General features: G+C 35.8%; 1 protein-coding gene across 1 annotated transcript; it reads left to right on the top strand.

The window, feature by feature from the left end:
* The first annotated feature begins 26684 nt into the window (after positions 1 to 26684).
* Positions 26685 to 28453, top strand: LOC104229038 (F-box/kelch-repeat protein At1g23390). Its single transcript, XM_009781610.2, has one exon. The coding sequence runs from the start codon at positions 26949 to 26951 to the stop codon at positions 28218 to 28220; it is 1272 nt and encodes a 423-aa protein (XP_009779912.1). The 5' UTR covers positions 26685 to 26948; the 3' UTR covers positions 28221 to 28453.
* Positions 28454 to 72089: the final 43636 nt, after the last annotated feature.

Here is a 72089-nt window from a genome sequence, read left to right as displayed (position 1 = left end):
AGAATGAACCTGTAATTGAAGCATGAGATCATTTGATTTAGTTTTCTAGTTTATGTATCAGAATGTCTGACTCCTTAATGTTATTAAGACCTTTGCTTGAAGTTGTATTAGTTGGAACGAAATTGTTTTTGTCGTAATAAACTAAAAACTGTTTGTATTAGCATGGAATGTTAATCGTTCTGTCTTGAATGTATAGGAGTTTTCTTCTGCAGTTTAAGTGTTAGTTGTAATTAGGTTCATTTAAATTGGTAGAATAAGTTGGGTTAGCTTCAACTAGTTGCCTATTATCTTGTGTTGTAAATATGTTTGAAAAAGTAAGCCAACAATAATATAAACCTTTAGTAGTTACCTTTCTTTTCAATTAGCCATAAAAAGGGATTTTGAGTACCACATTTCATATTTGCTCTAATAACTGGAAGCTGAAGGAAGAAAGTATAAATTACAAAGCAAAACGAATCCACTGTTTAAATATGTCTGATTAAATGATGAGCACATTTGTGAGCCGTTTCATGGCTTTCCCGACTGCAAGGGTTTGCTCCCTTAACTCCGCCTGTGCGGCTGATTCCGCCCCATCCAGGTTGGGCCCGTCCTAGGCCCAATACCATGCATTTATTAAGAACCCTTGTCCGTCGCCTGGATTGGATTCCTTTGGGCCCAAAAGTTGAAATGGCATTTGGTCTACTAGTGTTTAACTGATAGACTATGGGATTTCTTAATCACAATTATTTAGGATCTTTATTTTATTTTAGAGACAAACAAAAATAGGAAATCATAGTCGCTCCTAGGCTGGCCTTTTAAACAATAAATGAGATGAGCCTCGCTGGACAAAGTACATAATTTGCGGGGCCCTCGTTAAATGTATATGTTAAAACACTTAGATTTCGGGACGGGCCGTTTAGGGAATTTCACGGTCTTCCCCAAAATAATAACGCGTTAGTCTCTTTAGGCGCGTATTTTAATAACGTTATCTCCCTAAACTCGGGTGCACATTTATGTGACCTAAATCCAAATCTCAACAAAGTCGGAATGTGTCAAAAACGACGGGTGCATTTATGTGGCGCAGTTCAAGACGCATTTTCACGACGTTGCAATTCTTTTTTAAAATAATAGTAATAAAAACGGTAAAAAGTTAAAATTTGCATATAGGTTCAGCATGTATAAAATCAGATAAATAAGCCGAATATGACAGTTGAGCGACCATGCTAGAACCACGGAACCCGGGAATGCCTAACACCTTCTCCCAGGTTAACAGAATTCCTTATCCAGATTTCTGGTGCGCGGACTGTAATACAGAGTCATTCTTTTCCTCGATTCGGGATTCAACCGGTGACTTGGGACACCATAAATCTCCCAAGTGGCGACTTTGAATCTTTAAATAAAAATCCCGTTTCGATTGTCCTTTAATTGGAAAAACTCTCTTACTCCCCTACGCCCTTGCGGGCGCAGGTGAAAAAGGAGGTGTGACACTTAGTACTTTTAGATTATGTTTATTTTATTATGGCTTTTTAATTAGCAATATTTATATTACATAATTTTATTGTCTTTATTATTGAATTTTTAGGATAATGTCATGACACATCTCATATTTTTATATTATTTTCTTGGAAAATACTTTATATAGTTGTAACTTAGTAGGATTAAAGAAATATTTTGAGCATAATTTTATATGTTTTATTCTATGAAGATTTTACCGGGAAAAAAATATGAAAAAACCCGAATAATCCGAAAACTCGAGAGGGAAAAACCCGAGTTTTATTGGTTTGGTTTGATTTTTAGATTTAATAACCCGACACAATTGATTTGCTTTGATAATTGTAAAGTCCGAACCAACCCGATCTATGTACATCCCTAATTCCATGCATGCTTATTGTGCAAAATATTCTACCTTTAAGAGTATATTCTAAACTTTCTTTATAGGCAAGTTCCTTTTCACAAAAAATAAAAAGATGAATTAATATATTTATTGAATTCGTCGAAATTGATACAATTAGAACTTGTAATTTTTGCCTTGATAGGACGTTGCTCTGGCAGGGGAGGATTGGGTCGTGGATAAGGATGAATATGTCAAAATAACACGGGCTAGCCAGTTTTCGGACTGGTAATTACGCTGTAAAGTCATTGAAAAATAGTCACTATTTTGCTGTAACACGAAAAGTTCCAGCATAATATACTGGAGATTGGTGCACATGTGTATGAACTTCCGGCATATTATGCTGAACCGGTATATTATACTGGAACTCCAGTATATTATGCTGGAATATTTTTCGAATTTTGAACAATATTTTCTTTAAGATTTATCTTTACATAAAAAGTGGCTAAATTTCGATTACTTTTCAAACTGTGGCTATTTTTCAATGACCACTTATAAATCTGACTATTTTTGAATTTCTCCTTTGGAGCACTAAAAGACAAGAGGCTTTTTTCTCTTTGATGCGATTTGAACCGTATTATTAACCAATATTGAGTTTCATAAACTAGATTGCACATTCAACTCCTTATTGTGTGTACACTACACACTGTAGTACACGCTCGAAATACTAGTACCTAAACAAATTAAAGGAGATTCGATCATTCCATGACAAGTGGCACCAGGCTTGTACCTGTTCAAATTAACACTTGTGGCCAAAAGAGATAAAAAATAAAAAATCTTGATATTTGAATCAATGGAGAAAAACGTTTCAAAAGTCATTGTTATGGTAGGGAAAGTGTCATGTGATATATATCTGGTTTTTGTGATGCTTCCCTTTGCCGCATCCACATTATAACATCTCGAATTTAAATCTGACCCTTTACTCCATGTGAGTAACTACGATATATTGATATGTCCTCCATTTTAATTGGCACATCACTTTCAGTTTCCTCATTAAGTATTTGTTGCATCCACTCCCAATAATTGGTAGTAGTTGGCAAAGGGCTAAATATATTCCTTTATTTTCAAATATTATTCATCATTACCATTCGTTATACTAATGAGCTATCTAACCCCTATTGTTATACTTTTGAACAAAAATACCTTTATTGTCATACTTTGAAACAAAATACCCCTATTTTGGATGGAGTGCCACGTGGCAACACCAGATTAAAACGACCAATTTCTTTTTTTTACCTGATCCGTTTTTAAAAAAACCCACAACCCGACCCCTATTTTCATTTTTTCCAATTTTTTTTTAAAAATTTCAGTTTTTAAAAAACGAAAATATTTTGTTAAAAAACAAAAAAAAATCTGTTTTTACAAATTTATTTTTCCAGTTTTTACAAAACAAAATTCTTTTAAAAAAATGAAAAAAAAATCAAAAACGAAAATATTTTGTTGAAAATAATGTTTTCAGTTTTTAAAAAACGAAAATATTTTTTTTCTATTTTTACAAAAAAAAAAATCGGTTTATACAAATTTGTTTTGAAAAATGTTCGTTTTTCATTTTTTCAGTTTTTTTAAAGATTTTCTTTTTGTAAAAACTGAAAAAACAAATTTGTACAAACTGAATTTTTTTTTGGTAAAAACAGAAAAAAAATATTTTCGTTTTTTAAAAAATGAAATTTAAAAAAAAACTGGAAAAAATGAAAATGGGGGTCGGGTTGTGGGTTTCTTTAAAAACAGATCGGGTAAAAAAAATGGGTCGTTTTAATCTGGTGTTGTCACATGGCACTCCATCCAAAATAGGGGTATTTTGTTTTCAAAGTATGACAATTGGGATATTTTTGTTCCAAAGTATGACGGTAGGGGTATGGATAGCCTAACAGTATAACAAAGGGTACAGGTAAACAATATTTGAAAGTAGAGGGATATATTTAGCCCTTTGCCGCAGTTTGTATTATTGTATAGAGAGTCGGAGCCAGAATTTTAAATTTATAAGTAATGGATTTTAAAACAAGCAGCTTATTAAGTTTTAAATAAATTAAATTATTTATATATACTAAATTATCTTTTTAATATAAATTTAGAATCTGAACCAAATACTTAATTCTGCCCAACCCATAAGAAGCGTTATAGCTCCGCCCCTACTTAGATCTTTTTCCCCCTTTATTACTCCTATATTTTATTTTATTTTCTTTAAATTCGTATGAGGTGGCACCGTTCTAGATACTTCACGATAGAAGGTGAAAGAGATGGTACATAATGGGCAGGGGTGTACATGGATCGGGTTGGTTCATTTTTTATTAAAACCAAATCAAATCAACTATATCGGTTTGGATTGGTTCGGTTTTGTCAGGTTTTTGATTTTTTTTTGTTATATGAATATTATTTCAATCTTACGTTGTTAAAATTATAGATAAAGCTTTGATAAGTGAATATATGTTTAGTAAATATAAAAAAAAAATTAACAAACATATGATCTATTAAAATATTCTAATGAAAGAATTATTTTAGTAACACATAATAATTATTTTCTTAGTCGTCTAACAATAATTTTTCCTTTTATGTGATGCATAAAATATGTTTCGGCGACATTTAACAACCTTTATGCGATTAGTGTCGTCTTATAGACTTGACTTGGAGACAACTTAGAGTTTCATATCAACCTAAACATATTTTTAAAGAAAACCGTCACAATAAAAAAGAAAAAACAGAATAATTTACATTATAATTTGACATCTCAATCAAAGCCGTTTGAGTTTATCTATTTATTTATTGTTCGAATGGCAAGTACAGGGGACCGATTCTAATTTGTGATCGGGATTTGCTCTCTATTTAAGTTCTTTAACTGAACGCTCAAACTTTATTGTCTTAATTTAGATATTTTAACTTGCTTCAAGTAAATAAGACTGCAGCTGATATTTTTACTTTCTTTGGTTCAGAGATTTCCCCTTAAGTTTGGTTTCGTAACACTAACTTTTCTTGTGACTTATGCGAAGGATTGCGTATAGGTGTTCGTAACACGCAGCGAAAGACAATAACAATCCTAGGCAGATCTTTTTATGTTTAAAATTTATTTACATGTCAATAGATCACATCTAAGACGTACCTGGTGAAGAGAGTCTCGTTTCAAAATTTCTTCGATAGTGCGAAGACTCTATGCGTATCCACACCGAGACTGATCCTTGCTATCAACTCTTTGATCAATGAAACCTGCGAACAAATTGAAAGAAATATTGTGTTGAATTTTTTCACAAAAATCTCAACTCAATGTTAGAAGAACAAGAAACACTTTTCTTGCAATTGTATTTTCTCTCTTGGCTTTGTATTGCACTCTCACTTTCACAAAGTGGGTTTTCTTCTCAAGAAAAAAAATTATGCAAATTTTTATTCCATCACCCTTTATATAGCATCACCTATAAACCTTTTTCCTATTTGGTTGAGGTAGTGATTTACTTAGGCTAAAAAATTATTCCAAAAATAAACTTTGTACAATTTTTTCATAAAAAATTCGAATCCATCCAGATGGGTTTTGCCAAAGACGGTCACATGAATATTATTCCAACTCAAAGTTGGAATCTATTACTTTCATATTAGTAAAATACTAATCCCATTCCAATTGGGATTAAATATGCACGTGAACTATTCCAATTCCAAATTGGAATTACTAACAAGTCTTTTATTAATATTTTATATAACATCTCTTATATAAAATAAGTGTTAATTATATATATCATATATATATATATATATTTTTAACCAAGAGATATAATTTAATTTTATATTCCAAATAGAAAACTTTAATTTATTCACAATATTAATCATACCCTTTGTGCTAGCAAAGAATATAATAATATTTCATTTGGACTAATAACTAAATTTATTTGACTAACTAAATTCCTTAATTTAATTATCAAATAATAAGTTAATTAATCCTTTAGCAAAGATCAGAACACTCGTTAGTATGCGACCCCATAGGTTCAATACTAAGCCGGTAGTAAATTGACCACATCAATATACTAATCAAGGGTGGTGTCTAGCAACACTCCTTAACGACCGGATAGCATGAAGTATACAATTTACTCTCAAGAACCACTAGAAGAATAATGTAGTAATTCTTCATGTCCTTATAGCTCTGGATCACCCTAGGATATGGTTCAACTGTCAAATCCTAATAGGCGACCAACTATGTGTTCATGTCAGATATAATCAACCATTGAATAACCTAAGAAACTCATTTCTTCTTTCATTCAATTGCCCTGGCCAATGTCTTAGTTTGGTCATTTATAATTCATGACAACATGGAGCTTAAACTCATTACCAAGAGTTGACAGATTCCATCTTGATCAATCACGAATTCTACAAGTATTTAATCGTACCCAATATCCTTTCAACTATCGCTCTAGGGCCATAGGTGTCTAGTATCAAAGCACAATAAATAACTTGTCAATTACTATGACGATCTCAGGTCAAAGAAAATTTTTACATCACATTCTTTAAGAGAATATCCTATTGACAGTTATGGTAATTCTAACCATTAGGAATTATCCAATGAGTCGGTTCAATGATCATATCTCTATATGCATCATCTATCTATGTAATTTAGTTAATGAGGTCAACTAATCTTTATTCCATAAAGACGATTGCATAAATATTGATCTAACCGGATTACTAATGTCTAAATTAATAATCCTACGATCAAGAACAAATTTAGATTAAATTATAATAGACTTTGCTCTCATTATCATGATCTCTACCACGATGATAAATCCCAAAATTTAATCAAGGACCTTATCAAATTAATCAAACAATTGATAATAACTATGATAAAAGAATGCCATATATTTTTATGTCAAATAACGTTCACAAAAATATGTTCAAATCATCAAATATGATATTGGATCTAGGGCATATCTACTATATCCCTAACAATCTCCCACTTGCACTAGAGCCAATCGCTCTTGTACTTCATTCTCAATTTCCACTTGTGCTTGTCAAACTCCTTTGCGCCAAGAGCTTTAGTGAATGGGTCTGCAGCATTTTCTTTTCCATCAACCTTTTGAATCTCGACGTCTCCACGTTCAATGATCTCTCTTATCAAGTGATACCTTCGCAGAATGTGTTTGAACTTTTGGTGTGATCTTGGTTCTTTTGCTTGATCAATGGCTCCAGTATTGTCACACAACAGTGGAACCGCACCTTCTATTGAAGGATTCACACCAAGTTCAGTTAAGAACTTTTTCATCCATACAGCTTCCTTAGCAGCTTCACTAGCTGCTATATATTCTGCTTCAGTCACTGAATCAGCTACTGTAGCTTGTTTGGAACTTTTCCAACTCACTGCACCACCATTTAAGGTGAATACATAACCAAAAATAGATTTGCTATCATCTTTATCTGAAGGGAAACTTGCATCAGCATAACCTTCAAGTTTCAACTCAGAATCTCCATAGATGAGGAATTGGTCTTTAGTCCTTCTTAAGTACTTAAGAATGGTCTTCACCACCTTCCAATGTTCCTCACCAGGATTTGCCTGATAGCGGCTAGTCACTCCAAGTGCATAAGCCACATCAGGACGTGTACATGTCATGGTATACATGATAGCTCTCACTGCACTAGCGTATGAGATCCTACTCATGCATTCTCTCTCTTCAGGTGTTTTAGGACAATCCTCCCTACTGAGAGTAATTCCAGTGCCTATCGGTAGATAGCCTCTTTTGGAATTATCCATATTATACCTCTTTAAGATGGTATCAATGTACAAAGACTGGGAAAGTCCAAGCAGCTTCCTAGATCTATCTCTATAGATCTTTATTCCTAATATATAAGCTGTTTCTCCCAAGTCTTTCATGGAGAACTGTTCAGATAGCCAAATCTTGGTACTTTGCAATGCCGGTATATCATTCCCTATGAGCAATATATCATCAACATACAACACTAAGAATATAATTGTGCTCCCACTAACCTTTTTGTACACACAAGGTTCTTCTTCGCATCTAACAAAATTGAACTTTTCAATTGTCTTGTTAAATCGAATATTCCAACTTCGAGAAGCTTGATTTAATCCATAAATGGATCTTTGTAGCTTACAAATTTTATTATGATCAGACAGAGATGTGAAACCTTCAGGTTGTGTCATGTACACATCCTCTTCTAGCTCACCATTAAGGAAAGTTGTTTTCACATCCATTTGCCATATTTCATAATCCTAGTATGCTGCTATAGCAAGCAAAATCCGAATTGATTTGAGCATTGCCACGGGAGATAAAGTCTCGTCATAGTCGACTCCTTCTTTCTGACGATATCCCTTGGAAACAAGACGGGCTTTAGGTCTCCACCTTTCCGTCTGCTCCAATCTTTTTCTTAAAAACCCATTTACAACCTATAGGTTTTATATCCTTTGAAGGTTCAACTAAAGTCCATACTTTATTTTCCTTCATAGATTCCATTTCGGATTCCATGGCCTTTTGCCACTTCTCATAATCAGAACTTTGTATAGCCTCTTCATAGGTCTTAGGGTCATCATCATTATGATCAACCTCATTTGATACATCATCTTGTACCAATAAATTTAATCTAGTTGGTACATGACGTTCTCGTGTAGACCTTCTAAGAGGTACTTGTACAACCTCTTCACCTTGTGCTGGATTTGGTTGTTGTTCAATTTGGTTTAGAACTGGTTCATTAACCTGTTCTTGAACTTCAGTTAGTTCTTGAACTTCAACCGTTGAAGATGGCAACTTCCTTGGCAACTTCAAAACATCCAATAAAGGTTCTTCAACTTGGGTCTCATGATCTTTATATTGTGTTGATTCATTAGTTTCTTGAACTTCATCAAGTTCTATTTCTCCATTATAATTTCCTTCTAAAAGAAATTCTCTTTCCAAAAAGGTTGCTCCTCTGGCCACAAACACTTTATGGTCAGAAGGGTGATAGAAATAATATCCCATTGTTTCCTTGGGATACCCAATGAACCTACACTTATCTGATCTTGAGTCAAGTTTATCAGACTGTAGTCTCTTAACATAAGCTGGACAACCCCAAACTTTAATATGTTTAAGGTTAGGCTTACATCCTTTCCATATCTCATATGGTGTTGTAGAGACTGACTTAGTGGGAACTTTATTAAGTAAGTATGTTGCTGCTTCCAAAGCATATCCCCATAAATTTATTGGAAGATCAGTGAACCCCATCATAGATCTCACCATATCTAATAAGGTTCGATTTCTCCTTTCAGACACACCATTGTGTTGTGGTGTTCCTGGAGGTGTCCATTGTGAGAGAATCCCATTCTCTTTGAGATATCTGGTAAAATCTTCACTAAGATATTCTCCACCTCTATCAGACCTTAGTACTTTGATACTTTTACCAGTCTGCTTCTCAACTTCACTACGGAACCTTTTGAACATTTCAAAAGATTCAGACTTGTGTTTCATAAGATACACAAATCCATATCTTGACATATCATCAGTGAAGGTGATGAAGTAAGAATATCCACCTCTAGCTTGAATTTTCATGGGTCCACAAACATCTGTATGAATTAGTCCCAATAATTCAGAAGCTCTTTCTCCACTTCCAGTAAATGGAGATTTGGTCATTTTTCCTTTGAGACAAGATTCACAAGTTGGATATGATTCAAAATCATATTTGTCAAGGTACCCTTCCTTGTACAACTTGTTAATTCTTTTCTCTCTAATATGATCAAGCCTACAATGCCAAAGGTATGTTTGATTTACATGATCATCTTTTTTCCTCTTAAGACTTGAAACATGCATAATCGAATTAGCATTCACATTAGGTAAGACATAAACGTCATGTTGGAGATAGCTATTCACATATAAATTATCACTATAAAAAATAGAGCAAATACCATTGCCTATATTTATGCGAAAACCACGTTTGTCTAACATAGAAGCTAAAATTATGTTCGAAACAAATTTAGGAACATAATAACAATCATCCAACATAAGTACTTTGCCCGTAAGCATTATTAAAGGAATTGATCCTACAGCTACGGCCGCAACTTTTGCACCATTTCCAACTTGTAGATTAACTTCTCCTTTCTTTAGCCTCCTACTTACCTTGAACCCTTGCAACATATTACAGATGTTATAACCACTGCCAGTATCTAATACCCACAGTGAAGAATTAGTAGTAGCTAAAGAAACCTTGAAAACATTTTTCATTAATGTCTCACCTTGTTTCTTGTCCTTTAGTGTTGCAAGATACTCATTGCAGTTTCTCTTCCAATGCCATTTCTTCTTACAGTGAAACATTCAGCATCATATACTGGCTGCAAGATCAAATCTTCATAAAGCTCTTTACCAAGCTTGTACCCCAACTTCTCATGTTCTTCAGTAAGAACGATCATATGATTGACAAGGGGTCCAACTGGAGAGTTTTCAATGTCCAACTGTGTATCAATTCATCTTCTTAAGATATTCAATGATTGCAGTTGGATCCATATTCTGATGTTTCCTCTGGAGTTCAGAACTCATAGAAGCGAGAATGATGTGTTTAATAGCAAGGCATTCTTCCAAGTATTTCTGATAAACCTTGGTGCCTTGAACATCATTCTCTGGTGGGATTATCTTTGCAGGCTTATCGATCACATCAATGAGCTTTTTCATGCATGAGAACAATTCTCAAATTTCTATACCAGTCATCAAAGTTTGGTCCTACCAACTTGTTGGTCTCAAGTATTTCGCGCAGTGATATAACAGACATATTGAGAAATCTAAAATATAGAAAAGAAAAGGCAATAATATAAGAACATATTTGCATATATCATAAAGACATGGACTTTTATCTAAATGATATTTTCACTAATTATTTTAAACTATTTACCCTCATTATAGTTTACGAAATCTTTATTTCTGTTAGTGTAGTAATGGAATCCTTTAACAATATGTATGAGCCCCTTGGAAGTCAAGTCGTTTCTCACATATATTTTAAAGGTAGGTACTCTTACCAATTGTATCCCTATACAATTTCCTTAAATAGCTCTATGCCAAATAGTCCCCTGGTAGTCAGGTCGATCCTATTGGCATAGTTGAGTTCAACCATCATGATAGCAAAGAACTTATTAAATTTTATACTCCCCCGGGTAGTCCAGGCGTCTAGTGTAAAATTGAATAATTCTTTCAATCCATACATCTAATGCAATAAATAATTTTAACATATTCTCAAATTATAAGTCTCCTGGTAATCAGGTCGCTCCTTATAAACAAGAAATAAGTAAAATTAATTACCTTGATGGATAGCTCTATAATAAAATATCTTATATTTTATTATTTAAGAACTCAAATTTTAGTAAGAGGGAATTGTTACTAAAACAATTTTTAATAACATGAAGATCAAATCTTTTATAGCATGTGAATTTAGTTCAAGTTGTCTACATGCTTAGTCCTAAATTGATTTACATCACATGTAATAAATAATTCAAAATTATATAATGAACAAGCACGTGACTTAAAACAAAATTCAACATCCTCTAACATGGTTATCTTATATATCACATAAAAAGAATTCATGCTAGAATATTATTATTAATTAACATCTCATGAACTAATAACAATTGAAAATAACAATAGAATCATGTAACCTATTATAGATTCCCATTGTATCTAATACAAAATTTTAAATTCAAGTTATGAACTATCTCAATAGTTCAAACGATTTAACTATTGCACAAGACACATGTATTATGGTTTGAACTCTTCAAATATAATATAAAAATATTTCGTAAATAAATTTTAGACACAATAAACCACTACTCTGATACCACTAAAGGATTGCGTATAGGTGTTCGTAATACGCAGCGGAAGACAATAACAATCCTAGGCAGATCTTTTTATGTTTAAAATTTATTTACATGTCAAATAGATCACATCTAAGACGTACCTGGTGAAGAGAGTCTCGTTTCAAAATTTCTTCGATAGTGCGAAGACTCTATGCGTATCCACACCGAGACTGATCCTTGCTATCAACTCTGTGATCAATGAAACCCGCGAACAAATTGAACGAAATATTGTGTTGAAATTTTTTACAAAAATCTCAACTCAATGTTAAAAGAACAAGAAACACTTTTCTTGCAATTGTATTTTCTCTCTTGGCTTTGTATTGCACTCTCACTTTCACAAAGTGGGTTTTCTTCTCAAGAAAAAAAATTATGCAAATTTTTATTCCATCACCCTTTATATAGCATCACATATAAACCATTTTCCTATTTGGTTGAGGTAGTGATTTACTTAGGGTAAAAATTTATTCCAAAAATAAACTTTGTACAATTTTTTCATAAAAAATTCGAATCCATCCAGATGGGTTTTGCCAAAGACGGTCACATGAATATTATTCCAACTCAAAGTTGGAATCTATTACTTTCATATTAGTAAAATACTAATCCCATTCCAATTGGGATTAAATATGCACGTGAACTATTCCAATTCCAAATTGGAATTACTAACAAGTCTTTTATTAATATTTTATATAACATCTCTTATATAAAATAAGTGTTAATTATATATATCATATATATATATATATATTTTTAACCAAGAGATATATATATATTTTAACCAAGAGATATAATTTAATTTTGTATTCCAAATAGAAAATTTTAATTTATTCACAATATTAATCATACCCTTTGTGCTAGCAAAGAATATAATAATATTTCATTTGGACTAATAACTAAATTTATTTGACTAACTAAATTCCTTAATTTAATTATCAAATAATAAGTTAATTAATCCTTTAGCAAAGATCAGAACACTCGTTAGTATGCGACCCCATAGGTTCAATACTAAGCCGGTAGTAAATTGACCACATTAATATACTAATCAAGGGTGGTGTCTAGCAACACTCCTTAACGACCGGATAGCATGAAGTATACAATTTACTCTCAAGAACCACTAGAAGAATAATGTAGTAATTCCTCCTGTCCTTATAGCTCTGGATCACCCTAGGATATGGTTCAACTGTCAAATCCTAATAGGCGACTAACTATGTGTTCATGTCAGATATAATCGACCATTGAATGACCTAAGAAACTCATTTCTTCTTTCATTCAATTGCCCTGGTCAAGGTCTTAGTTTGGTCATTTATAATTCATGACAACATGGAGCTTAAACTCATTACCAAGAATTGACAGATTCCATCTTGATCAATCACGAATTCTACAAGTATTTAATTGTACCCAATATCCTTTCAACTATCGCCCTAGGGCCATAGGTGTCTAGTATCAAAGCACAATAAATAACTTGTCAATTACTATGACGATCTCAGGTCAAAGGAAACTTTTACATCACATTCTTCAAGAGAATATCCTATTGACAGTTATGGTAATTCTAACCATTAGGAATTATCCAATGAGTCGGTTCAATGATAATATCTCTATATGCATCATCTATCTATGTAATTTAGTTAATGAGACCAACTAATCTTTATTCCATAAAGACGATTACATAAATATTGATCTAACCGGATTACTAATGTTCAAATTAATAATCTTACGATCAAGAACAAATTTAGATTAAATTATAAGAGACTTTGCTCTCATTATCATGATCTCTATCACGATGACAAATCCCAAAATTTAATCAAAGACCTTATCAAATTAATCAAACAATTGATAATAACTATGATAAAAGAATGTCATATATTTTTATATCAAATAACGTTCACAAAATATGTTCAAATTAACATCAAATATGATATTGGATCTAGGGCATATCTACTATATCCCTAACATTATGATATTACGATTATTTCCCCTATTTTGATTTTATTTTGTTACAATTTTTTAAGCCATTTATCATTAATAAAAAATAATTACAAAACTTACCAGTTTGACCTTTCTTACACTCTTTTGATTAACTAATTAACTCCTTTTGGAATAGAAAAATATTACCCCGACTGCCAGACACGTTCTCTTTCCTCTACCCCTACAAAAAGAAAAAGAAAAAAAAAAAGAACTCATCAACTACAGTGAGTCTTCATCGACATCAATGCACATGGAAAATATATCAATGAGACAATGAACCATGTATTTGCTTAAATTCCAGTGAATTTTCTAATTAAATACTCCCTCCGTTTACTTTTACTTAGCACGTTTTGACTATTCACGACCCTTAAGAAATAATAAATGAAATGCATAATTTACCATGATACTCATATTAATTGATGCATATTTTATTGGATTTGAAAAAATAATTTGAAATGAGTAATATATATTGTGGGTATAACAGGAAAAAAAATTTATCTTCTCTCAATATGCGTAAATTGACAAGTAAAATAAAAATCTATTTTTAATATACATGTCAAGTAAAAGTGAACGGAGGGGGTAGCTTCCATGAGCCTATATATAAACATTGATGTCATCGAAGCTGATGAGACAAAAAAAAAAGGTAGAAACTTATCCGCACCGGATGGTTACACCTAAACTAGTTAAGTTAACCATACAAGTACACAATATAAGGTCTATTAGAAGTCTTACTTTAAATAAATAAAAATAAAAAAAGAAATTAAGTCATACTAACATAAGTTAAAAAGAATCAGGATTGCCGTCACTTCTTGATTCTTCTTTATTCCAGTCTTCTTATGGCGTTCTTTTATTTCCGACATAATTTCGAAGTTCAAGAGGAGCTAAATTTTTATGCAGATTACACTTCGCATTATGTGTGCTAAACTTTTGTCTTGTTAAAAAGATCCATCATTAGTAGGATAAACCCAGATCAATTCTGAAACAATATAACTGCGCAAAGCAAAGTTCATTTTCTCAAAGTTTTTTTCGTTTGTTAATTTATAGATTGGTTCCACGGAGAGTATGCTAAGATAAATGCTTCTTTGTTTAATTTAAAATGTTTAATATTTTTTTCAAAGTTAAAATGTTTATGTAAATAATAATAGTTACCCTAGCAAAAAGAAAATAAAATTGTGTTAGTAATGGCCGTTGATGGCACAGAAAGTGAATCAGAAATTAATGTCGTCATCCGTTACCATTGCAGACCCGAACTTGAAAGACTCTATTAAGTATTTTTAATATTATTGTTTAAGATGATATGGAGAATACATGGTAATTAACTATGATTAAAGGCTAATGCTTTGTAGTTAATAATGTGACATGTATTATTTGTTTATTGGATGGGTGTAAACACTCGGTGCAGGTAAGTTTTTACTCTTGCATAGAAGAGAGGAAAGAGAAAGTGGGCTAGTTTTTAATTATTTTTTTTTTGCTTTTGCAAAGGAATTTAATTAGTTAATTGAAAGAGTGTAAGAAAGGGTTAATTGGTAAGTATAATTATTTTTTGTTAATGATAAATAGCTTAAAAGAATTAAAATAAGGAAATCGAAATACGAGAATTAACTGTAATATCATAAACCATAGTCCATTAGTTTTACATAGCCAAACATAAGGGATCTCTGAAATTGTTTTCAAAATGGACTAGTTTGAGAAATCCCTAAGGTTTGGCTATGTAAAACTAACTTATACATAGAGAGAGAAATAATTGAACTTTTAATCTTTTATTTAATTTAAAAGAAATTTTAATAGACACAAAAATGTTATGTCATATCCAAAAACTATAAGTTTCAAAATTTTATAATCACAAAAATATTATGACATATTTAAATATAAAAATTCAAAAAACAAAAATATTCTTAAATTTTTTTTTAAGTCAAACTACATCACATAAAGAGCAATAGCATACTAATGCATCTCCGAAAGCTTCAATTTAATGAGCATAATTAAGATTGTACATATGTAAAAAAAAAAAAAAAAAAAAAATCTGCTGTCAATTTAAGATTCAGATTAATTAGACCAGAGACTTTCCTTGCCCAGTAACTGATATATTCATCCGATACGGATGGAAATATATTTTTTTTATAAGTAGATGCTAGGTGGCACAAATTTCCCTCGGATCAACTTTAAGGTGTAGGTAGTTTCAGATAAAGGGACCCCACTAAATATTACGAGAAGAGGCATCAGAAATATTACGAGTATGACTTTGACCTCTTAAACAAAGACAAGAAATTACGTTTCTACGACTACATTATTTATTTCACCCATCTCCATATCATTGTATATTTCAATAATTTCGCCATCTTGCTTTCAATTTCAGCAAGAGTAACAACATTTGATTTTTAATCTATACCCTCCACAGCAGTCTTCGAAGGAAAGCCTTAGACCAATGCTAAAATTATTTCTATGACTTATAGGTAAAAGCACCGACCTGTTGAATTGGTTATTGATAATTGTATTAGGATAGACTGTCTACATCACACTTTCTTGCAATGCAGTCCTCTCCCAGATCCTGCATGAAAGACAGAAATATTTCGTGCACCAGACTTCACTACCGTCTTCGTTAATATTCAAAGTCAACAATCGAAATAAATGGATTGGATGATACTGTATTGGGAAAAAATTACATTTATAAAGATGACGTGTCGAGACACGTGGACTGGTCAAATAGTTAGAGAATTACAATTAGTCAAAAGGCACGAGCAGCAATAGAAACGAGCAAGGACAAAGGAAGAGGCACGAGTGGTCATACATGTTTAAGTCATTTATATCCAAGAATCAAAAGGAATGGATCTGACCATAGTAAAGAGCGCAGATACAGAATTTAACAGGCATTAAATACTCGATACGTTAGAGAATTTGTATTGATTATAATGATTATGTAACGTAGCATTCAATGTTTTTAATTATTCATAATAGCCTCATTATGATTTGGGGAAAACGTATATCTTCAAGATACCTATAAAAGGGATGTATCTGATCAATTGTAGGGACAAGAGACATTATCGGAATATACTTTGATTTACTTGTTTTTTCTCCTGATTATACTCTAATTACCCCTAATTACTTTCCTTTGCATATTCTTTTGATTATCAGTAACCCGTGTTCTTCTAAATTCTAGCTTTGATTGAAATTCTATTTTTTGGTTAAACAAATTGGTTATGTTACCGGGAATCTGATAATCTATTTTCTTTTCACTTAACCTTCCTTGTTATATCAATTATGTCGAATAACAATGACAACACCCCAGGAAACCAAGAGAACCAACAAACTCAGGGAGGTCCACAGAATATTAACATTCAAGTTCCTACTCCACAAGACTCTCCACGACAATCTCGTGAGGGTTCTCCTAATGGGTCTCAAATAAACGAGTATGCTCAACTGGGCAGCGATAGCTTTCACAAGTAATTTGAATGAAAAGAGTTCGGAAGCTACGAGGAGACTTAAGGAAAGCCTTCGAGAATTCCCAGCTACAACGTGGAATGATGTTTATAACAGGTATAGCACGAAGTTGAGGATTGAGGAAGATACTGTTCCGCAATTCCAAAAAGAAGAAAAGATAAGTTCGAGACGGGCGGAGACCAAAAAAAGGTCCGGTAAAATAGGTACGAGCCTCATATGGGACCTTCGGGAAAAGACTCACGGTCAAAGCAGGATAATCAAAGGTACGATCATAGATCAAGAAACAGAGAATTAGGTTCTTCATCAAAATTCAGGAACAGGCAAAACAACAGAGAGTCTCGAGATGATGATAGAAATTTAAAAGCAAGATTCGGTGGTTATAACTTCAACGTCAGCACCTCTGAGCTCGTGACTGTTTTGAGAAGCATGGGAGATAAGGTTCGGTGGCCAAAGGAAATGAGATCGAATCCAAACAGGTGCAACCCTGACCATTGGTGCGAGTTTCATAATGACCACGGGCATAAAACAGCAGATTGCAAATTCTTACAAAGTGAAGTTGATCATTTATTAAAACAAGGATATCTTACTGAGTTGTTCAGTGAGAAAGGCAAGCAGGCTTACATGAAGAACAGGCAAGAGCCTCCAAAACCACTTTCTCCCAAAAGAATTGTTAACATTATAAGTGGGGGTGAAGACGTCAATGGTATATCATATACTGCAGCTAAAAAAATTTCAAGAGTAACAATTACCCAAGGAAAACGGGTGCGGCATGTTTTAGAGGAAGACAGTATTACATTCAATGATGCAGATGGTGTATTAACCCCTCATAACGATGCATTGGTAATATCTTTAATTGTACATGATACTAATGTGAAACGAGTTTTGATTTATCCAGGTAGTTCCGTCAACATTATTTTGCTAAGAGTATTACGTGAGATGCAAGCTGAAAACAGAGTAATACCAAAGGCACATACTCTATCTGGATTTGATAATTCCAGTGTTGTCACGAAAGGAGAGGTAATATTTACCACATTTGCTGAAGGGGTCGTCAAAGATACAAAGTTCCAGGTAGTAGACTTGGAGATGGCTTACAACATGATTCTTGGGAGACCCTAGATCCACAAAATGGATGTTGTTCCTTCGACCTTGCATCAAGTCATTAAATTTTCATTGCCATGGGGAATCTGCCAAATTCGTGGAGATCAACATATATCCAGGGCTATCAACTCCGTTGCAAATACAAGCATGAGAAGTGAAGGTAAATAGCAATCACAGAAGGCAGTTGAGGACTTCATAACACAAACCTCGACTGAACAAGGGCAAACAGATGTAGACTCAAGGCCTGATACCATTCAAGAACCAGAAAAGAATGAAAATATCAAAAAAAACGATAGAGGAATTAGAGCCTGTTGTGTTATTTGCTCAATGGCCTGATAAAAAAGTCTATGTAGGAGTCAATCTTGACCAAGGAATGAAAGGTAAGTTAATTGAATTTTTGAAAACTAACATGGACTGTTTTGCTTGGTCCCACTCTGACATGATAGTAATACCACCAGAGATGATGACTCATAAACTAAATGAAGATCCATCATACCCCCTTGTGAAGCAAAAGAAAAGAAAGCAAGGAGTTTTCAAGAATCAGGTGATTCAAGAAGAAGTCCAAAAATTGCTAAAAATTGGTTCCATTGGAGAGGTAAAGTATCCTAACTGGTTAGCTACCACTATTGTGGTTCCAAAGAAGAACGGTAAGTGGCGGGTTTGTGTAGATTACACAGATCTTAACAAAGCCTGCCCTAAAGATTCTTTTCCACTACGACATATAGATCAATTGATTGATGCAACTGCAGGTCACGAGCTGTTAAGTTTTTTAGATACATATTCAGGTTATAATCAGATTAAAATGGATCCGGGAGATGAAAAAAAAACTTCATTCATAACAGACAGGGGGACTTACTGTTATAAAGTAATGTCATTTGGTCTAAAGAATGCAGGTGCAACGTATCAGAGGTTAGTTACCAAAATGTTTCAAGAGCATTTAGAAAAGACCATGGAGGTATATATAGATGATATGCTTGTTAAAACTCAGTACTCAAAAGATCACATATCACACTTATCTGACACATTTTCGATTTTGCGCAAATTTAATATGAAACTAAATCCCGAAAAATGTGCATTTGGCGTTGCTTCAGGTAAGTTTTTGGGTTTTCTTGTTTCTAACCGTGGTATTGAAGTGAATCCTACACATATTAAAGCCATTGAGGAAATTCCAGACATACTTTCAAACAAGAAAGAAGTTCAAAGATTAACAGGAAGAATTGCTATCTTGGGAAGATTCATTTCTAGATCATTAGAGAAGTGTTTTAAATTCTTCTCAGCCCTTAAGAAGCAGGATCATTTTGAATGGAATGAGAAATGTCAACAGGCATTTAGGAATTTGAAAACGTACTTATCAAATCCACCTTTGCTGGCAAAACCAAAGGCTGGGGAAAAACTACTCATTTACCTTGCTGTTTCGGAAGTGGCGGTAAGCGCTGTTTTGGTCCGAGAAGAACAAGGTAAACAATCCCCTATCTATTACATAAGTAAATCTTTGTTAGATGCGGAGACGAGGTATCCTCAATTAGAAAAACTTGCACTTGCATTAATCATGGCATCTAGAAAGCTAAGACCTTACTTTCAGTGTCATCCTATCGTTGTAGTAACTGCCTTCCCTTTATGTAACATATTACATAAGCATGAGTTATCAGGTAGGTTAGCTAAGTGGGAAATAGAGTTAAGTGAATACGAAATTTCATACCAACCTAGAACTGCTATAAAATCGCAAGTATTAGCTGATTTCGTGGCTGATTTTAGCCAGGAAATGCAGTTAGAAGCAGAAAAAGAATTGCAGGTGTTCAATGGAGCTAACCCAGGAACTTGGACTTTATTTACTGATAGCTCGTCTAACATAAAAGGAGCAGGACTAGGGGTCGTATTGGTACCATCTACGGGTGAAACCATTCGGCAAGCTATCAAATGCCATTCCATAACTAACAATGAGGCAGAATATGAGGCTATAATTGCAGGTTTAGAACAGGCACGGGAACTTGGCATAAATCAGATTATAATCAAGAGTGATTCACAACTCGTAGTCAATCAGATGCTGGGGACTTATACGGCCAGGGAAGCAAGGATGCAGCAGTAGTTGGAAAAGGTATGGGAATTGATAAAGCAATTTCAAAATTGGAAAGTTAGACAAATACCTAGGGACGAAAATCTTAAAGCAGATGCCCTAGCTAATCTCGCATCTGCAGCCGACGTGGCAAGTGATGCAAATGCCTCAGTGATACATTTATTTCATTCAGTTCTTGATCCTGATATGAATGAGGTAAATTTTAATAACTTAACCTGGGATTAGAGGAACGAAATTATTGCTTTTTTGCAGTATGGAATCGTCCCCGATAATAAGAAAAAGGCTTATGCGCTTTGAAGAAAGGCTGCTCGGTACTGCTTAAAACAAGGCAATCTATATCGTAAAATGTTCGGTGGTCCCTTTGAAAGATGCCTTGGACCTTCGCAAACAGAGTATGTAATGAGAGAAATATATGAGGGACATTGCAGGAATCACGCAGGTGAAAGATCACTGGTAAGAACCTTAATTAGAGCAGGTTATTACTGGCCTAAATGGAAGAAGAGGCGGAAAGTTTCGTGGCCAAATGTGATAAATGCCAAAGGTACGGTAACAATATGCATAGACTTGCAGAATTATTACATCCGGTCATTGCGCCATGGCCATTTATGAAATGGGGAATGGATATCGTGGATCCATTACCACAAGCAAAAGGACAGGTAAAGTTTTTGCTTGTTCTCACTGATTATTTTACTAAATGGGTGGAGGCAGGTGCATTCAAACAGGTGCGGGAAAAGGAGGCCGGAGATTTTATTTGGCGGAATATCATATGTCGATTCGGCGTACCAAAGGAGATCGTATGTGATAATGGCCCTCAATTTATAGGAGCTCAGATCACGGAATTCCTTCAAAGTTGGCAAATTAAAAGGATTACGTCTACGCCTTATCATCCAGTGGGTAATGGGCAAGCAGAATCAACAAATAAAGTCATTATCAACAATTTAAAGAAACGATTAGAAGAGTCAAAAGGGAATTGGCCAGAAGTGCTACCTGGTGTTTTATAGGCATATCGTACAACGTCGAAAACTAGTACGGGAGAAACACCATTTTCATTGGTTTATGGAACTGAAGCTTTAATTCCAGTCGAGATAGGAGAACCGAGTACCCAATTCACACAGGCGGCACAAGAATCTAATGACGAGGAGATATGGGTCAATCTAGATTTACTCGAAGCAAGGAGAGAAGCTACACTAATAAGAATGACAGTACAAAAGCAGGTCATAGAACGATACTACAATAGAAAAGCACGCCTCAGGTTCTTCAAAATTGGGGACTTCGTGCTTAAAAAGGTTTTTCAATCTACAAAAGTAGCTAACGCAGGAAAATTAAGTCCAACATGGGAAGGACCCTACAGAGTTCGTGATGTTGCAGGAAAATGAGCATATGAACTGGAAACAATGGATGGCAGGGTACTACCTTCAGATTGGAATGTTGTTCATTTGAAGAGATACTATTTCTAAGGGAAACCCACGGTCAGGTATAACCATTTTATATTTTATTTTTGAATTGTTAAAATTTTACTAACGATTTTAGATGACAGGTAAAAAGCTATCCCGTACTAAATGATGAGTAACGACCTGTAAGGCACACGGAGTAACCTAAAATTCCTGGCCTAGGGTTACAACTATTCTGATAGAAATAAATACGGGGTATGCAGTCTTCATCTATAATCGCCCCTCCGAGTCCCGTATGTTTTTCCTTTTCAGGAAAAGGACCAAATAAGAGGAACTATCAAGTGTTCGAGTCTTCATACTTCAACACTCAAACACTTGGGGGACTACATAATATACATAGACATGTGTATAAAGAAGGCAAAGAAGATCGAGGGAAAATCAAGCCTAAAAGTGTCAAGTGCAGAGTAAAAGTTACGAGATGGAGCCACGAACTGAGGCTAAAGAAAAAAAACCTCATTATAGTTAGGATATTAGGGTAAAGGCCATATACTAAAACGGGTTATAAGGAAAACCCCCGTACCTATTACTCCTCTTTTGTAAAAATCTGTTACAAGAAAAACAGTTACGAGAAAGTTATAGATGTACTTCAAATACATGTAAAGTATTATAAGTTCCAATAACAACTTGTCAAAGTTATTTCAAAGAAACATGTGTGTTCCTATTTCTTTTATCGTATATTAACACCATTATGAAGTTGAGACGTCTACTTCATTAAGTGTCGAAATATAAAAGGGCCCTCTTTTATAAAACTCATGTTCAAATTAATTAGTCATGAGGATAACAGAAGCATTTTTGAAGAATAAAAATGCAAATTATTCTGTAAGTTTTTAAAAATTAAGGCAAGAATAAAGAAAACAGAAGTTTATAATAATAACACGAAGAACTTCTTAATATGTAAAAATCTAAGACTAAGGACAAACTTAGTCATAAAACTACAAGATTGTTTATATAGATTGCCCCATAAAAGACATGGGGACTTACGACTTCAAAATCAACCCTCAAATAAAGTTAAGGGTTTGATTATAGTTTTCCAAAACAAAAGCAAAATCACTAGAATGTTCAAAACCGGTCAGTGAGAAGTTTGAGGAACCGAAGCAGGAGCATCAACAGCAGTGGGTTCAATTTGGGCAGCTACATCAATAGATGCGGTTTCAATTTGGCTTGTAGCAACAGATTCGATTGGGCTTGAAAGAATTGGGATACCCATATCAGCTTCAACATTCACGGGAGCTTCAGGCATGGGAGAAGGAAAGTCCTGAGTTTGTTGAGCCTTTTTAATGGTTTCGTTGATCTTAGCTAACTCCAACTCCAGGTTGAAGTTTTCTTGACCAGCTTCAAGTAGGGTATCACGACAAGAATTCAAAAATGCCCAACTTGTCTCGACAGCAGATTTTTCTTCAAGGATTTCATAATCCTTTTCCCAAGCAGCGATCTCATTCTTTAGCTCTTCATTTTCAGCCAAGGCAGAGTTGTGGGAAGCTTGAAGAGAGGCATGGGAGCATTCTAAAACACGCACTTTATCAACAGAGATTCTGAGGTCCTCTTGTGCTTGAGTCAAGTTTTGCACGAGCTCCCCCAGCGTAAACTTCCTTTTGGTCCAAAAGAGCTTTTAACTCTCTGATCTCTTCACTAGCTTTAGATAGTTGCTCTGAGAAGGAGGACTCGAGACGTTCTTTGTCTTTTTTGCTTGGCTTGAAGAAGCTTTTGTAACCGCCAATTCTGAAGTTAAAGCCCGCACTCGCTACTCTAAGGTACTCTTGCTCTCTTGTAAGTCTTCTATATCAATCTGTGCACTCTCAAATTGCTCTTTCCAATTGATTGCTTCCGACTGAGAGTCACGTGCTATCTTCTCCAAGGGGCGATTCTTTTCATCATTTCTGTGCCAATAAGGTTGGCCTAAAAGGGGGAAAAGGAAGTAAGAATCCTCAAAGATAGTCGAATTATAAAACAAAAAAGGAAGAGAAGGAAAGTACATTCAAAGTAGCATGTACAATATCATTCATTAAAGTCAGGGAACTATGACTCTCCAACTTGGCTTTTTCAATTGGGCCGATTAAAGGCTCCAACCATACATCTGCCTGGCCTGACTTTCTCAAAAGGCTGCTCTCGGCAGGAACTTCAATAGTTACCCGCCTCATAGCGGCACTTCTACTTAAAGAACCCGCTTCTGTATGATGAACGATAGGAGGGGGAATAGTCAAAGGAGGAGCCGGAGAAGAGGTGAAAGCAGTAGAAGAAGGAACAGAAATAGCTGGGGCCGGTAAGGAAGGAACCACAAGCACGGGAGTTGGAAAAGAAGATAAGGGTACTTCGTCTAAAACAGGTCCTACATCTTCACAGCCAAATCCGCTGATGAAAAGTTGGTCAATAGACTCACGAGTATCGTGGGGAGTGACGTCATCATCAGGAATTGTTATTGGAGTTTCAACAGGTTCGGTAAGAGTAACCGACACTTCAGCTTCGTCATCAGAGACGATACGTCTCCTAACTCGAGGCCTTGTCACCAGGGAGTCCTCATCTCCCTTTTCTTCAGAATCTTCCTCTTCTGCAGCTTTTCTTTTTGCAGAAGAAGAACCCAAAACTATTTTTCGGGCTCTTTCTAGAGAGATACGGGTTCCTGAAGGAGTACGGGTTCCCGAGGAAAAACGAGAAGCCGCAACTGCTTCAGCAGTAACTCCTTGAATAACAAATATTGACGAAAAGAAGGATAGAAATTAGAGCAATAAACGAGAATATAGACACGAAAGGCACAAAATATAAATTCTTACCATGAGTCTTTACCTTCCAACCAAAACGGTTAGAAAGTGTTTTCCAAGACCGACCATCCATCGGTGCGATCTTCAGCAATTTATCTACTCAACCACGGAAGTTGGGAACATCCCCCACAACTCTCATGGTATCTAAAAAAACAACAAAAGCAAAATTAGAGAAGTTAGCAAACTTGAAGGAAAAAGGTACGAGAAGGTTAAAAGACTTACGTGAAAAATTTCACTTCTCAGGGAAGGGAACATTATCCTCACCCACTAAACCAACAGTGGGGGCAGCAACAAATCGGGCATACCAGCTGCGGTCTTTGTCATCTTCGGGACTCACCAAAACCCTTACTTTTGGCTACTAGTGTAAAAACACTCTTGCGAAAAAGCCTAGGTGAGTAAAGATGAATCAAGTAGGGGAAATTAAAAGGAACTTCGGCTTTAGTGGCTAAATGTCTTAAACATGCAACAGCCCTCCATATGATCGGACCAATTTGGCCCAAACAGACGTTGAAGAAATGGAAAAATTCGAGAATGACTGGGTCAATCGCTGGTCTGAACCCTAAAGTAATAGGGTATGTGTAAACAAAAGAAAACCCAATTAAATAAGAAGTTATTCTTTGATTCGCATTAGGGATAATAATGAGAAAATCGTTACTCCAATGACAGTCCTTACGAACGACAGGAGTCAAAACTTCTGTAATTTGAGTGAGGTAAGTATCGACACGATCTAAAGCGGCAATATGGTTTCTAAGAGATTCCCTATCATGGTAAAAAGATAATTCTGTAGGGACTATCTATTCTACTAAAGGCTCGCGTAATGGTTCAGAAGGTTCTTTACTCCTAGAAGAAGATTTGTGAGAAAGGGAACCTCTGGTTCTAGAAGAAGGACCAGAACTAGAAGAAGGCATAGACAAACCACCTCGAGTAGATCCTAAGCTACGAAGCCTACCTCCCCTTCTATGTCTAACATGGGCATTGGGGAAAGAATCAACAATGGAGACTTCTCGAGAGTGAGGGTTTGGTGAAGACATAGCGAAGAGGAATGATGTAAAGAAGAAGTAAACAGAGAATTGAGAAATTAAGTGTTCAATAAAACTTTATGAGGTAAAAGACAAGAGAAGAAGTTATATTTATATTGATAATCGACCGCCAAAGGTAAAGGTGCAGTGAAGGAAGGATCACAATTATGATAACTGACACTTCGTAAATAGTGGAACAGTAAATACCTTGAAAGAGGCTGCAAAAACTGCAGAACCAATGAAAAATTGATACGTGTACGGAGTATTAAATGAAAGTGACAATTGAAGCGTCAATTTTGTCATAGCATTAATGGTGACAAAAGTTCTCGTTTTAATGAAATCCACTTCCCAAATATTCAATTGATGAATAAATGGAAAGTGGGGGGACTATCTGTATTGGAAAAAAATTACATTTATAAAGATGACGTGTCGAGACACATGGACTGGTCAAATAGTCAGAGAATTACAATTAGCCAAGAGGCACGAGCAGCAATAGAAACGAGCAAGGACAAAGGAAGAGGCACGGGTGACCATACCTGTTTAAGTCATTTATATCCAAGAATCAAAAGGAATGGATCTGACCATAGTAAAGAGCGTAGATACAGAATTTGATAGGCATTAAATACTCGATACGTTAGAGAATTTGTATTGATTATAATGATTATGTAACGTAGCATTCAATATCTTTAATTATTCATAATAGCCTTATTATGATTTGGGAAAAACGTATATCTTCAAGATACCTATAAAAGGGAAGTATCTGATCAATTGTAGGGACAAGAGACATTATCGGAATATACTTTGATTTACTTGTTTTTTCTCCTGATTATACTCTAATTACCCCCAAATTACTTTCCTTTGCATATTCTTTTGATTATCAGTAACCCGTGTTCTTCTAAATTTTAGCTTTGACTGAAATTCTATTTTTTGGTTAAACAGATACCATAATGGAATGTATTATGTTTACCATGGAGGAATCTTATTAAATGGTAAAGGTTTATTTGTTTATAACCATAGATCTCGTATTCAAGCTTTAAAAATGTGGGGGGGGAGGGGGGGGAATGCTAAACTCCATAAAGGACCTTCTATAGTATAAATTTGGATTAATCAAATCAGTAATTTCCGACACCAAATGGCTAAAAAAAAACTAAACCGATTTCATCTATAGGAATAATTAGATAAAACAAATATTTAGTAGAGTTGAAAATTTTACAGAGGGGCCAAAAGCATCCATCGCCCAAATCCCTTGCGCCTCCATTCACGAAGAATCCACTGGTTTTTGACGAAATATCCTTCTCACCGTGACATATACATTTTATATTGAATATTCATAGACAACTACTTACTAAAAGATATGTGCCACCAACTAGTAGAATTCAAAAAGGGGTTGAAAAAAAAAACTAAAATGACTCTTTTGAAGTTGACATAGTTCATCGTTCTTGGTGAGTCAACATTTTACAACCACTAGTGGGGCGTGCATCAATATTGCTATAATGAACCAAATATCCAAAATACCTCTCACCAACTATTATCCACTTCCCCTATATAAATACCAACCTCAAACCATTCTTCTCCACTTCAATATAAATCACTATTGCAGCAAACTTTTCATCTTTGAAATATTCAATTACTTCAAACTATCCAAAAAAATGGCCATTATTCTTGATGATGAAGCCCCCATTCATGGAGATGTCTTAGAGGTTATTCTTTCGCACGTGCCACTTGTCGACTTGGTTCCCGCTTCGTGCGTGTCAAAATCATGGAGCCGAGCCATCACCTCTTCTCTCCGATGCTTCAACAAGCCAAAGCCGTGGCTTATTATACACACCCAATGCACTCGCTCACCCTATGACATTTCTGTACACGCTTATGACCCCCGCTCGCACGTGTGGCTTGAGATATCTCAACCGTCCATTAAGTACGTCTCCGCCCTCCGATCATCCCATTCCAATTTGCTCTACATGCTTTCACCTTCAAAGCTCTCTTTCTCATTCGACCCGATGAATGTCACGTGGCATCACGTGGATGCACCGCGCGTGTGGAGGACCGATCCTATCGTGGCTCATGTAGCCGGCTCCATCATTATTGCCGGCGGTACATGCGATTTTGAGGACGATCCTTTAGCCGTGGAAATCTACAACATGGAGACTCGCACGTGGGAAACGTGTGAGTCCATGCCGGCGATACTCAAAGACTCCGCAGCTTCCACGTGGCTGTCGATCGCCACCACCGGCGATAAACTCATTGTCGCCGAGAAATTCACTGGCGTCACTCACTGCTTTGACCCGAAAACCAAGAATTGGGCCGGACCTTACGAGCTAAGGGCCGACCCACAAATTTTCTATTCGATCATCGGATTCTCCAATGATCGTCTGATCCTCATTGGCATGATCGGAGACGCTGAAAATGTCACTGGAGTTAAAATTTGGAAAGTGAACACGGAGAATTTTGAGTGTGAGAAAATGGGGGAAATGCCGCCGGCGTTAACTAAGAAGCTGAAAAGTGAAACTTTTGGAGTTTCTTCAGTTAGTGTGTGTTTAGCTGGAGATTATGCATACATGTACAAGTCATCGGAGATGGCGGAGGAGATAGTGGGTTGGGAGTTCAAGAACGGCGGCGGATTACGGTGGTGGAGCATGAATAATGCGGCGGCTGGCGACGGAAACAGATCGGAGAGAGTGGTGTTTACTTGTTCTGTTATTGGGTTACCCGATTTGCAGCGAGCTGTGTCATTGGAAAATCGAAAAATTGCTGTGAAGTTATGAAAATTTGACGCATGGACAAAATTATTTTTTTATTTTGTATGTTGCGGTTGATTTTAAGTTCTTTCTTTTTTTATTTTATTTAAAAATGGTTGCTACCAACCATTGGTTAATTGATTAAAGAGCAGCATTTGACCATTTTGGCAAATCACCAACAACGGGTCCACTTTTTGTTAGTTGGGCTATGACTAATTTTGCTAAAAAAGTAATTAGATTATTCCTATTAGAAATTTTTACCTCCCATGTCAAAGGTTAACACCTTATTTATTTTAAATAAATACCATTTAAAAAAGTTATATTTTATAGATACCTTTTAAGGTTTATAGCGAAATATTTAATTTTGGTTATCCTCTTGCTCTAAGCCACTAAATACGCTATTCAGTTACACTATTTTCTTTCTCTATCTACTTTGATACATCTCATTCTCTTCCATCATCCCGTTAAAATTTTCGCTCTCCTCCTCTTTCTAACGGCATCTTCTCAGATGGACAGACGATATTGCAACAAATACACTAATCTCTCCGACATGAACAGTCTCCGAGCAGTGGGCAACTGCAAACGAGTGTATATCTCATGATGCTCGGGCAGAAGAACAAAGGGATTTACTATGAAAGCAAATTAAGGACGAATTTACTGTCTTCGAAATGTATAATAGATGCACTGATTCTTTACACCAACTGACATAAAATTGATAAACCAAAAAAGCCATGGAATTTCTCCTTAATGTTTGATTGTGCAATTAAATATAGCATATGTTCGTTAAGCATGATCTCACCAGAATTTGAAGAAGTCATCTTGCCACACAACTCAGAGTGAAATTTCCACGAAGGCGGCGCGTTTTCAATACCGGCTTCCGGTGAACGGCGGATTCGCCAGAAATTGGGGTTTGTTCTTGAACAAAGACGACGGAGTTTGGGGCTGAGTAACTTGATTTTCTGTTAATATATTTCAATGTATTTCATTGTATTCATTGTCTTTTTTCATTGTAATTCAATGTATCTCGTTGTATTCCATGTATTTTATTGTATTCACTGTCTTTTTTCCATTGTATTTCAATGTATTCCGCTGTATTTCTATGTATTTCATTGTATTCACTGTCTCGCTATATGTCATGAATGTATTCATATATTTTTTCAATTAATATAATTTATGTATTCAGATGTATTATATAATTTCTCTGAAGATTGCTAAATTTTGAGGGTATTTTTCGGTTGAGAATCTTTTTTATAACTGAAAATATAAAATTTGTGTGTTATTTTTGAATTTGTTGAGTTATATTAGGAGTCTATCATGTTAATTGATTCACTTTCCGTTTTAAAAATAGTATAATCCCCTATTTCACGCCGTAAATACAGTCGAATACAATAATTTGTCCAGCTGTAACCCCATATTTTACTCCATAAATACAGTCGAATACACTAAAATTCAACAACTGATTAGCTGGACTTCCCTGATTTACGCCTATTTTTGCTACTGTATTCATGAATACAATAACTTAAATACATCAAATACATCTTATAACCACATAAAATGTATCTATAATCCGTAATATAGCAAATAGTATCTATAGATGGCTAATCTACTAAATGATAGAGCTTTATGAAAATTTCTCTATAAATTAAATAGCATAGTAGTTGAATCCTTATAAATCGTTACTTCTTGCCTCATTCTTGTCTCCTAGTTTAAGGTGCTTCTGGTTTTAGTCCATTTAAAGATATTATAAGAAATAAAGAAACAAACCAGAGAAGAAAAAGAAAGGGATTGGAGTTGCAGTTAGATGCCTTCCTCTTCTTTATGCTCTCCCAAATTCTATCGAGTACGCTGAAACCAAAAAAGACTGTTAACCAAAAAATAGGAGAAGTTCCAACAATGGAGTATTTGCATCTATACCCGCTTTTTGTGTCACATTTTAATTTGTGCTCGTTTTGCAAAAAAGATTGCATGCGTACCCGCTTTTTCGCATAACTTCAGCATACGGGGCTGAAGTAGCAAAGGCAATCATACAAAATTTCAGCATTCTAGTAGTCGGGCCTGAAGTTCAGCTCTAGAGCTAAAGTTTTTGTTTTGTAACTGTCGAACTTCAGCTCTAGAGCTGAAGTTTTTGTTTGTAAGCTTCAGCTCTAGAGCTGAAGTTTTTGTGTTGTAAATGAGAAACTTCAGCTCTAGAGCTAAAGTTTTTGTGTTGTAACTGGAAAACTTCATTTCTAGAGCTGAAGTTTTTGTATTGTAACTGGGAAACTTCAGCTCTAGAGCTGAAGTCTGAGGCAATCACTACTGTTTTTGGTGTTTCGCGGTTGATCAACTAGAAAGAAAAGAGAACTAAATAACTTCAGCTCTACGCTGAAGTTTTTGTTTTGTAACTGTCGAACTTCAGCTCTAGAGCTGAAGTTATTTAGTTCTCTTTTCTTTCTAGTGCTTGTGTGTTCCAGTTCTTTTCTTTCTTCTTCAGCTTCTGCTTTTTTGTCTTTCGTTTTGTAATTTTAAACTCCAGTTATTTCTTGCTTTCTGAATTATTAATACTCTTGAATTCAAATTTTATTTTAAACAAGTTCCCTTCTAAACCTACCTAATAAAGATAAAGAACTATATATTATGAGTAGAACACAAAGCGTATTCAGCATAAATTCTTATTATGAGTAGAACAACAACTTCAAAGGTATTATATTACAGAATACAGATGTACATTTAAAGCAAACATAAATTGTTTCAATGTGTGTTGAGCACCAAAAATAAATATGTACTACATAAAAGGTAAAAGTTAGAAGGAGGAGGAGAAAGGGGAAGGAGGAGGAGAAAGAGGGCTGAAGTTATTTAAAAAGTGGGAACAAGTTAATAGTTTTAAAAAATAATAGGTATAGGTTAAATGGGGGCGACCAAATAGGGTGCCCCGCGCAATTTTTACGACACATACTTATTGGGGCTTTTGGATTAGCTTATTTTGCCAAATAGGCCAATGTACTCGATGAGCTTCATATCTGGAAGTGGGCCTAATCAGCTTCAGATTGTAAATATTAGATGGAGCGCCCTATTGTAAAAATTGCACAAGGCGCCCTATTTGGTCGCCCTCATTTAACATATACCCATTTTTTTAAAACTTTATTGTACCCAATTCTTAAATAACTTCAGCCCCCTTTCTCCTCCTCCTTCGTTTTCTTCTTCTTCTGAAATAAATACCTGAAATATGCAAACAAGCAAATTGAAAGAAAGGAACTCCATCTCATCACAGATAGATGACAACAAGGAATTCTCTCTGATCAGATACCATATTACTCTATAAAACTTCGGTAAAGTTATCTAAACAAAATCAAAGTACAGAATATTATGGAAAAGGATTGGGTAGCCAGCACGGTCATTATACAATTTCTGTGTAAAACATAGCGCTTATTTTCTGGTTAATATTGTTTAGTCGTTGACGTGAAAACAACGAAACAGAGAAATAATGCACTTGATTTATAAATAGTTAATTGCATTGTCAATACAGCAATTGAAAGAAATGGTTGAATGTTAATAGCTGGTGAAGGCTTCATCAATTGGATCAATGGAGAGGAGCAAATCCAACGGCTTCATATAAGAGTTAATTTTATCCAAGCTTCAGCTCTAAAGATGAAGTTTTTCAGTCACAACACAGAAACTTCAGCTCTAGAGCTGAAGTTTCCCACTCACAACACAGAAACTTCAGCTCTAGAGTTGAAGTTCGTCAGTTACAAAACAAAAACTTTAGCTCTAGAGCTGAACTTCAGGCCCGGCTACTAGAATGCTGAAGTTTTGCGTGATTGCCTTTGCTACTTCAGCCCCGTGTGCTGAAGTTATGCGAAAAAGTGGGTACGCTTGCAATTTATTTTGCAAAGCGGACACAAGTTAAAATGTGACACAAACAATGGGTATAGATGCAAATGCCCCCGACCTATTTGGGTAAAAATTGTGTGGAGTAGCCACTTTTTAAAGTGATATTTACTTTTTATCCATCATTTTTAATGCTTAGCAATACTAGCCACTAGTCTATTAAAATTAATATGAAAAGACTGTGTTACCCTTTCTTCTATCACTTTCATGTGTTAGGGAGAAGAATTGTGTTGCCGATAACGGTTTTCGATGAGCAAACTCCTTCGTTCTCTACTTTTCCGTTTTCCATTCCGTTTGTTTCTCTACTCTATAATTGTTTAATTCGGGAAATTGATAATCGCAATAGTACTAGTAGTAAAATGATCAGAATTCAAAATGAGAAATTGTGCAACTAGTTGTCGTTGAGTCTGGTCTTTTCTTCTTGTTTTCACCATTTATTTGTAGAAGCTGGTTTTATCCAAATCCCTATAATTTTTACCCATTATCAGTAGGGAATTAGTTAATTCTGCAGGTTGATAAATCAAGAGGACAACAACTTTATCTCCAATATTAATTGAGATGGTTTCTTGAGATAGAGATGACTTATCACTTTGCAGTGTATCACAAAAATTGAAAAGTTTCAATCAGAAATACCGGCAAGAAATCATCCTATCAATTCTCCATTTTTGTTTTCATGCAACTCTGAAAATTCCGTTAGTATTTCTATTATACATACTCCATAACATGGGTTAACGCTTTAATTAATAAAGATATAGATAGCAGGAGTTATGAAAGAGAGTGAAAGATTTAAGGAAGCTGACGACGTGGCGGGTACTGCATTTTTACTGAGCGTCAAAAGTTAAAGACACTTGATCCTGAACTTAGAGTTACAAGTTTAAAAGTTAAGGACACTTAATCCTGAAGTTAGACTAACAAGCTCAAAAGTTAAGGATAATAGGTACTGAACTTACAGTTATAAGTTCAAAAGTTAAGGACAATAGGTCCTGAAGTCCTGAACTTAGACTAACAAGCTGAAAAGTTAAGGATAGTATGTCCTAAACTTAGACTAAGAAGCCCAAAAGTTAAGGACAATAGGTCCTGAACTTAGACTAACAAGCTCAAAAGTTAAGGACAATGGGTCCTGAACTTACAGTTACAAGCTCAAAAGTTAAGGACAATAGGCCCTGAACTTATAGTTACAAGCTCAAAAGTTAAGGACAATAGGTCCTGAACTTAGGCTAAGAAGCCCAAAAGTTGACAATAGGTCCTGAACTTAGACTAACAAGCTCAAAAGTTAAGGACAATAGGTCCTGAACTTACAGTTACAAGCTCAAAAGTTAAGGACAACAGGTCCTGAACTTAGGCTAAGAAGCCCAAAAGTTAAGGACAATAAGTCCTGAACTTAGACTAACAAGCTCAAAAGTTAAGGACAATAGGTCCTGAACTTACAGTTACAAGCTCAAAAGTTAAGGACAATAGGTCATGGACTTAGGATAAGAAGCCCAAAAGTTAAGGACAATAGGTCCTGAACTTAGACTTACAAGTTCAAAAATTAAGGACAAGTAGTCCTTAACGTAGAGTTACAAGCATAGAAATTAAGGATAGGTGGTCCTGAACTTCGAGTTTCAATTTCAAAAGTTAAGGACATGTAGTCCCGAACTTAGAGTTACACGTTCAAAAGTTAAGGATATGTAGTACTGAAGTCCTGAACTTAGAGTTACAAGTTCAAAAGTTAAGGACACTTGGTCCTGAACTTTATGAGCAGAAGGGTGTTTTCGTCCGAGCAGGTAAAGTTTATTAAAGCAGTGGTTAAAGACTAAAGACATTTTAAACAGTGACTTAAAAGTAAATATATGTGTTATTAGTGGCTAACCGTGCACTTCCCCTATTTGGTCACCTTTTTTTAACTTGTACTCGTTTTTGCTTTTTCATTTGCATTCGTACTCATTTTTTTTTATTAAAAGCGTTTTAAAAAGACGATTTTTGCCCTTCATTAATAAAAAACTACTTTCAGCAAAATAGACTGAAGTTTCAGATAAAACTGTACACAAAACTTCAGCATATTTTAGTATGAAGTTTTAGCAAATGAACTATAAATAACTTCAACATGCATTAGCAAAAACTCATTAGAAAATTACATACTGCAAGACAAAACCTTAATCATGTTTAGTCTGAAGTTTTAGCAAATGAACTAAAAAACTTCAGCATGTTTAGACTGAAGTTTTGGATAAAACTCATGACAAAATTGTAGACTGTAGGACAAAACTTCAACATGTGTTGGTATGAAGTTTTAGCAAATGAACTAAATAACTTCAGCATGCATTAGCATGAAATTTTCGCTTCAATGTGAAACAACTTCATGCTATATTAGCATGAAGTTTTAGCTTCAACGTGAAATAATTCCGTACTACATTAGCAAGAAGTTTTAGTTTCAACGTGAAACAACTTCATACTTCAATATGAAACAACTTTTTTCTACATCCTTCACACATTAAATTTGAAGTTTTAAAAAGTTTATAAGATTTATAAGTGAAAACTTCATGCTGTATCCGCCAAACAACTTCATACAAGTGTGATTCTGAAGATAAATTTGGTTCAAGTTTCTAGTTTTTTTATAAAGGTGCTGAGAGGAGAGGAGGAGATTTTTTTTTCACGAATGAGGTTGTAGATCACGCGATTAATACGTGATGCAGGTTTTATATATTTTATCAGGGGTATAATTGTCATATTATTACAAATTTTTTGTTAGCTGGCTACCAAATCAATAATTTTTAAAAATAGGGTACATGTTAAAAGGTGGCACAAATATAGGGCACGACTGCAAATCCCCCGCTTCAGATTTGTTTCCTGTACCATTGCATAGGATCTTTATACAAAAACCGGTTGGATTCATTGTTTATTTTTCCGAACCAACACACATATATTATAGAAGAATTAACCCAAATAGTCGCCCACCCAATCACTTAAACTAAAAATTACCGGTGGAGGTATAGTATATGTCAAATTTATGTTTGTATGTGTATAATTAATATAATCAATATATAAACTATGTATATGGCTAGAAAAAATAAACAATAAATATAACTAGCTATTTATGTAAAAATACCTATATTATACGCTGACTATACTTGATTATATACCTATTATTTATGAGTTCCCATATATTATATATTTGCTGACTTTTTTTAGTTTAAGTAGTTTGGTTGAAAGCTATTTAAATTAATTTTTTCTTTATTTTGTTTGTTTATTGGCCCAAACGGCCCAAAGCTTAGTAAATGGTAGGCATTGGAAGCATTTTAATATGCAATTTGAATTTCATCCCTTGGACACTAAATTGTATTCAAAATATATTTTTTTTCACTAATTTGGTTCGAACTCTTGACTTACTTGTCTTTTTTGGTCGAAAGTGAAATTTTTTATTCAATCAAGTATAACTATATACTCTTGACCTACTGGTTGTAAATAAATATAGGAAATTTTACCTCCTATAACAAAGGTATACACTATATTTATTATAAATCAAAATCATTTCAAAATATTATTTTCTATAGCTACCTTTTATATTTTATAGCAAAATAAGTATTTATGGTATATACTACCATTGAGGCATGAAATACGTTATTTATGTTTTTCCTCTCTCTTAGATAGTTGGACATACCTATTTTTAATGTGATTGTCGTTACTATATTCATGAATATATAGCGCGAATACATGGGCATACATCTAGACAGCCTTGATTTTAGGCGCTTTTTACTGCTGTATTCATGAATACAGCAGTATGAATACATATAAATACATGCGCGTACATCTGGACTGTCATGATTTTTACGCACTTTTTGATGTAGCAGCGCGAATATAGCGAATACACTACCGTAACAACTGAATAATAGTTATAAGAAGTAATTATGTATATGGTAACTATAGGAAGTTAATAACCACTAAACAATAGTGGTTTCTGAAAATTACTCATAAATATAATTCACTAATTTGAGTCAATTCATCGTGTTTTCACTTGAGACTTCAAGGTGCATAGCTGACCATAAAGAATTACTTATGACCGAAGCATTAAGACCATATTTTTATCATTCATTATTTTCTTGAAAATCTTGAAAAAGTGCACACCACAGTTTTTCAACTTGTATTGACAATTTAGTAGGATATTGCAATAACAAGAAAGACTGCCCCAAAGTTTCAAGTCAACAAAAACAAGGCTAAACTGGGCAACTTGTATGAATGGGACTTGACTCTTGAGCAAACTTAAAAGGACTCAAGACAGATTCTCCTCTTTAGTTGCTTATTCTGAAAAAAATATTATCTATATTATGCTTTCTCAAGTATTTTAATTTGGTTTGTCAAAATTTATTATTTAGTTTTAAAAAATATAAATTTATTTTCAAAAGACAAATAAAATATCAGTGTTTGAAGTTTGACATAAAATTATATTATTTACTTCTTATATTCTTAATCCATGGTAACAACTTATCCTTAGTTATCACAATTGACAACAGATTAAAATAGGGATATTATCACTTTTAGCCTGCGCTAGAAACTATTTACATCTAGTAGTCGAAAAAGTATATAAAATTTGTATAATTTTTTGTATATAACATACAAAAATATACAAATTTTATATATTTTTTGGCTATTATTTTTACAGCGGCTATATAATTTTATTTTTTCATTAAAATACGAGAAACTTTCAGAAACCACTATGTTTTAGTGGTTATTAGCTAGTTGTACCTACCATTTACTATGTTATTTCTTATAGCTATGTTTTAAGTTTTTTTAGAGTATATTCGGTGTATTTAAGCTACTGTATTCATGAAATACAGTAGCATTTTTAGGCGTGAAACAGAGGATTACAACTAGACAGATTTTTGTATTTGAGTATATTCGACTGTATTCATGACGTGAAACATAAGATTACAGTTGGACAGATTATTGTATTCGACTGTATTCACGGCGTAAAACAGGGGATTGCACTTTTTTTAAACGGAAAGTGAATCAATTAACATAATAGACTCCTAATATAACTCAACAAACTCAATTATACCACACAAATTTTGTATTTTCAGTTATAAAAAAGATTCTCAACCGAAAAATACCCCAAAAACATAGCAATCTTCAGAGAAATTATATAATACATCTGAATACATAAAGTATATTAATTAAAAAAAACATATGAATGCATTCATGGCATATAGCGAGATAGTGAATACAATGAAATACATAGATACAATGAGATATATTGAAATACAATGGAAAAAAAGACAGTGAATACAATGAAACATATGGAATACAGCGAGATACATTGAAATACAATGGAAAAAAGACAATGAATACAATGAAATACATGAAAATACAGCATGATACATTGAAATACATTAACAGAAAATTCAAGTTGCTCAGCCCCAAACTCCATCGTCTTTGTTCAAGAACAAACCCTAATTTTCGACGAATCCGCCGTTGAGCGTCAGAAGTGGAGTGTCGCCGTCGAGCATGATAATCTTTATAGAGCTTCGCCTAAACCAGCTAGATTGAGGATTCGAAAGCAGAGAAAGATAGGTTTGTTCATGCGTCTCCGCCGGCGGGAGCTGTTACGTCGCCGGCTAGAAGCACAGATTTTCTGTTTGGTTCCGAGAAGGGAATGGTAGAAAGAGAGGCAGCGTATTTTATGAGAGAAAAGGCAGCGTACTTTATGGCTTAAGGGTTGTCACGCCTCCTTTTTGCGCGCCCGGCCCCGAAGGATAAATGCGTGAGGGGAGTTTTTCCAATTTAAGTGACAATATTCGAAATGGGATTATTTATTTAATTCAGAGTCGCCACTTGGGAAATGTTTGGCTTTTGGTGTCCCAAGTCACCGGTTTATCTTGAATCCCAAATCGAGGAAATTTTCGACTTTTCCAAATGAAGTCTGCGAACCAGAAATTCTAAGTAAGGAATTCTGTTGACCCGAGGGAAGGTGTTAAGCACCCTCGAATCCCGTGGTTCTAGCACGGTCGCTTAAATTGTTATAATGGCTAAATATCTGATTTAAATACATGTTATGACTTACGTGCTTTTATTAAGTTTAAACCGCTTTTATTATTATCATTTATTTTTATAGAATTGCAACGTCGTGAAAATGTATCTCGAACCACGTCACAATCAATGCACCCGTAGTTGTTAACACATTTCGACTCCGTTGAGATTTGAATTTGGGTCACATAAATGCGCACCCGAATTTAAGAATGTAATTTAATTAAGTCGCGCCTAAAAAGTCTAACGCGTTATTATCTTTGGGGAAGGCAGTGGAATTCACTAAACAGTCCATCCCAAATTCTAAGTATTTATTATGATCAATTATTGAGGGCCCCGGCGATTTGTGATTTATTTGGCGAGGCTCGTCTCATTTTTATTTTAAAGGATAAACCTATAGTGACTATATTTTCTATTAAGTTCGTCTCTAAAATAAAAGAAAATCTCTTAATTATTTACATGCTGAAAACGTAACTTATTAGTTATTAGTTTACGGCTAATGCGATTGGAAAATTGCGATCGAGTTTGTACAAAGAAAAACTGCTTTCATTTTTATATTCTATTATTTACTAATGCTGGAACATGAGAGGGATACACAATAATATCAAAGCCGATTAACTATTCTTCAAGTAATTTAAACTAGCATTATTAGATGAAGAAATCATACATATGCAGCCTCATTACTCATTAATTAATCGACTACATTTTTATACAAAGAGAGGAAAATTAATATTCAAACACAGATCCAAACAAAAGAATTCAACAGGAACAGGAGCCTGATTAATATTTCATTTTTTCGCTTCAAGCCAAGAGTGTACAAATGTGTACCTGGAAACAGCAGTACAAGAACAAAAGAAGTAGGAGTCAGCAACAGTAATAACGCGGCAACAGCAGGTTCAGCAACACCGCAAAACCAGTAACAACCAGTAGAATAACCCAGTAACAGATTGAAAACTCAGCAGTGCAAAAGTACAATCGCAGTCAAAGCAGAAGAGAGAAAAGATACGAGATGCAGTAGTTTCTGACTTTTGAATAACACTCGAAGAAAAGCAAACAGAATTGTTCGAGTGAAAGTTCAAATTGTCTTTCTCTTTTACTATCACAAACTCTCTCAAGTATAAAAGTATGTCAACTCTCAAGTGTAAAAGAATCTGTCAACTCTCTCTAAAAATCCTCTCAATAATATTCAACTCTTTTTCTCTCCCCCAAAAATCCTTCTTAAAACTCTCTAGTCTTCTCCTCAATGTCAAGAAATGACTCTATATTTATAGCAAGACTTTGCCTTGAATTCCTAAACCCAAATTATTCCCCCAATGGCATGCTTTGTCCCACTATCAAATGTCTTCTTTATTTTAAAACTTTGTCCCCCATGCCTACATTAAATAAATGTCACATTACCAACCCATTACAATATGTTCCCCATGCCTACATTAAACAAGTGCAAGATTCCTCCCCATTATGTTTTGTCTTGTCCCCCATTATATTAAACAAGTACATCAAAAACCCCACCCCATTATATTTGTCCCCCATGCTTAACATAAAGAATCAAAATAATGTTCAATTACCAAACTACCCCTCCGACCTTATTGCAATTATAAATCTACCCCTGAATGCAATGCAATTTACCAAATTACCCCCATCAGCTCTAAACACTCAATTAATCATAACTTGACCAAAATATAGTCAAGATGACCAATTTCTCAACAATCTTCAACAACAATTATATGAACACGATGAACAACAACAACTCAAAATCAATGGAATGAATTAACCATATCGGGAACCAATCCTGGTTAATTTAGACCATGAATGTATGAGCAAGAACACAACAATACAAACAACAAAATACTAAATTAACAAATCAAAGACAAATATAAACTCACATTAAATCACTGGATTTAATCATGAACTTCAAACAAAGATGAACATGAATTAAATCTATTTTTCAAACAACAAAACATGACGGATTCACATGACTCAAACAACATTAATATTTTCTGGAAAATACATAACAACATGAAACAAATTGAAGAAATAATCAATTAATTTTCAATTTGAATCTAGAAAACATTAAACTAACAAATATTCACTTAAACAATAATACAAACATGAAATAAACATGAAAAATAACTAATTAACTTCCATTTGAAATCTGAAAATTAATTCAACTAAAACACATGAACATGAACAAAACCAAAAATCAAATATTTACCGATTTTACATGAACAAAACAAACATTTGCCGATTTTAGATTCGAAAATATCAAAACAAAATACGGACAAAATAAAACTCAAAAATCTACTAACCGGACTGACATGAAATATGTATGGACTGACTCGACGAACTTTGACCAAAGTTCGACCACACGACGATGAACGAACTTAAGAAGCTATATCGGCAGTTGACAACTGAATCCACGCCGAAGCTATATCGGTAGTTGGCGCGGCAGAAGTGAAGCAGCAAAGGCAGCTGTGGACGACGTCCATGGCGGAACGGGCAGCAGTCATGAGGGCTAGTGGTTGACGCCGCATCAATGGAGGTTCGTTCAGTTGTTCGCGCGAAGGCGAAGCAGTCTCGACCAAACGAAGCAGTCTCGGCATGAAATATCTAAACATTTGCTCAAGCTGAAGAAGATGAAGTGAAAGCAGCAGCACGGCAGCAACCAACGGCGAAGAACACCGCAGCAGCAGCCCGCTACACGTTTGGAACGGGAAGACGCAGCAGTAGCTGCTGAAATAGTGGCGTTTGGCGGAGGAGTAGCAGCGATGAGCTCCGATGAAGCTGGAACGAGGTCGGGGGCAGCTGGGTCTGTTTGGACGTGATGGTGGTTGACGACGATGACGCAGCAGTGGTGACCATGGACGTCGAGCTCAAGCTTGAGCTCGGCGGAGACGCAGCAGTCGCGGGGTTTACTTGGACGCGAGGGAGGTGGAGCTTGTGTGTGCGTGTGTTGTCGATAGGGAGGCAGCCATGGGAGCTGCTCGTGTGGAAGGGTAGGTAGCCATGGATGGCTTGGGGTGTTTTGTGTTTTTGGAGAAGAAGAAACCAAAAATGGGGGCGGATGGTTTAGGTCTCTTTTTTAGGGTTTTTTTGTTCTTTTTTTTTCTTTTGTTTTGTGTCTTTGAAATGCAAGATAGGGGTATTGGGTTATGGATTGGGTTAATGGGGTGGACCGGGTCGACCCATGTGGAGATGGACTGGGTCATGGAGAAGGTTGGACAAATGTTTGGGCCTGGGGTTGAAAATTGAAGAAGTGGCCCAATCCGATTTTTATTTGTATTTTTGTTATCTTTTTTTCTTTTATTTTCAAAAGATGCCTATTTTTGTAATTTTTAATTTTTGTAAAACTAATTTAATTACTAACAATTGTAGAATGAAATCCTACATGCAAAATGCGACATATTTTTATATTTTTTATTAATTTAACAAATAAGCAAACACAGACAAATACAAATAATTATCCAAAAATATCACAAAAATACTCAAAATTGCACACCAAGGAAAATCATTTTATTTTGCATTTTCTGGGAGTATTTCTCATATAGGGCAAAAATCACGTGCTTACAGCTGCCCCTCTTTGCCCGAAGACACGAAGGGTTTTCGCGCAAAGATAAAGTGAGCGATTTTTGCCTATCCGAGTACTCCGTGTGAAGCATTTTTTTTTTGAAAAAGATTTAACCGAACCTCTGCTTCAAAGGTTTCCTACATATCCCTGGCTAAAGGGGAATCAGGTTAATGTAGTTCGGGAAACTTTGGGTAGCTGGGACTACCATGGGATTGCAATGCTTGTTGTTACTGCTGTTGCTGTTGTCACCGCTGCTTTACTGACCGCCTTATTACAACCAAAGAAAAATTGAAACTGAACTAAACACTTATATGCATGTCAACTGCTAGTTACAAGATTCCTATCTATGATTCTTTTGCGACTTGATCTTGGGTCTTAGCTGATTCTGCTTGTAGACTCCGATCTGAATCTTGATGCTTGCAAGTTGTAGGCGCCTATTTATTTCTGCGATACTGAATATGACGGGGTAGGTAGAACTCGGGACCTTGATCAAATCTAGGAGCGATCCGCCTTCCATTTTCTCCGGTGTCTAGGGACATCTTTTTTCTTCTTCTTCTTAGATTCTGAGTTGAGACTCATCTTGTGGGTTGTTTCGATCCGTGTGGCTCGAGGTTAGACCTGCGGGAAAAACAAATGAACGAAATTTTCTGCCCTAGTTTCACTAAGAAAATTTCGTGAATTATTCGCCAGGAAGTTCATAAAATTGTTGAAAGAGGATATGCATGCTCAGTTCAGGGTTGAAGCCCTAATATCGACTAGCTGGGGAAAGGTTCAGTTTAGAGTTGAAACTCTAATACTGACCAACTGGGGAAAAGTTCAGTTTAGGGTTTAAAACCCTAATGCTGACCAAAGGAAAAATTCAGTTTAGGGTTTAAAACCCTAATGCTAACTAAAGGAAAAGTTCAGTTTAGGGTTTAAAACCCTAATGCTGATTAAAGGAAAAAGTTCAGTTTAGGGTTTAAAACCCTAATGCTGACTGAAAGGGAAAGGTTCAGTTTAGGGTTTAAAACCCTAATGCTGACTGCATGGAAAAGTTCAGTTTAGGGTTTAAAACCCTAATGTTAGCTGAATGAAAAAAGTTCAGTTTAAGGTTTAAAACCCTAATGCTGGCTGAATGGATAAAATTCAGTTTAGGGTTTAAAACCCTAATGCTGACTAAAGGAAAAATTCAGTTTAGGGTTTAAAACCCTAATGTTGACTGCATGGAAAAGCTCAGTTTAGGGTTTAAAACCCTAATGCTGGCTGAATGGAAAAAGTTCAGTTTAGGGTTTAAAACCCTTAATGCTGACTAAAGGAAAAATTCAGTTTAGGGTTTAAAACCCTAATGCTGATTGCATGGAAAAGCTCAGTTTAAGGTTTAAAACCCTAATGCTGGCTGAATGGAAAAAAGTTCAGTTTAGGGTTTAAAACCCTAATGCTGACTAAAGGAAAAATTCAGTTTAGGGTTTAAAACCCTAATGCTGATTGAATAGAAAAGCTCAGTTTAGGGTTTAAAACCTTAATACTGGCTGAAAAGAAAAAAGTTCAGTTTAGGGTTTAAAACCCTAATGCTGACTAAAGGAAAAATTCAGTTCAGGGTTTAAAACCCTAATGCTGATTGCATGGAAAAGCTCAGTTTAGGGTTTAAAACCCTAATGCTGGCTGAAAGGAAAGAGTTCAGTTTAGGGTTTAAAACCCTAATGCTGATTAAAGGAAAAAGGTCAGTTTAGGGTTTAAAACCCTAATGCTGACTGCATGGAAAAGCTCAGTTTAGGGTTTAAAACCCTAATGCTGGCTGAAAGGAAAAAAGTTCAGTTTAGGGTTTAAAACCCTAATGCTGACTAAAGGAAAAATTCAGTTTAGGGTTTAAAACCCTAATGCTGATTGCATGGAAAAGCTCAGTTTAGGGTTTAAAACCCTAATGCTGACTAAAGGAAAAATTCAGTTTATGGTTTAAAACCCTAATGCTGATTGCATGGAAAAGCTCAGTTTAGGGTTTAAAACCCTAATGCTGGCTGAATGGAAAAAAGTTCAGTTTAGGGTTTAAAACCCTAATGCTGACTAAAGGAAAAATTCAGTTTAGGGTTTAAAACCCTAATGCTGACTGCATGGAAAAGCTCAGTTTAGGGTTTAAAACCCTAATGCTGGCTGAAAGGAAAAAAGTTCAGTTTAGGGTTTAAAACCCTAATGCTGACTAAAGGAAAAATTCAGTTTAGGGTTTAAAACCCTAATGCTGATTGCATGGAAAAGCTCAGTTTAGGGTTTAAAACCCTAATGCTGGCTGAATGGAAAAAAGTTCAGTTTAGGGTTTAAAACCCTAATGCTGATTAAAGGAAAAGGGTCAGTTTAGGGTTTAAAACCCTAATGCTGACTGCATGGAAAAGCTCAGTTTAGGGTTTAAAACCCTAATGCTGGCTGAATGGAAAAAAGTTCAGTTTAGGGTTTAAAACCCTAATGCTGACTAAAGGAAAAATTCAGTTTAGGGTTTAAAACCCTAATGCTGATTGCATGGAAAAGCTTAGTTTAGGGTTTAAAACCCTAATGCTGGCTGAATGGAAAAAAGTTCAGTTTAGGGTTTAAAACCCTAATGCTGACTAAAGGAAAAATTCAGTTTAGGGTTTAAAACCCTAATGCTGACTGCATGGAAAAGCTCAGTTTAGGGTTTAAAACCCTAATGCTGGCTGAAAGGAAAAAAGTTCAGTTTAGGGTTTAAAACCCTAATGCTGACTAAAGGAAAAATTCAGTTTAGGGTTTAAAACCCTAATGCTGATTGCATGGAAAAGCTCAGTTTAGGGTTTAAAACCCTAATGTTGGCTGAATGGAAAAAGTTCAGTTTAGGGTTTAAAACCCTAATACTGACTAAAGGGAAAATTCAGTTTAGAGTTTAAAACCCTAATGCTGATTGCATGGAAAAGCTCAGTTTAAGGTTTAAAACCCTAATGCTGGCTGAATGGAAAAAAGTTCAGTTTAGGGTTTAAAACCCTAATGCTGACTAAAGGAAAAGTTCAGTTTAGGGTTTAGAACCCTAATGCTGACTGAAGGGAAAATTCAGTTTAGGGTTTAAAACCCTAATGCTGATTGCATGGAAAAGCTCAGTTTAGGGTTTAAAACCTTAATGCTGGCTGAATGGAAAAAAGTTCAGTTTAGGGTTTAAAACCCTAATGCTGACTAAAGGAAAAATTCAGTTTAGGGTTTAAAACCCTAATGCTGATTGCATGGAAAAGCTCAGTTTAGGGTTTAAAACCCTAATGCTGATTGCATGGAAAAGCTCGAGAATACTAAGCGACCTCTTTTTTTGAATTTTCTTGTTTTAGTAGAAGATAAAAGGGAGTTTCGTGGAAACTTACCTTTCGAGTGAATTCCTTATTGCCAAAATATTTCTTGTACCCATGTACCTTCTTCTTTGGGCGACACCTGCTTCTTGCACGGTTGTCTTGGATTATACCTGTTTCAACTTTTCAGACAAAGAACAATTGTTAGTTCGGAAATGACGGTCGGTTTGGTGACCTTGATCGTTCCCGGTTGCTTTGTTGCGTCTTCATTTCTGTTGTGAAGTCCCGCCATTGATTTGATTCATATGCCGAAACCCTTTAGACCGCTCAGGCTTGTATTTCCAGATTCTGTGATGATTTGCCTCGTAAGGCTCTTTTTTCTTTTCTCTCTTTTTTTTGTGTCCCGTTTTGCTTGGAGGTTCTCAACGGGGATTTTATTGGAGGTATTTTGTGGGGATTTGTACAAAGGAAACCCTATGGGGGAATATTTACAAAGTGGATTCTTTGTGTGGATTTTTGTACAATGGGGCATGCTGGGGATTTGTTTCGAAGCGGGCTTTCTAGGCTTGGTTGGGGTAAGCTTGTTGGGGAATTTTTACAAAGGGACTCGCTGGGGATGTGCTGGGGAAATTCCAACGGGGATTTTTTTTTTTTTTTTTTATATATATATTGGGGAGACTTTGTGGGGGATTGTACAAAGGGAGACTCTGTGGGGATTCGTCCGAAGGCGGACTTGCTGGGGGAAATTTCTCTTTTTCTCTTTACTTTGAACGCCATCAAACATCATGATTCATCAGGCTTGGACAAACGTACCAACGAAACGAGGCGTTTTCCTTCATGAAACGAAATTCCGTGCGACCAAACCTACCACCTGTCCTTTCCGGTACATCTAGAACTTGGGCTTAAACATAAAAGAGATTCGAAGAAAAACAAAGAAAGGATAAAACGAATTTCAGAAAAGGAGTGCCCCCTTCGGGACGAGAAAGACTTATCTGAGGAAGATAATGCTGACTTTAAATGACATGACATGCTTTTTGGACTGGACGCCTGACTTTCCATGAGCTTGCGTTTCCCTCAACCAGAACGGATCTGTGATTCCAAACCTGGTGGAACTTTGTCGAAACCTCCTTGGGTGGGGTCACTCTTTCGGCCAACAGCGCCCTTTGCGGGTTTTTGCCGGCTGACCTCTCTCATTTCTCTTCCTGTCATCGCTTGATAGCACTCTTTGTGAGTTTTTACTAAACAAGCTCTCTCATTTTGGTTTCTCTACTCCCGTCGCCTCGTGGTGCCCGAAGGTTTTCACCGACGAGACTCTCTCATTTTATCTCTCTCAATTCAGAGTGTGCCGGTCTCCATTTGTGACGCTTATTGGTTTCCCACTATCTTTGGTAATTGATCTGAAGGCTTGTGCTTGGTAAAGAGAGGTAGATGATACTAACTTCTAAACTGCTCGACGTGCCCCGGTTTCAATTTCAGGGTGAATGGGATTTTATTGTTGGTGTGACTGAACCTCAGGGAGAGGCTGCCTACGTATCCTTTCGGAATCAAGTCAAACGTAGTTCAGGCCTCAATCAATTGTTGGTTTTTTTTTTCTTTCTTTTTTTTTCGGAGCATTAGAGATTTCTTTTTTTGATCCTCAAACCTAACTGCATTGGCTAGTCGTGTGGGACTTAACCTTTCCAACTTTATTTTGCCTTTGTAGGCCTTTCTTTTCTGTCTTCTTTCTTCCAATTTCAATTTTAGAGCATTTGGGGGTACCTTGGTTTCTTCGACTTTGCTGAGGCGATTAGCCATGTGAAACTCAACCCTTTCAACTTCAATTGCCTTTATAGGTGCTTTAATTTGATTTTCTCCTTCCAAGAGTTTTGATTCCTGAGCATCGGCCGCCATGGCCAGTCGAGGTCGACTTGATGCACCTGCTGAGGCTGGGTGCCTTTTGCACATTAGCGTGTATCAAACGAAAGCCCTGTAAATCAGTCTTGCCAATCTTTCTTTGTCTTGGTTTTGGAACAGTGTTAGACCAAAAGGGATTCAAAGAGAAACAAATAATTGAATGGAGAAAGAGTTTAAAAACTAGAAGTGTCCCTTTCGGGCAAAGGAGAGAAGGACTTATCTGGAGTACATGCGGACTTCAATGAACATGACATGCCTTTTGGACTGGATGCATGATCTGTGTAAACCGTCCGACTCTCAAAAATTCATCACAACTTTGCCTTGAATACCGAGGAACCTTGCCAGGACTCTATTGATGCTGATGGCTGTGAGGATCTTGTTTTTGATCACGGGCGCCCTTTGTGGGTTTTCACGAGCTGGCATTTTTCATTTTATTTCTTAACATCTCCTTATAGTGCTCGTGTGGGTTTGCATTAACAAGACTTCTCATTTTGATTTTCTCTGCTTACCGTCGCCTTACAGTGCCCGTGTGGGTTTTCACCAATAAGACTCTCTCATTTTATTCTTCTCATTTTGTTGTATCAGACCCAAATAAATCCATCCTCCCATTTTGAACCGCTTTGCCGATTGATTAGAAGGACTTGAACAAGGTTTGGGGTGAAAAGAATTTGGATTGAACTACAACTTTGGAACCTTTTGGGCGGGATTATTGCTGAATCGTTATAACTTCTGCCCCAGTTTCACTTTTGGGGGACTTCTTGGATTTTTGTTTTGGTGTGACTGAACCCCAAGGAGAGGTTGCCTACGTATCCTTTCGGAATCAAGTCAAACGTAGTTCAGGCTCTTTTATTTTTTTGCGCTCTTTTTTTTTCCTGACTTGCTTTTTTGTATATATATTTTCTTATTTTTCCAATTCTTTGTTCTTCTTTTTTTCATTTTTCTTTTTCATTTCAATTTTTTTTCATTTTATTTTCAATAATATTTTTTGGTTCCAAAGAGGGTAATCAAAGAAGAGTAACCAGCTCAAATGGGTTTTGCAAAGGGTTGATAGTGTTTGGGTAGCGAGAATGAAAGCCTTCGTCATCTCAACCGGAAAAGATTTTATTATATAAAGGATCCAACATAGTACATTTTGACTGCATTTGCATTGACAGTTATTTCAAGGACATTTCCTTCGATGTGTCCCAAGTACAACGCACTCTTTCTGGCAGTACTCTTGTTGTAATGTATGGACCTTTCCAATTCGGGAATCAATTTTCCTTCAGTTGTTCCAACTCTTTGTCTTGTTTCCTTAAGTTATTCTTCATGGTGACCCAATTCTTGATTCATTATTTCGAGGTCTGACAGAGTTTTAAGATCCGGGCATGAAGTCCGCAAGCATGTCATATTATTGAAATCTGCATTTAACATAACTAAAAGAGAATGAGAAAATTGACAAGATTTAAGAAAAGAGACATTCCGGGAAAATGAAATATTTGATTTTCTTTTTTTGATTTTTTTTGATTTTTTTTTGATGATATTTTTTTTTGTTTTTATTTTTTGAAGATAGAAGGGTTTACATTGGAAAGTAAGACAATAAAGTAAAACATCTGGATCACACCCTGAGACAATCCAGATGCAGAAAGGATAGCAAGACTGGCTACCGAGACTCCCATCTGATGGGGAACTTTCAAGCTTGACAATCGTTTTTTGGCTTTTCTTCTGTCTCGGCAATGGCTGCAATAGCCTTCAGTGCTGGATAAAATTCCTCAGCTTCACATATCATTCCATCTATTGGCCCATTTGTGAGAGTAGGCAGGGGAATGTTCATCATATTAGGAACCTTTTCGTCCCGATGAACGATTCTTTCAGCTTCAATCAAGTCCTCAACTGCTATTTTGAGGGTCTAATGACCAACAGTCCTTTGTATCGTGCCCCACTGCTCCAGAGTGGTATTCACATCTAGTATCAGCTCGATGCGGGGAGGGGGGACTCGGTGTTTGGCCGATTTGGGGCCACTGGCTGCAGCAGACTTCGCCTGACTAGCTTTTGGAACAAGCCTGAGTATGATTCACCAATAGAGGTGAACTGATTCCTTTTGAAAGACTCTCTTGGGTGAGGATTGTACTGATGAACATTTGATTGGGGGATTATATGGAGCTTGGTAAGGATGGGCGTTTCTGGGAGGTGGAGCTCAGTTTTGTGTATAATGTTGTGGCCGCGTGCAGGGTTGCTCATCACTGCATACCAACAAAACCAATCACCTGAACAGAACCTGGCTAATTTACTCACACACACAACCTTGTTAGTTTTGAAGCATTTAACATATAGGAAATCGCACGATGGGATGCAATGCACCTAAACAGTTAAACGCTTTTACCATGTGTTTGAACGGGTTGCATGCTTCATCCCGATCCTAAACTAGCCCTCTTCACTATGTACCTCTTTTCTTTTATTCTTGCCTCTCTTTAGTCACTCTTGATCTTGTTTTGCCGCTCTTTTATTTTTTTTTTGCACTCTTTTTTTCTTTTTCTTTTTTTTTTCTATTTTCTTTTTCACTCGATTTTCTTTTTCCTTTTCTTTCAGTTTGTTTTTTTTTTCTCAATTTATATTATAGCTATGATCGAATCCGATGGAGATTGCCTACGTATCATGACCCCGCATGAATCAGATCTTGCGTAGTTCGGGCCAAATGAAAGGTAAAAGATGAAACATTTTTTTTCTTCATAATAAAAATTGGGTTTCAACACTCACAAAATGCAACCGAACGGTTATTTTTTGCAAACGTGGCCCCTTCCAAATTTCACATGAATTTTGAGGCCGGGGATGATCATTTTACAAACTTGTCAGTTCTTTTATGAAAATAACATTTCGACAACTGAAAGATACTCTAAGGCTACTTCGGCAAGAACGGTTTAAGACGTGACCGAAGCTGGCTCGGCTTATTATGACAAAATTCAAACGGTATTCACCCGACCGCTGACTCTTTGTTTTTTTTGAAACCCAAAGAGAGGCAGCGTATTTTATGAGAGAAAGGGCAGCGTACTTTATGGCTTAAGGGTTGTCACACCTCCTTTTTGCGCGCCCGGCCCCGAAGGATAAATGCGTGAGGGAAGTTTTTCCAATTTAAGTGACAATATTCGAAATGGGATTATTTATTTAATTCAGAGTCGCCACTTGGGAAAGGTTTGGATTTTGGTGTCCCAAGTCACCGGTTTATCTTGAATCCCAAATCGAGGAAATTTTCGACTTTTCCAAATGAAGTCTGCGAACCAGAAATTCTAAGTAAGGAATTCTGTTGACCCGAGGGAAGGTGTTAGGCACCCTCGAATCCCGTGGTTCTAGCACGGTCGCTTAAATTGTTATAATGGCTAAATATCTAATTTAAATACATGTTATGACTTACGTGCTTTTATTAAGTTTAAACCGCTTTTATTATTATCATTTATTTTTATAGAATTGCAACGTTGTGAAAATGCATCTCGAACCACGTCACAATCAATGCACCCGTAGTTGTTAACACATTTCGACTCCGTTGAGATTTGAATTTGGGTCACATAAATGCGCACCCGAATTTAAGAATGTAATTTAATTAAATCGCGCCTAAAAAGTCTAACGCGTTATTATCTTTGGGGAAGGCAGTGGAATTCACTAAACAGTCCATCCCAAATTCTAAGTATTTATTATGATCAATTATTGAGGGCCCCGGCGATTTGTGATTTATTTGGCGAGGCTCGTCTCATTTTTATTTTAAAGGATAAACCTATAGTGACTATATTTTCTATTAAGTTCGTCTCTAAAAATAAAAGAAAATCTCTTAATTATTTACATGCTGAAAACGTAACCTATTAGTTATTAGTTTACGGCTAATGCGATTGGAAAATTGCGATCGAGTTTGTACAAAGAAAAACTGCTTTCATTTTTATACTCTATTATTTACTAATGCTGGAACATGAGAGGGATACACAATAATATCAAAGCCGATTAACTATTCTTCAAGTAATTTAAACTAGCATTATTAGATGAAGAAATCATACATATGCAGCCTCATTACTCATTAATTAATCGACTACATTTTTATACAAAGAGAGGAAAATTAATATTCAAACACAGATCCAAACAAAAGAATTCAACAGGAACAGGAGCCTGATTAATATTTTATTTTTTCGCTTCAAGCCAAGAGTGTACAAATGTGTACCTGGAAACAGCAGTACAAGAACAAAAGAAGTAGGAGTCAGCAACAGTAATAACGCGGCAACAGCAGGTTCAGCAACACCGCAAAACCAGTAACAACTAGTAGAATAACCCAGTAACAGATTGAAAACTCAGCAGTGCAAAAGTACAATCGCAGTCAAAGCAGAAGAGAGAAAAGATACGAGATGCAGTAGTTTCTGACTTTTGAATAACACTCGAAGAAAAGCAAACAGAATTGTTCGAGTGAAAGTTCAAATTGTCTTTCTCTTTTACTATCACAAACTCTCTCAAGTATAAAAGTATGTCAACTCTCAAGTGTAAAAAGAATCTGTCAACTCTCTCTAAAAATCCTCTCAATAATATTCAACTCCTTTTCTCTCCCCCCAAAATCCCTTCAAAATTCTCAAGTCCCCTCCCCGAATGTCAAGAAATGACTCTATATTTATAGCAAGACTTTGCCTTGAATTCCTAAACCCAAATTATTCCCCCAATGGCATGCTTTGTCCCACTATCAAATGTCTTCTTTATTTTAAAACTTTGTCCCCCATGCCTACATTAAATAAATGTCACATTACCAACCCATTACAATATGTTCCCCATGCCTACATTAAACAAGTGCAAGATTCCTCCCCATTATGTTTTGTCTTGTCCCCCATTATATTAAACAAGTATATCAAAAAACCCACCCCATTATATTTGTCCCCCATGCTTAACATAAAGAATCAAAAATAATGTTCAATTACCAAACTACCCCTCCGACCTTATTGCAATTACAAATCTACCCCTGAATGCAATGCAATTTACCAAATTACCCCCATCAGCTCTAAACACTCAATTAATCATAACTTGACCAAAATATAGTCAAGATGACCAATTTCTCAACAATCTTCAACAACAATTATATGAACACGATGAACAACAACAACTCAAAATCAATGGAATGAATTAACCATATCGGGAACCAATCCTGGTTAATTTAGACCATGAATGTATGAGCAAGAACACAACAATACAAACAACAAAATACTAAATTAACAAATTAAAGACAAATATAAACTCACATTAAATCACTGGATTTAATCATGAACTTCAAACAAAGATGAACATGAATTAAATCTATTTTTCAAACAACAAAACATGACGGATTCACATGACTCAAACAACATTAATATTTTCTGGAAAATACATAACAACATGAAACAAATTGAAGAAATAATCAATTAAATTTTTCAATTTGAATCTAGCAAACATTAAACTAACAAATATTCACTTAAACAATAATACAAACATGAAATAAACATGAAAAATAACTAATTAACTTCCATTTGAAATCTGAAAATTAATTCAACTAAAACACATGAACATGAACAAAACCAAAAATCAAATATTTACCGATTTTACATGAACAAAACAAACATTTGCCGATTTTAGATTCGAAAATATCAAAACAAAATACGGACAAAATAAAACTCAAAAATCTACTAACCGGACTGACATGAAATATGTATGGACTGACTCGACGAACTTCGACCAAAGTTCGACCACACGACGATGAACGAACTTAAGAAGATATATCGGCAGTTGACAACTGAATCCACGCCGAAGCTATATCGGCAGTTGGCGCGGCAGAAGTGAAGCAGCAAAGGCAGCTGTGGACGACGTCCATGGCGGAACGGGCAGCAGTCATGTGGGCTAGTGGTCGACGCCGCATCAATGGAGGTTCGTTCAGTTGTTCGCGCGAAGGCGAAGCAGTCTCGACCAAACGAAGCAGTCTCGGCATGAAATATCTAAACATTTGCTCAAGCTGAAGAAGATGAAGTGAAAGCAGCAGCACGGCAGCAACCAACGGCGAAGAACACCGCAGCAGCAGCCCGCTACACGTTTGGAACGGAAAGACGCAGCAGTAGCTGCTGAAACAGTGGCGTTTGCCGGAGGAGTAGCAGCGATGAGCTCCGATGAAGCTGGAACGAGGTCGGGGGCAGCTGGGTCTGTTTGGACGTGATGGTGGTTGACGACGACGACGCAGCAGCGGTGACCATGGACGTCGAGCTCAAGCTTGAGCTCGGCGGAGACGCAGCAGTCGCGGGGTTTACTTGGACGCGAGGGAGGTGGAGCTTGTGTGTGCGTGTGTTGTCGATAGGGAGGCAGCCATTGTAAGCACGTGATTTTTGCCCTATATGAGAATTACTCCCAAAAAATTCAAAAATAAAATGATTTTTCTTTGGTGTACAATTTTGTGATATTTTGAAGAATTATTTGTATTTGTCTGTGCGTGTTTATTCGCTAAATTAATAAAAAAATACAAAAATATGTCGCATTTTGCATGTAGGATTTAATTCTACAATTGTTAGTAATTAAAATTGTTTTACAAAAATTAAAAATTACAAAAATAGGCATCGTTTGCATTTTTAGCATTTAATGTCCAAATATACAATTTTATGCTTAATTAATACTTAATTGTGCGTTAATTGTTATTGGGAGTTAATTTGCGCCTTTATAACTTAATTTAGTTCTTAATAATAGTTTAAGTATTTTTATAATTTAGTTTTAGAAAAATAAAAGAAGAAAAGAGAGCGAAAATATAAAGAAAGTCGGAATTGGGCCTCTTCTTCAATTTCAAGCTATAGGCCCAAAAAATGGCCCAATCTTCCCTACGACCCAGTCCATTTCGAACTGGGTCGACCCAGTCCATTAACCCAACACCCCTTCTTCATTTTTGTCCACCACAAAACAAAACCAAAAAAAAAAAAAAAAGTGAATTATCACTATTAATAGTTTTATTTTTTGTTTTTTTATATATATAAAAAAAATCCGAAAATATTTTATTTTATTTATTATTTTTATTTTAAAAAAAAAAATATATATATATATATATATATAGTAATTTCGGAAATGATTTTAAAAAAATAAAAAATAAAAAAATAAAAAAATGTAAAAGAATGTAGAAAATTTAAAAAAAAAGTAAAAAGTTTTAAAAAATTTAAAAGTAAAAGAAGGTTGGAATTAAAAAATAAATATAAAGATATCTGAAAATTTAAAAAATTTAAAGTAATTGAAAGTAGCATTTTTAAAAGAAAAAGAAAAGATAGTGGTTTATTTTTTAAAGAAAAGTTAAATAAAGTGAGATTCTCTTTTAAAAAAATAAAAAGTGGGATTTTAAATAAGATAAAGTAATTAAAGTTGGAATTTTAAAAATAAAAGTAAATAAAGGTGGGATTTCTTTTTCTAAAAAAATAAAAGCAATTTGTAAGTGGGATTTCTTTTAATTAAAAAAATAATAAAATAATAAAAAACAAATCTGAAAATTTCGAAAATTTTGCTATAAATAGAAGAGAAAATTTAGGAAGAAGGGTGGAAAAAAAGAGAGGAAAAACTAGATAGAGAGAAGAAAAAAAGAGGGGGCGGAGTGAGAAGTATACACCCGATATACATTCTGTATACACTGAATATACAGGGGCAGAATTCATTTTGGAGAGTTTTGAAGTTGAAAAAAATAGTTACTGCTTCATTGCCTCGCTTAAGATCTGAAATAGTCAGAACCTTCCTGCCTTTTACTTCTTCACTATACTTGGAGTCGTTTATAGTCTCCTGGGTTTTCTGCTATTCCTACTGTACTGGTTTGCGATGTTGCTGAATCTGCTGTTGCTGTGTTATTACTGCTGCTGACTTCTCCTTCTTTTGTTCTTGTACTGCTGTTTCCAGGTACACATTTGTACAATCTCGGCTTGAAGCAAAAAATGAAATATTAATCAGGCTTTGTTCCTGTTGAATTCCTCCTGTTTAGATTTGTGGTTGAATATAATTTTTCTTTCTTCGTATAAAGATGTAGTTGAATGATTAATGAATAATGAGGTTGCATATGTATACTTTCTTCATCTAATAATGTTAGTTTAAATTACGGAGAATAATTAATCTGTTTTGATATTATGGTCAATCTCATGTTCTAGTATTATTGAATAACAGAATATAAAATGAAAGCAGTTTTTCTTTGTACAAACTCGATCGCAATTTTCCATTCGCATTAGCCGTAAACTAATAACTAATAAGTTACGTTTTTCAGCATGTAAATAATTAAGAGATTTTCTTTTAGTTTAGAGACGAACTTAATAGAAAATATAGTCATTGTAGGTTTATCCTGTAAAAATAAAAATGAGACGAGCCTCGCCAAATAAAACGTATAGATTGCGGGGCCCTCACAAAATGTATGGTTTAATTAGAATTCGGAAGGACCGTTTAGCGAATTTCACGGTCTTCCCCAAAATAATAACGCGATAGTCTCTTTAGGCACGTGTTTAATATTTTACTTTCTTAAGCCTGGGTGTGCATTTCATGTGACCCGAATCCAAATTCCAAAACATCAAATAAAACGTGTTCCGGATTGTGGGTGCATTTCATGTAACGCAGTCCAAAGACGTGTTTTAAGCGATGTTCATATTTCTTTTAAAAACAATAATAATAAAGCGGTTAAAAGATAAAATTTGCACATAAGTTCATATTTGTATAAAATCAGACAATCAAGCCGAATATAACAGTTGAGCGACCGTGCTAGAACCACGGAACTCGGGAATGCCTAACACCTTCTCCCGGGTTAACAGAATTCCTTATCCGGATTTCTGGTATGCAGACTGTAATATGGAGTCATTCTTTTCCTCGATTCGGGATTAAAATTGGTGACTTGGGACATCCTAAATCTCCCAAGTGGCGACTCTGAAATAAATAAACCAATCCCGTCTCGATTGTCCTTTAATTGGAAAAACTCCCCTTGCACCCTCGCGGGTGCGAAAAAAGGAGGTGTGACAGCTCTGGCGACTCTGCTGGGGACTTGGCCCAGAACCACTGGTTCAGGGTTAGAAATTCGAGCTTAAAATAACTGTTATAGTTGGCTTTATTTATTATCTGATTTTTACATGTTTATGCTTAATATGCTAAATGATGCTTTTACCGCTTTAATATTATCTGAATTGTGTATAAAACTGCTACGAAACCCTTCTTCTTTCTGAGTCTTCTAAATTTATGGTGTACACGTGCGCGTGACCCACCTTTCTGTTAGAAGTCATACCAAATAAGACGAAGTTGGGACAAGTAACTAGGCCGGGCAGACTTTCGTGCTCCTGGTACGTTGCCCCCATTTCGGCTCAAGCTGTCCGCTCGGGTACACAGTCTAGAACAAATACCCAGGTTATGAACCTAGAATAACTCAGCTTCATGCCGGATCCCTAGTAGGAACGTTTGTTTGCATCACGTGCATTTGACTTTGGAGGCTCAACACAGGGGTTGGGTCTGTCTAGGACAGGTGTACCAAAAAATGAAAATGACCATCCTGATGCATCTTACTTGCTGCTATTTGCGCATTTATTTGATTCGGACTTTTGTGTTGACTGACTTTTGAATATCAGGAATAATATTTTGAAATTGAAAAAAATAGCGGTTAGGGAATTGATTGTTTATTTTTGGAAAAAAAAAACAATGCCCAAATAACTGTCAAAACTCTGCCGAAATTTTGAGAAAATGAAAAAAAAATATTTTATTAGTTTGTTTTATTAAAAGCAAAGGAAAAATAGAAAGAAAAAAAAGAGTCGTTGTTCTGTCTTGTTTTTAAAAAACAAATTAGAAAAAAAAAAGTTTGTCTTGCCATAAAAAAAATGAAAATGAAAAAAAGTCTTGTTTTAAAATGAGTTTTTATTTATTTATTTGTTTAGATACCAAAATAAAAATAACTAATAAAATAAAAAGAGTCGCGTCGAAAGTGGTTTTATTATTTGTTGCAAATATGTATATATATAAAAATCCAAAAAAGTTGTTCTTTATTTCCAAAAAATGTATATATATCTTTATTTGTTGCAAAAATATTTGTCGTGCCAAAAGTCTAGAAAAGTTTTTTTTAGACTCTCAATTTTCAAAACAAAAAAAAAATCCAAATTTTTTTTTCCGTTATTGACTTCTTTAGAAAGTCTTTTTAATTATTAAAATATATATATATATATATATATATATATATATATATATATAATAAAATAAAATAAATTCGAAAATATTTTCCTTCTTCTTTAAAAATTGAAAAGAAAATTCAAAATTCAAAAAATATTTTTTTTAGAAAGCGTTTCTTTTATTAAAGGTAAAATTCCAAAAAAAAATATTTTCTTTCTTCTTAGAATAAGAAAAAAAAATATCTTCCTTTTACTTTTGAAATTCTCAAAGTTCAAATCAAAAGAAAAGGAATTCTTAGAAATCTTTCTTTCAAAAAGAAAATCAATCAAAAATCCAAAAAAAAATATAAAAATACTTCCTTTCTTCTTTTAAAGCAGTTCTTTTACAAAAAAAAAATCATAATTTAAAATCAGTTTATTTACTTTATTCATGACCGGCCCGAACTACGCGGGTTTGATTCTCACCGGATGTGAGATACGTAGGCAACCCTCATCGGGTCCAACCCCCATTTTTGCTAAAATAGCCAAAAACCAATAAATAAATAAAAAACATGTCAAAATTTTAATTTTTTTTCATAAATAAGTCGGGTAGTGTCCAGCCTCCACTTTTTGCTAAAACAAAATAGCCAAAAAAAAATATGTCGAATTTTAAGAGTCATAAAGAAGTCGGGTGACGTTGTTTTATCAAGACATAGCCGAATGTTCCCGAATGGGACGCCAGAAGGCCGACTTTGCATAAACAACCACCTTTTGGGTCATGTTTAGGATTTTGGTCTAGTTGACCCACACAGCCTTAAAAATCTTCGTCCCCGAGGCGCTGAAGGGCCGTGTTTGCAACACCAGGTTTTTATTGTAATTTTAAAAAAAAATAAAAATAAATAGTCGGCGGTCAGGTGAATACCGTTTGAATTTTGTCATAATAAGCCGAGCCAGCTTCGGCCGCGTCTTAAACCGTTCTTGCCGAAATAGCCTCAGAGTATCTTTCAGTTGTCGAAAGGCTATTTTCGTAAAAGAACGGACAAGTGTGTAAAGTGTCATAAAATAATCCTCTCCGGCCTCAAAATTTGGACGGGGCCACATTTGCAAAAATAACCGTTTGGTTGCATTTGTCAAACGGAGAAAGGAAGCTGGCCGTTTGTTTTGGAGTTTGTAAAACTTTTGATTATAATATGTGGGTCGTTTGATTTTCTAGTTTGTAGGTCATTTTTAAACCTTTGAAACCCAATATGAAAATTGAAAAAAAAATGATTAGTATTGCTTATCTTTTATTGGTCCGAACTACGCAAGGTCTGATTCATGCGGGGTCATGATACGTAGGCAATCTCCATAAGATTCGACCACCACAATAAAATATATATAATAAAATAAAATAAAATAAAATATAAGTGAATAAAATTTTCAAGAAAACTGGGACGACACAAGCAGTCGAGCAAATGCATAATAGAAAGGGGATATTTGTCTAGGAGCATTGCATCTCAACGTGTAATTATATATGTGTTAAATTCTCAAAACTAACAAGTTTGTTCATTTCCAGAATTCAAGCAGTTAGTTTCTCTAAAGAGTATACTGGCATATTATCATTATCACACGAGATCAAAAGGACGAATACCCGAAAGTATGTCTATCCCAGATGTTGACACAGGTATTGAGCTAGAGGAGATGGATGTCGGGAAAATGAAAGAAGAGATGTTTAAACTCAAACAACAAATGGCTGAAATGTACCAGGCTTGGTCTACAGGGCAGTTACCCCTATCTTACCCAACTAACCCTGCTCCATCAATGACCCAAACTCAGGATAATATTACCACTAAATTATCCCCAAATTTCCCCATTTACCAACACTACCGAGGAACCACCTCTCAAACACCGCAGTCTCCACCTCCAAAACTAGTTTCATACTTTCCTCCACCTGTGACTCCTGTTTTCGTAGCACCTCCCCCGGCTACATTCCACAAATCTCCTAGTGAGCCTACATTCCAGGCCCAGGACAACCAATATTACCCCCCGGAGCCCACCCTCAAAGCCTCCGAAATCCATTCAACTGCTCCTCGTTTTGATATCCCAACCGAAATTGACAAGCCAGCCAAAAATGCTGAACAAGAAGAAATGTTCAGAAAGGTCAAAAGTCTAGAACAATCATTCCGAGACATGCGGGGATTAGGCGGGCAAGTCAGTGTAGCTTACAAGGATTTGTGCTTGTTCCCAAATGTACAATTACCAGTTGGTTTCAAGATGCCTAAATTTGACCTATACAATGGGCACGGCGACCCAGTAACCCACTTAAGGGGTTTCTGCAGCAAGATGCGAGGAGCTGGGGGAAAGGACGAATTATTGATGGCTTACTTCAGTCAAAGTTTAAGCGGATCAGCTTTGGAGTGGTATACACGCCAGGACCATGGGAGATGGTACACCTGGGATGACCTAGCACAGGCATTCGCACACCATTTCCAATACAATCTGGAAATCATCCCAGATCGACTATCTTTGACAAAATTTGAGAAGAAACACAATGAAAGTTTCAGAGAGTATGGCTTCCGGTGGAGAGAACAGGCAGCAAGAGTGGATCCTCCTATGAAGGAGAGTGAAATGGTAGACTACTTCCTCCAAGTCTTGGAACCAACTTACTATGCCCATTTGGTTTCAGCGGTAGGGAAATCATTCAACGAGGTAGTGAAAATGGGAGGTATGGTGGAAGAAGGCCTCAAGACAAATAAAATTATGAGCTATTCAGCAATTAAGGCAGCTACTCAAGCTATTCAAGGCGGGGTAGGAGAAATCGGAAGAAAGAAGAGAGAGGAAGCAGCGGTAGTTGATTCAGGAATTTGGTCGGGACCCAGAGGTTCATCGCCTTACTATAATCAACAACGACCTCGCCAATCAACTTACCACCACAATTCATCCCAACACTACTATCACCCTTCAGAGCCCCATTCTTCCATTAACCAAGCCCAAACATATACTCAGCCTCCGGTTCGCTCGCAATGGCGCGCACCGGCTCCCCAGAACACACATACACCACTGCAAAACACCTATTCACCACCAAGAGCCTACAAGAACCCTCCAGGGGCAGGTTTCCGGGGAAATCAGGCTTTCAGAAATGAAAAAATACAAAGAACATTCACTGAGTTGGGGGAAACCTATACTGTCGTGTTCCACAAATTAAGGCAGTTAGGCTTGTTGAGTCCTGTTGAGCCCAGATTGCCAAATCCCTTTCCCAAAAATATGGACCACTCGGTAAGCTGTGAGTATTGTTTGGGGGCTCTCGGACATGATACCGAGAAATGTTGGAAGTTGAAACATGCAGTACAGAATCTTATTGACACCAACAAGATTGAGGTTCAGACACCAGAGGCACCCAACATCAATCAGAACCCGTTGCTGGCACACCTTGAAACCCACATGATTGAGCTAATGCACGAAGGAGGGAAGCTAAAGAAACCCTCACAAACAATGATGATGATCCGTGTCGGTTCAAAATAAATGTTAACCAGTGGGAAAATGGTGGTATAGTTGGAAAAGGTGGATGACAAGCCAGTTATGGTGTTGCGAAAAGGGTCCAATGAGGCAGATGTACAGTTTGTGGGGTTGAAAGCAAAAATCAACAATTGAATGGCTACTCCTCTTCCTATACGAATGGAGTCTTGGTAGTGGGCTCTGATTTTCTTTTTTGTTGTCTGGATTATTCCAGGGTTGTAATCCAGATCTTTCTTGTGCTCGCCAAAGTGTGAAACCTTGCTATCCCGTATTTTAATAAAGTGAAAGTTTTTTTCCTCATTCCTTATTTTGTTTTAATTTTTCTTCTTATTTTTCTCTTCTGAACAGTTCTCTTTCTACTGGTTCTAATGACATGGCATGCACGACGGATCTTCAACCTAGTCTAAAAAAAGAAATCAATCAATCTGATTTCGAACTTATAGTACAAGATTGTGATGATAAGTCGGAATACGATAAGGATGAAGCCTTCAGAAAAATTAACAGAGAGTTGAGCCAATTTGAAAAAAAGAAAAGAGCCCAACTCAAATGACACGGAAGCCGTCAATCTAGGGGATGCGGATGACATCAGGGAAGCTAAGATAAGCATCCACATGGAACCAAACATCAGGGAAGAACTAATCAAAGCACTTACTGAATTCAAAACATTTTGCATGGTCATACGACGACATGCCAGGCTTAAGCACCAATCTAGTGGTTCAAAAATTGCCCACTGACCCGGCATTACCCCCCGTCCAGCAAAATTCAGAAAGATCAAAACCAACGTGAGTGGGAAGATTAAGGAAGAAGTGACCAAACAGCTGAATACTAAGGTTATTCGGGCCGCTCGATATCCTGATTGGTGGGCTAATGTGGTGCCAGAAAAAAAAACGGAAAATCCGAGGTATGTGTTGATCATCGCAATCTAAACAGAGCAAGCCCGATGACGCTTTATGATCCACAGATATCGAAGGGAAATGCGTCGACATGGCTATCAATTCTGACGCAGTTAAGAGATATTATGATTTCTGGTAATTGTAATTGTTGTTTGTTTGTACTTAGCATTTATCAGAGAATGAAATGACGGAGGCAATTCTTTCTTCTATCCAAACACTTTGACCTTTGCTTCCCCTTTTGAGCCTTATTTACTCTTTCATACCCCTCTTTTGGAATCAGTAATGAAAACGAAAAAAGTAATGATAATAAGAACAAAAGAAAAGTCAAAAAAAAAACAAAGGAATGGGAACTACGTTGGACCTGATTCCTCAAAGAAGGATACGTAGGCGCCTCACGGCTCGGTCATAGTGTAACATAGTGTGCATAAGGTAACATAGTATGACAAAATAAAAATCCCCGAGCAAGAAAAAACTGGGGCAGAAGTTGGCGCTTGTAATTTTGTCAAGAAAGTTTGATTCCAAGAGTTGTACTATTTTACCCCTAAAAATTATTTTTGAACTTTGGATACCCCCTTCTACTTTCAGCCATACACAAAAACCCCTATTAATGTCCAAAAAAGACCTCCCGATCAGTATCTGAGAAATGCTAAGTCAATTCAAATGGAAGTCGGGAATAACACTCTGATCCCCAGCAAAGAAGAAGATCATAAGCTGAAAATGAATTGATAGCCGAAAGAATCCCCAACAGAGAGAGTTATATCGGCAGCACTCCAATCCTCAGCTGAAAAATAAAATAAAATAAGAAAGTCTTATCGGTGAAAACCTTCAGAGGCACCATAAGGCGACAAGAGTTGAGAGAAATGAGAGAGTCTTATTAGTGAAAACCCCTCGAAGGGCACTATGAGGCGACAAGACAAGATTGGCGGGAAGGATCCGCATTTGGCAAAGAGTTAAGTGCCTGTTTATCCCCAGCAACATGAGGCCGTCTGGAAGGTTGATTGATACAAATAGACTGGGTTGATTAATCCGGAATGCACGACATGATCGTTGGAATCGGTTATATCATTCAGATAAGTTCTTTTCTTTCCTTTTCCCTAGCATTTGTTCAGAAAGACTTCTTCTTTTTTCTATTTTTTGAAATCATCACTTTTTCATTTCTTGGTTTAAAAAACTTTACCTTCCCAGCAATTTGTTTTTGAAAAGGATTTTCAGAGCTTACTACCAGTTGCCAAAATGATGCAAAGCAAAATGCGAATAGGACACGCCAAAGACAAGGCGATAAAGAGAAAAGAAGTTGGTCGTAAGACCAAATGATGAAAGGGGCCTAGATCCCAATACGACCAAATTTCCAAGGGAAGATGGAGAAAAACAGGAAAACAACAGTTGAGAAAATTGTGGACCTAATTCCAAGAGGGCCCCCGGCAGATCATCGAGATGTAGGAGCATCCCCGACAGATTTTCGACCAAGTTCCAAGAGGGTCGGACAACATAGAGTGGGGAAGGGAGAAAGGGAAAAACCATCCCAGTAGGAGTATCATAACCAACCACCGCGTTTTAAACTAACAAATTTTGTTTAAATTGAAACAGGTAAAGGAAGTGGCATTGATGACAGAAATGCATGCCATAAGAGAGACTGTCAAACTGGGGCAGAAAATTTTCCTTTCATTTGGAAAATTTTCTGGAAGTCAGATACCCATTCGGGGTAGAATGAATATAGCACCAGTCTCAAGGGAAGTGGTCTTTGAACCAGTTTTACCCCCAGCATAACAAGTTTTAATAAAAGAAGTTGTTCCCCAGCAGACAGAACAAAGGGATGACATTTGTGCTCAGAAAAGCAAAAACCATTATCATCCCCAGCAGCTTCCAGAAGAATGATGTATCAATTTGAAGGGATAAAATTCCCCAGCATCATTATCCTCAACAACGTTATCCCAAGAAGATAACACTTTTATCCCCAGCAGTGTTGAGAGAAAATAAATTCTGAAAAAAAAAATTTGAATTTGAAGGAGGGGAAGAAAGGAGACTCCCGCAGTGGTATTATCCCCAGCAAGTAAGAACAAAGCACAGCGGAGGATGAAAAATTGAAGAAGAAATCAGGCGTCCACCTGGAGAACAAGGAAGAGAAATGGAAGTATTAGCAGTCAGGCGTCCACCTGGAGAACAAGGAAGAACATTTGAAGTATCAGCAATCAGGCATCCACCTGGAGAACAAGGAAGAACAGTTGAAATATCAGAAGTCAGGCGTCCACCTGGAGAACAAGGAAAAGCACCAAAACTGGGGCAGAATATTTTCTGCCATTGTCGAAAATTTTCTCGGAAGAACGAGGAAATCAATTCAAGTTTTAAGAGATAGCAAGACAACACGATTCGAAGAAAAACAGTCGGAGGTAAGACAATTCTAAGATTTTGAAAATGGGATCATCCGCCCTCGAATAGGATATTGTTGGGTTCATCCGCCCTCGAATAGGATATTGTTGGGTTCATCCGCCCTCGAATAGGATATAATGGGTTCATCCGCCCTCGAATAGGATATTTTGGGTTCATCCGCCCTCGAATAGGATATAATGGGTTCATCCGCCCTCGAATAGGATATTGTTGGGTTCATCCGCCCTCGAATAGGATATTTTGGGTTCATCCGCCCTCGAATAGGATACTTTGGGTTCGTCCGCCCTCGAATGGGATATTTCGGGTTCATCCGCCCTCGAATAGGATATTGTTGGGTTCATCCGCCCTCGAATAGGATATTGTTGGGTTCATCCGCCCTCGAATAGGATATTGTTGGGTTCATCCGCCCTCGAATAGGATATAATGGGTTCATCCGCCCTCGAATAGGATATTTTGGGTTCATCCGCCCTCGAATAGGATATAATGGGTTCATCCGCCCTCGAATAGGATATTTTGGGATCATCCGCCCTCGAATAGGATATTTTGGGATCATCCGCCCTCGAATAGGATATTCTGGGTTCATCCGCCCTCGAATAGGATATTCTGGGTTCATCCGCCCTCGAATAGGATATTCTGGGTTCATCCGCCCTCGAATAGGATATTTTGGGTTCATCCGCCCTCGAATAGGATATATTGGGTTCATCCGCCCTCGAATAGGATATTTGGGTTCATCCGCCCTCGAATAGGATATTTTGGGTTCATCCGCCCTCGAATAGGATATTTTGGGTTTATCCGCCCTCGAATAGGATATTTTGGGTTCATCCGCCCTCGAATAGGATTTTTGGGTTCATCCGCCCTCGAATAGGATATTTTGGGTTCATCCGCCCTCGAATAGGATATTTTGGGTTCATCCGCCCTCGAATAGGATATTTGGGTTCATCCGCCATCGAATAGGATTTTTGGGTTCATCCGCCCTCGAATAGGATATTTTGGGTTCATCCGCCCTCGAATAGGATATTTTGGGTTCATCCGCCCTCGAATAGGATATTTTGGGTTCATCCTCCCTCGAATAGGATATTTGGGTTCATCCGCCCTCGAATAGGATATTTGGGTTCATCCGCCCTCGAATAGGATATTTGGGTTCATCCGCCCTCGAATAGGATATTTGGGTTCATCCGCCCTCGAATAGGATATTTGGGTTCATCCACCCTCGAATAGGATATTTGGGTTCATCCACCCTCGAATAGGATATTTTGGGTTCATCCGCCCTCGAATAGGATATTTTGGGTTCATCCGCCCTCGAATAGGATATTTTGGGTTCATCCGCCCTCGAATAGGATATTTTGGGTTCATCCGCCCTCGAATAGGATATTTCGGGTTCATCCGCCCTCGAATAGGATTTTATTTTTTAAAGTTGTTGAAATCAGGAGCCCCCTCTGAAGAACAGAATGGCGATGTATTGGTTGAAGAGAGGAATGACATTCATTTTTAAAGTTGTTGTTGAAGTTGGGAGCCCGCCCATAGAACAGAGGCATACATTTCAGTCTTTAATTTTCAAGCATTGAACTTGGGAGCCCGCCCAGATAACAGAGGCATACATTTCAAGTCTTTAATTTTCAAGTATTAAAATTGGGAGCCCGCCCAGATAACAGAGGCATACATTTCAAAATCAAGTCAGAGGACAATAAAACAGAGGGTTACAATAGGAATCCCCAGCAGGAAACAATAAAATTCCCCGGCACCGGGAAACAGAAGGTTGCAACAAGAGGTCACAGTACAAACTCAAGTACATGTGTCAAAAGAAGTAAAGCACCGAAAGAAATGCAAGCAGACAAGGAAGCAAGGCAACAAAAACAAATTGTACTCTAGCCTAGCTTCTTGTTTTTTTAAGCACGGTGTAACAAGGAGATCGGTAAGCAGTAGTAATAACATGCAACAACAGTAACATTGCAGTCCAACGGTAGTCCCAGCTACCAAAATTTCTCGAACTACATTGACCTGATTCCTGTTTAGCCCAGGATATGTAGGAAACCTTTGAAGCAAAGGTTCGGTCAAATCTTTTTCAAAAAATGCTTCAACGGAGTACTCGGATGGGCAAAAATCGCTCGCTTTATCTTTGCACGAAAACCCTTCGTGTCTCCGGGCAAAGAGGGGCAGCTGTAAGCACGTGATTTTTGCCCTATATGAGAATTACTCCCAAAAAATTCAAAAATAAAATGATTTTTCTTTGGTGTACAATTTTGTGATATTTTGAAGAATTATTTGTATTTGTCTGTGCGTGTTTATTCGCTAAATTAATAAAAAATACAAAAATATGTCGCATTTTGCATGTAGGATTTAATTCTACAATTGTTAGTAATTAAAATTGTTTTACAAAAATTAAAAATTACAAAAATAGGCATCGTTTGCATTTTTAGCATTTAATGTCCAAATATACAATTTTATGCTTAATTAATACTTAATTGTGCGTTAATTGTTATTGGGAGTTAATTTGCGCCTTTATAACTTAATTTAGTTCTTAATAATAGTTTAAGTATTTTTATAATTTAGTTTTAGAAAAATAAAAGAAGAAAAGAGAGCGAAAATATAAAGAAAGTCGGAATTGGGCCTCTTCTTCAATTTCAAGCTATAGGCCCAAAAAATGGCTCAATCTTCCCTACGACCCAGTCCATTTCGAACTGGGTCGACCCAGTCCATTAACCCAACACCCCTTCTTCATTTTTGTCCAACACAAAACAAAACCAAAAAAATAAAAAAATAAAAATAAAAAGTGAATTATCACTATTAATAGTTTTATTTTTTGTTTTTTATATATATAAAAAAATCCGAAAATATTTTATTTTATTTATTATTTTTATTTTTTTTTTAAAAAAATATATATATATAGTAATTTCGGAAATGATTTTAAAAAAATAAAAAATAAAAAAATAAAAAAATGTAAAAGAATGTAGAAAATTTAAAAAAAAAAGTAAAAAGTTTTAAAAAATTTAAAAGTAAAAGAAGGTTGGAATTAAAAAATAAATATAAAGATATCTGAAAATTTAAAAAATTTAAAGTAATTGAAAGTAGCATTTTTAAAAGAAAAAGAAAAGATAGTGGTTTATTTTTTAAAGAAAAGTTAAATAAAGTGAGATTCTCTTTTAAAAAAATAAAAAGTGGGATTTTAAATAAGATAAAGTAATTAAAGTTGGAATTTTAAAAATAAAAGTAAATAAAGGTGGGATTTCTTTTTCTAAAAAAATAAAAGCAATTTGTAAGTGGGATTTCTTTTAATTAAAAAAATAATAAAATAATAAAAAACAAATCTGAAAATTTCGAAAATTTTGCTATAAATAGAAGAGAAAATTTAGGAAGAAGGGTGGAAAAAAAGAGAGGAAAAACTAGATAGAGAGAAGAAAAAAAGAGGGGGCGGAGTGAGAAGTATACACCCGATATACATTCTGTATACACTGAATATACAGGGGCAGAATTCATTTTGGAGAGTTTTGAAGTTGAAAAAAATAGTTACTGCTTCATTGCCTCGCTTAAGATCTGAAATAGTCAGAACCTTCCTGCCTTTTACTTCTTCACTATACTTGGAGTCGTTTATAGTCTCCTGGGTTTTCTGCTATTCCTACTGTACTGGTTTGCGATGTTGCTGAATCTGCTGTTGCTGTGTTATTACTGCTGCTGACTTCTCCTTCTTTTGTTCTTGTACTGCTGTTTCCAGGTACACATTTGTACAATCTCGGCTTGAAGCAAAAAATGAAATATTAATCAGGCTTTGTTCCTGTTGAATTCCTCCTGTTTAGATTTGTGGTTGAATATAATTTTTCTTTCTTCGTATAAAGATGTAGTTGAATGATTAATGAATAATGAGGTTGCATATGTATACTTTCTTCATCTAATAATGTTAGTTTAAATTACGGAGAATAATTAATCTGTTTTGATATTATGGTCAATCTCATGTTCTAGTATTATTGAATAACAGAATATAAAATGAAAGCAGTTTTTCTTTGTACAAACTCGATCGCAATTTTCCATTCGCATTAGCCGTAAACTAATAACTAATAAGTTACGTTTTTCAGCATGTAAATAATTAAGAGATTTTCTTTTAGTTTAGAGACGAACTTAATAGAAAATATAGTCATTGTAGGTTTATCCTGTAAAAATAAAAATGAGACGAGCCTCGCCAAATAAAACGTATAGATTGCGGGGCCCTCACAAAATGTATGGTTTAATTAGAATTCGGAAGGACCGTTTAGCGAATTTCACGGTCTTCCCCAAAATAATAACGCGATAGTCTCTTTAGGCACGTGTTTAATATTTTACTTTCTTAAGCCTGGGTGTGCATTTCATGTGACCCGAATCCAAATTCCAAAACATCAAATAAAACGTGTTCCGGATTGTGGGTGCATTTCATGTAACGCAGTCCAAAGACGTGTTTTAAGCGATGTTCATATTTCTTTTAAAAACAATAATAATAAAGCGGTTAAAAGATAAAATTTGCACATAAGTTCATATTTGTATAAAATCAGACAATCAAGCCGAATATAACAGTTGAGCGACCGTGCTAGAACCACGGAACTCGGGAATGCCTAACACCTTCTCCCGGGTTAACAGAATTCCTTATCCGGATTTCTGGTATGCAGACTGTAATATGGAGTCATTCTTTTCCTCGATTCGGGATTAAAATTGGTGACTTGGGACATCCTAAATCTCCCAAGTGGCGACTCTGAAATAAATAAACCAATCCCGTCTCGATTGTCCTTTAATTGGAAAAACTCCCTTGCACCCTCGCGGGTGCGAAAAAGGAGGTGTGACAGCTCTGGCGACTCTGCTGGGGATCAAGCCCAGAACCACTGGTTCAGGGTTAGAAATTCGAGCTTAAAATAACTGTTATAGTTGGCTTTATTTATTATCTGATTTTTACATGTTTATGCTTAATATGCTAAATGATGCTTTTACCGCTTTAATATTATCTGAATTGTGTATAAAACTGCTACGAAACCCTTCTTCTTTCTGAGTCTTCTAAATTTATGGTGTACACGTGCGCGTGACCCACCTTTCTGTTAGAAGTCATACCAAATAAGACGAAGTTGGGACAAGTAACTAGGCCGGGCAGACTTTCGTGCTCCTGGTACGTTGCCCCCATTTCGGCTCAAGCTGTCCGCTCGGGTACACAGTCTAGAACAAATACCCAGGTTATGAACCTAGAATAACTCAGCTTCATGCCGGATCCCTAGTAGGAACGTTTGTTTGCATCACGTGCATTTGACTTTGGAGGCTCAACACAGGGGTTGGGTCTGTCTAGGACAGGTGTACCAAAAAATGAAAATGACCATCCTGATGCATCTTACTTGCTGCTATTTGCGCATTTATTTGATTCGGACTTTTGTGTTGACTGACTTTTGAATATCAGGAATAATATTTTGAAATTGAAAAAAATAGCGGTTAGGGAATTGATTGTTTATTTTTGGAAAAAAAAAACAATGCCCAAATAACTGTCAAAACTCTGCCGAAATTTTGAGAAAATGAAAAAAAAATATTTTATTAGTTTGTTTTATTAAAAGCAAAGGAAAAATAGAAAGAAAAAAAAGAGTCGTTGTTCTGTCTTGTTTTTAAAAAACAAATTAGAAAAAAAAAAGTTTGTCTTGCCATAAAAAAAATGAAAATGAAAAAAAGTCTTGTTTTAAAATGAGTTTTTATTTATTTATTTGTTTAGATACCAAAATAAAAATAACTAATAAAATAAAAAGAGTCGCGTCGAAAGTGGTTTTATTATTTGTTGCAAATATGTATATATATAAAAATCCAAAAAAGTTGTTCTTTATTTCCAAAAAATGTATATATATCTTTATTTGTTGCAAAAATATTTGTCGTGCCAAAAGTCTAGAAAAGTTTTTTTTAGACTCTCAATTTTCAAAACAAAAAAAAATCCAAATTTTTTTTTCCGTTATTGACTTCTTTAGAAAGTCTTTTTAATTATTAAAATATATATATATATATATATATATATATATATATATATATATATATATATATATATATAATAAAATAAAATAAATTCGAAAATATTTTCCTTCTTCTTTAAAAATTGAAAAGAAAATTCAAAATTCAAAAAATATTTTTTTTAGAAAGCGTTTCTTTTATTAAAGGTAAAATTCCAAAAAAAAATATTTTCTTTCTTCTTAGAATAAGAAAAAAAAATATCTTCCTTTTACTTTTGAAATTCTCAAAGTTCAAATCAAAAGAAAAGGAATTCTTAGAAATCTTTCTTTCAAAAAGAAAATCAATCAAAAATCCAAAAAAAAATATAAAAATACTTCCTTTCTTCTTTTAAAGCAGTTCTTTTACAAAAAAAAATCATAATTTAAAATCAGTTTATTTACTTTATTCATGACCGGCCCGAACTACGCGGGTTTGATTCTCACCGGATGTGAGATACGTAGGCAACCCTCATCGGGTCCAACCCCCATTTTTGCTAAAATAGCCAAAAACCAATAAATAAATAAAAAACATGTCAAAATTTTAATTTTTTTCATAAATAAGTCGGGCAGTGTCCAGCCTCCACTTTTTGCTAAAACAAAATAGCCAAAAAAAAAATATGTCGAATTTTAAGAGTCATAAAGAAGTCGGGTGACGTTGTTTTATCAAGACATAGCCGAATGTTCCCGAATGGGACGCCAGAAGGCCGACTTTGCATAAACAACCACCTTTTGGGTCATGTTTAGGATTTTGGTCTAGTTGACCCACACAGCCTTAAAAATCTTCGTCCCCGAGGCGCTGAAGGGCCGTGTTTGCAACACCAGGTTTTTATTGTAATTTTAAAAAAAAATAAAAATAAATAGTCGGCGGTCAGGTGAATACCGTTTGAATTTTGTCATAATAAGCCGAGCCAGCTTCGGCCGCGTCTTAAACCGTTCTTGCCGAAATAGCCTCAGAGTATCTTTCAGTTGTCGAAAGGCTATTTTCGTAAAAGAACGGACAAGTGTGTAAAGTGTCATAAAATAATCCTCTCCGGCCTCAAAATTTGGACGGGGCCACATTTGCAAAAATAACCGTTTGGTTGCATTTGTCAAACGGAGAAAGGAAGCTGGCCGTTTGTTTTGGAGTTTGTAAAACTTTTGATTATAATATGTGGGTCGTTTGATTTTCTAGTTTGTAGGTCATTTTTAAACCTTTGAAACCCAATATGAAAATTGAAAAAAAAATGATTAGTATTGCTTATCTTTTATTGGTCCGAACTACGCAAGGTCTGATTCATGCGGGGTCATGATACGTAGGCAATCTCCATAAGATTCGACCACCACAATAAAATATATATAATAAAATAAAATAAAATAAAATATAAGTGAATAAAATTTTCAAGAAAACTGGGACGACACAAGCAGTCGAGCAAATGCATAATAGAAAGGGGATATTTGTCTAGGAGCATTGCATCTCAACGTGTAATTATATATGTGTTAAATTCTCAAAACTAACAAGTTTGTTCATTTCCAGAATTCAAGCAGTTAGTTTCTCTAAAGAGTATACTGGCATATTATCATTATCACACGAGATCAAAAGGACGAATACCCGAAAGTATGTCTATCCCAGATGTTGACACAGGTATTGAGCTAGAGGAGATGGATGTCGGGAAAATGAAAGAAGAGATGTTTAAACTCAAACAACAAATGGCTGAAATGTACCAGGCTTGGTCTACAGGGCAGTTACCCCTATCTTACCCAACTAACCCTGCTCCATCAATGACCCAAACTCAGGATAATATTACCACTAAATTATCCCCAAATTTCCCCATTTACCAACACTACCGAGGAACCACCTCTCAAACACCGCAGTCTCCACCTCCAAAACTAGTTTCATACTTTCCTCCACCTGTGACTCCTGTTTTCGTAGCACCTCCCCCGGCTACATTCCACAAATCTCCTAGTGAGCCTACATTCCAGGCCCAGGACAACCAATATTACCCCCCGGAGCCCACCCTCAAAGCCTCCGAAATCCATTCAACTGCTCCTCGTTTTGATATCCCAACCGAAATTGACAAGCCAGCCAAAAATGCTGAACAAGAAGAAATGTTCAGAAAGGTCAAAAGTCTAGAACAATCATTCCGAGACATGCGGGGATTAGGCGGGCAAGTCAGTGTAGCTTACAAGGATTTGTGCTTGTTCCCAAATGTACAATTACCAGTTGGTTTCAAGATGCCTAAATTTGACCTATACAATGGGCACGGCGACCCAGTAACCCACTTAAGGGGTTTCTGCAGCAAGATGCGAGGAGCTGGGGGAAAGGACGAATTATTGATGGCTTACTTCAGTCAAAGTTTAAGCGGATCAGCTTTGGAGTGGTATACACGCCAGGACCATGGGAGATGGTACACCTGGGATGACCTAGCACAGGCATTCGCACACCATTTCCAATACAATCTGGAAATCATCCCAGATCGACTATCTTTGACAAAATTTGAGAAGAAACACAATGAAAGTTTCAGA

Source organism: Nicotiana sylvestris, chromosome 10 (assembly GCF_000393655.2).
Source record: "Nicotiana sylvestris chromosome 10, ASM39365v2, whole genome shotgun sequence".
Classification (NCBI taxonomy): Eukaryota; Viridiplantae; Streptophyta; class Magnoliopsida; order Solanales; family Solanaceae; genus Nicotiana; species Nicotiana sylvestris.
Note: the sequence above shows the minus strand (reverse complement) of the source record. Positions and strands in the feature narration are given on the sequence as shown.

Bases quoted from the DNA above. Each gene is read 5' to 3' on its own strand.
- LOC104229038 (XM_009781610.2), top strand. From the start codon at position 26,949: ATGAACCAAATATCCAAAATACCTCTCACCAACTATTATCCACTTCCC.